Source organism: Carlito syrichta, unplaced genomic scaffold (assembly GCF_000164805.1).
Source record: "Carlito syrichta isolate Samal-C Ts95f unplaced genomic scaffold, Tarsius_syrichta-2.0.1 Scaffold314870, whole genome shotgun sequence".
Lineage (NCBI taxonomy): Eukaryota > Metazoa > Chordata > Mammalia > Primates > Tarsiidae > Carlito > Carlito syrichta.
The window spans coordinates 623,910-695,998 of record NW_007258966.1 but is presented as its reverse complement, the minus strand read 5'-3'; the positions used below and the strand labels follow the sequence as shown (position 1 = coordinate 695,998).

Genomic DNA, 72,089 nt, shown 5'->3' with positions numbered 1-72,089 from the left:
TCAAGGTAATACTTGTTTTATAGAATGAGTTGGAATGTGTTCCCTCGTTTTCTACTTTTTGAAATAACTTTTTGGTTTCAAGGTAACACTGGTTTTATAGAATGAGTTGGAATGTGTTCCCTTGTTTTCTACTTTTTGAAATAACTTTAAAAGGTTTTAATTGTTTGATGGTTTGGAAAACCATCAACCAGTGTAATCATATGCTCTTGGACTTTTCTTTGTTGGGAGTTTCTTTATTACTGACTGTCTCAATAATTGTACCTGCAGGATTTTAATTTATACAGTTGACCAAGTGACAACACAGAGAGGCTAATGTCATTGAAAAATGTTTGTTAATTAACATTTCTCAGGAGGAGGGTACACACTATACTACACATGAACACGTGGGCAAGCACCAGTGTTGGTCAGGAGGAGAAAGGAATGAGGGGAAAGCTTAGGCCAGGTACTTTATTGGGGTCTCCATAAGAAAGTCAAAGCACATCAAGAGAAACAGCTTAGGGTTGGCTACTTTGAATAATTCTGGTGAGCTTTGTGGCAAGGGGAATGCACTAGTTGTGTCTGGCACTTGTCCCTGTGTTGATTTAGAGCAGAGAAAATACTGGATTGATATGTGAGAATTAGATAAGGAGATGGTTCAGAGTGTGGGCTTTAGATTGCAAGGGAGAAGTAAACAACTTGGCCGTTAATTTGACTCTGTATTTAACAGATTCCAAGCAAACAAGTACAGAATCTGTAGAAACACAGAATACAATTCAATCCCTTCACATGTTATAGATATATTTGGATTTCCAATTACTTTTTGAGTCATTTTTTATAGTTTGTGTGTTTCTAGGAATTTGTCCATTCCATTTAGATGATCAAATTTGTTGACATACATTTGTTTATATTATTAGCTTATAATCCTTTTCAATGAATTTTAGTAATGTCAGTAGTAACATCCTGAGTTTGATTCCTTGTTTTAGTAACTTGAGTCTGTTTTTTTTTCCTTGATTGGCCTAGATAAAGTTTTTTAATTTGCCGTTTTCTTCAAAAGCCAATTTTTAGTTTCATTAATTTTTTTCTATTGTTTTCTGTTTTTTATTTCATTTATTTATGCTCCATTTTTTGAGTTGGAGTCTCACTCTGTTGCCTATGTTGGAGTGCCATGGCACAATCATGGCTCAAGGTAGCCAGCCTCAGCCTCCTGGGCTTAGGCAATCCTTCTATCTCAGCCTCCCAAGAAGCTGAGACTTCAAGCACATAACACAACAGCCGTCTAATTTTTTTGATTTTTTTGTAGAGATGAGGTCTTACTCTGTTGCCTTGGCTGGTCACAAACTGTATTGTAATCTTTATTATTCTTTTTATTCTGATTGCTTTGGGATACATTTTCTAGTTTTTTCTAGCTTCTTAAGGTATAAAGTTAGGCTATTGACTTGAAATATTTCTTCTTTTTAAATGTAGATATTTATAGCTATATATTTTTCTTTGAGCATATCTTTTGCTGCATACCACAAGTTTTGGTATGTTATATTTTCCTTTTCATCATCGTATCAAAATATTTTCTAATTTGCTTTGTGATTTCTTCTTTGACTCAGTGGCTATTTAGGAGTGTTTAGTTTCCACTTATGAATTTTCCTAATTTTGTTCTGTTACTGATTCTAATTTCATTTTATTATGGTCAAGAAACATGCTTTGTATAATTTCAGTCTTTTAAAATTTTTTGAAACTGATTTTGTGGCCTAATATGTGACTGAACCTGGAAGACGTTCCATGTGCACTTGAGAAGAAGGTTTATTCTGCTATTGGGTGAAGTGTTTTCTAGATGTCTGTTAGGTCTAATTGGTTTATAGCAGGGGTCCTCAAACTTTTAAAACAGGGGCCAGTTCACTGTTCCTCAGACCGTTGGAGGGGCGGACTATAGTTTAAAAAAAAACTGTGAACAAATTCCTATGCACACTGCACATATCTTATTTTGAAGTGAAAAAACAAAACGGGAACAAATACAATATTTAAAATGAAGAACAAGTAAAGTTAAATCAACAAACTTACCAGTATTTCAATGGGAACTATGGGCTTGCTTTTGGCTAATGAGATGGTCAATGTCCGGTTCCATATTTGTCACTGCTAGTCGTAACAAGTGATGCAAGTGTGCATCCGTTAGTCTAGATCTGGTTGGAGATTTCAGATGTTTCATTCTGGAAAAAGTCTGTTCACAGACATAAGTGCTGCCAAAGATGGTTGCCATTTTGAGTATATGGTTCCTGAGATTACTGAGAGGAGGAGTCGAGAGACAGAGAGAAGGAGGGGAGTCGGAGAGTGCCACGCACACTCCACACATGCGCACTGTGGCCCGGTCGAGTCGGCTGCTAGGCAGGATAGGCAGCGGCAACAAAAACACCTGGCGGGCCGGATAAATGTCCTCGGTGGGCTGCATGTGGCCTGCGGGCTGTAGTTTGAGGACCCCTGGTTTATAGTGTTGATCAGATATTATATTTTATTGACATCTCCTGCTATTATTGTAGAATTGTCTACATCTCACTTCGATTCTGTCAGTTTTTTTCTTCATGTATTTTGGGTCTCTGTGTTAAAAGAATTCATGTTTAAATTGTTATATAAAACAAAAACTAGTAAATAATGCAATGGAAGCATATTTTTAGTTAGTATTTTAATAGTATGAATATGATGACTTCCCTCACAAGTATGGTATTTAGTGTTTTCCTTTTTTTGTTTGTTTTGGTCTCATTTTAACTTGGGGAGTAAGGGAATAAAGCATTTAATTGTAAGTCTGTCAAACAGAGACTTATTGCTATTTTTGTCTTTTATGAAATGTTTGTTCCCATGAAAGACCAACATTACATTTCTTTCCTGATTGAGTTGGTGTTATGTATTCTTGATTATCAAAATATTCATGACTTTGGGACATTAATTAGGTAGATATTCATGATTTTTTTGAATTAGTAACAATTTATACTGTACAATCTTAACTACATAAAAATATATGATCCACACACAAGGACTTACATGGATATTTCAAACTGTAAGCTGGTTGCAATTGTGGATGATTTTTGTGTGTCTTTTCTTTTTCAATAATGGATGCATTGACTTATAAAAGTTACAAGAAAATAAGTGTTATTTAAAATATCATTAGCTGTTTTCATTTCTCCTGAATGACTGAGGTTGGTAAGAACAGTGTAATTTCTGAATATCAGGGAACATTTTACAAATTTTCTTAATTATGATAATGGAAAAGGTAAATAGAGATTCCTGGAGTAGAAAAGACATACTTTAATAGCGCTTAGGAAAAGTAAGAGCAGTTGTCTCTCAGAGAGGAACAACTTCTAGCTATCCAGAGAAAAGACAGACAATAATAAATACATATTCAAATCCTCATGATATGGGGAGTTGTACAAAGTTCATTTGTAAATGTCCAAAGGGTCCCTGAGGCTGTGGTTTCTGTCCATGTCTCACCTCAACAGTTTTTCCAAAGTTATGAGTCTTGCAGATGGAACATTTACTGAAGACTTCACTTACTATCTGATTAAAATTTCCCCAACAATGTTGCCTGAGATAGTTTTCAAGTTTGTTTACTGTGATGGATCATAGCCTGCAAATTTTTCATTAATTTCCATTTTAGAGAAGCTGAAGTGACCAAGTGCAACCGTGGGCTCTGTAGGAGCCTATTTGATTGGACGGAACACCAAGATTTCTCTCAATATATTTTTTCAGAGTCTGGTGCTTTAACTGCAGTTTTCTCAAGGTTTCATAGAAGTAGCCTAGAATAACCAGATTGTCTTTAATTTGTTGAAAAAATTAAATATGGGTGAGGCCGGTCTTGGTGGCTCAGCCTGTAATCCCAGCACTTTGGGAGGCCAGGGCAAGGGGATTGCCTGAGCATGCAGGTTCGAGACCAGCCCGGACAACTTGGTGAGACCTTGTCTCTACAATAAATCAGAAAATTAGTTGAGCATGGTAGCATACGCCTATAGTTCCGGCTACCTGGAAGGCTGAGCCAGAAGGATCGCCAGAGCCCAGCAAGTCAACGCTGAGGTGGCTGTGAGTGTAACACTACTCTAGCCTGGGCGACAGAGTGAAACTCTAACTTAAAAAAAGAGGGGGTTGGTGAGAGAACTCTGAAAGAGGGAATAAATACACTGGTCATCCAAGTCATTTCTTTTTGTCTTATGGGTTTGTTCCCCAGTATGAGCTTCTGTTTTAATTATAGTCACTTCCTTGGGGGAACGTCTAGTAAAGCTTGAATGTGCTTACACTGCTTATTGAAAGTACTAGCAGCTGCTAGAAAACTATGTTGTTTCCATAGCATGCTGAAATCATAAACTACCCCAAAGGCATGTCTGCTGTCTTTGGATATGTTAGCCTTTTTATTCTTTGCTAGCTGGTAGACTAGAGTTAAGCGTATAAGTTCAGCTAGTTGTGCTAACTTGACTTCAGGAAGGTGATTATATTCAATAAAGCTCTTGGGAAATAGTGACAGCATACCTAACTTGAAAGTACACTTTTTCAGTCTCAAGATATGACCAATTTACAAAGAATCATAAGTCTGGGTTTTGTAGAGGAGTTTCAGGAAGATCAGAGAGAGGCAGATAAAGTTCGCAGATTAAAATTAAACAATTATGAGATTCTCTTCTCCTCTAGAAGAGGGAATAAATTAGCGAGATTAAGAGTGTGGCAGTATTAAAGAAGCTATATAAATGGTCAATGAGCACATGAAAAAACAGTCAACAGTATCAGACACTAAGAAAATGCAAATCAAACCACACTGAGATACTAGTTCTCACCCCCTAATAAAGCTATAATAAAAAAAGACGGGGAGGGGAAGGCAAGGAGGAGAAAAAAAAGGATGGACAATAACAAGTGTCAGGATGTAGAAAATGGAAACTATACATGACTGGTGAGAATGTAAAACTCTATACATGACATTGTGAAACAGTTTGGCAGTTCCTCAAAAGGTTAAACATAGAGTTACTATATGACTCAGCTATTCTGCTCCTAGATATATACCCCACAATATTGAAAATCTATCTTCAAAGAAAATCCTGTGCACAAATGTTCAAGAAACATTATTCATAATAGCTAAAATGTGGATAAAATTCAATTTTCCATCAACTGATGAATGGATAAACAAATGTGGCATATCCACACAATGGAATATTATTTGATCATAAAAACAATGAAGTCCTGAGACATGAGACAACATAGATGACCCTTGAAAACATTATGCTAAGTATAAGAAGTCAGACAAAAAAGACCACATAGTACATGCTTTCATTCATATGAAATGTTCAGAATAGGCAAATCCAGAGAGATAGAAAGCAGATTAGTAATGAGAATGGGGAGTGGCTACTTAGTGGGCCAACTTTGAAACAATGAAAATGTTCTGGAATTTGATGGTGATGATGCTTGCACAATATTATGAATATACTAAAACCACGGAGTTGCACACTTTTAAAAGATAAATTTTATGGTATGTGAATTACATATCAATTTTTTTTGAGTTGTAGTCACACTCTTGTCTCCCGGGCTGGAGTGCAGTGGCAAGCTCACGGCCACCACAGCCTCAACCTGCTGGACTTAGGCAATCCTTCCGCCACAGCCTTCCAAGTAGCTGGAACTACAGATGCACGCCCCCACGCCCAGCTAGTTTTTGTGATTTATTGTAGAGACGAGGTCTCACCAAGTTGCCCAGGCTGGTCTCGAATCCCCGGGCTCAGGCAATCCTCTCACTTTGGCCTGCCAAAGTGCTGAGATTACAGGCTGAGCCTCCACACCCAGCCTTTTTTTTTTTTTAATTGGAGTTTCACTCCATCGCCCAGGTTGGAGTGCAATGGCACACTCATGGCCACCCCAGCGTCGACCTGCTGGGCTCAGGTGATCCTTCTGCCTCAGCCTTCCAAGTAGCCAGAACTGTAGTTCTGCCCTCTACTACGCTAGGCTAATTTTTTGATTTATTGTAGAGATGAGGTCTCGCCAATTTGCCCAGGCTGTTCTCAAACCTGTGGGCTCAGGCTATCCCCTCACTTCGGCCTCCTAAAGTGCTGGGATTACAAGCTTGAGCCACTGTGCCTGGCCACATATCAATTTTTAAAAAGGGTACAATACTCCCATAGACTCCTATGTATGGTAATATAAAGTGAAGACTGAAGCAATAGCTAATATGAAATGAGTCTGGAGGCAGATAAATGTTGGATGTTTTTGGTGAAGAGTAGGTCTGAACATCATTCAAGACCATTAGGTGGAAATGTGACCCCAAGGTTAAATGTAGCAGTAGCTACTGCCCTTAAGCAAGATATTTTTAGCTATTGGGTAGACAGAAAGATTGTTATACCCATCATGTTTCTGAAATAAAACTCTAAGAACTTGACTATCCCTTTTATATATAAACTAAAAAAAAGACTTAGTTTAATTTGAGTGTGACCCAAAATGAAAGGCCTTGAGTTGGTCAAAGGCTAACTCAACCTTCTGAGGCAGAGACTCAGGGATGCTGTTTTTGATCACATCACAAAAAAGTGCCAGTTGGGAATCCATCATCTGCAATGTCCGATAAGTCCCAGAAATCCTGTAAATTGTCTTTTGGTAACAGATTGAGAAAAATTTTGAATGACTTTACTTTTATCTGCTGGGAGGAATTTGCCTCCCTAAGATATATCATGGCTTAGATAGTGAAACTGGGTCTAAGAAATTAGTAACTTACCTTTCCAAATTTTATGACCTCTTATAAGCAAGATTTCCAAGATAAAGAGAGAGTCCTTTTGAGAAGAGGTTAGATCAGGTGAACATATGGGCAACTTATTTACTATTGGATCAAAGTAGAGGATCAGAGAAATTTTAAGTCTTGGAGATTATGCTTGAGAAGCTGAGAGAAGTATGAGAGTGCTTCAGGAAAGGCTTGTGACTGAGAGATTTTTTTTTAAGTACTTTGGGCACACACCTAATAGTAACCCCCATTGTTTCAAAAGGCCCTGTATGAATAGTTTAGGGAGGATGGAAAGGCTGAAGAGAAAGATATATTGAGAAATTAAGGATCCCAAAGAGACAAGTAAAAGGTTAGAGAGAGAAGGAGCAAATGTGTTCAATTGGTAAGTCCTATCACTGAAATTTTTTTATTCTGAGGAAGGATGGTAGGAAACTAGAAGGATTTAATAGTGGAGAGTATGGCTCTACCTTTTAGAAATTGGATGACCATTTACAAATAAATAAAGCTATTTCTCCTTGCTGATCCAAAAACAATTGGAAATACTAGAGGATACTTTCCTTGGAGGAGGAGGATCACTTGTTTTCGATTCAGTAACCTGTATAGGGTTGCCAGATAAAATACAGGAAGTCCAGTTAAATTTGAATGTCAGATAAGCAATATATTATTTCCTAGTGTAAGAGCATATCCAATATTTCATGGGACATACTTATGCTAAAGTGTTATTTATTTATCTGAAATTCAAATTTTTCTTTATTTTTATTTGCTAAATATGCCAACTCTGGTTGAGTGTCTTGTTTCCTTGCCCAAGCAGGATGATTGTGGACCCAATGTCTTTTTCTCTGCAATATCTGCATCTGCATTGTAACTGTGGAGGGCCTTTTATTTCCCTCAGGCTGTTTAAGTTGTAATAACATAGGTTTGTGGTATGGTTTTCTTTTTGTTTACTGTGCTCTCCAGAAAATGCTGGACTCATAGTGTTGTAACTCATGAATAGGTGCAGTCTGCCAGCCTGTTTTATGTTTTTAAATAGCATCTGATATTTCAGATGGCTTAAGGCTATTGATTAAAAAATGTGCAGATTGTTGTTGGAGTGTTAGTGTTAATGCCCAACCCTGAGTATTCCTTAAAAGTGCTTTCTAATTGGTCCCTAAGATTGGAGACAGATTTGTCATGCCCTTGTGAACAAGTTGGAATTATGGAAGATGGAAAACTTTCATCAAAAGAATTCTTTTAAATTCATTAAAAGAATTTCTCCTATCTCTACGACTTTTGCATATCCAGACAGGGTGAAAGGATGGGTCAAAAGGTAAGAGGAAGCTGGGAAAGGAAAAGAGGAAGAGAAAGAACAGAGGAGAGGACGGAGCAAGAAAGGGAGGGCAGGAAGGAATCAGGTTATAAGGGACAGAAACAGAATTAGATAGAAGGAGAAACTCTTTGGGGAGAAAGAAGCCTGAAGTTGTTTGCAGGGAAGACTCAACAGATTGGAATATTTCCAAATTTTTCTTTTTTCTTTTCTTCTTCTTACCAGAAAGCCACCCGTTGTATATTCGCTATCTTATTTCCTTTTTGCTCTAAGGAGCCATGCAAATGTATGAGTGTTAACATGTTCCAGGAGTCCCAAATGGCCTACCGCAGTTAAAAATTGTCTTTCTTGAAATCATACCACTTAGCTCATAACAAAAAAGGCCCAATACAGAAGAAGGGAGAAAGGCCTTGCCCTACCTTGTGATCATTATCAAATTATCTGCTATCAGAGAACTGAAAGGCCAGAGAACTCTGAAAGACAAAAGGAAAATAGAAGAGGTGACTTTAGTCAAACAATAGGTTAACTTGTTAAAGAATCAATACCTGGACCTTCTGTGGTATAACCACAAATTGGAACATATGAGTGGGAATAGGACTTACAATTTGACCAGATAGGGGCCTTCAAGAAGGGAGGAAGAAGATCCCTCAGTTTGTTCTGACCTTATCTGAAACCTTAGAAGGTTCGAGGACCTATCCAAACCCAATCCAAGTCACAGCTGTTCAGGACCAAAACTGTGAAAGACTAAAATTGTTAAAGTGACTCAAATAGAGGTGACAAGCTTATTTGGTTGATGTGCATCAGGGAGCAAGCCCCGCAACATTAGGTAAGCCCTTGAGCCAAGGTAAGATTGGGTTTTTTATAGGTCTTGTCCCAGGTTGTTTTCTCTTGCTGTAATTTCCAAAAATACTTGCAGTTGGAATGGTTAGAGATTGTTCCAGATTATCATGAATTTTACTTTTGTTTTGTTTTGTTGTTTTCTTTTTTGAGTCAGAGTCTCATTTTGTCTCCTAGGCTGGAGTGCAGTGGCATGGTCATGGCTGCCACAACCTTGACCTGCTAGGCTCAGGTGATCCTTCCGTCTCAGTCTTCCAAGTAGCTGGAACTACAGGCACGCACCACCACACATGGCTAATTTTTTTATTTATTGTAGAGACGAGGCCTCATCAAGTTGCTCAGGCTGGTCTTGAACCCCTGGACTCTGGCAATCCTTTCTCCTCCACCTCCTAAAGTGCTGAGATTACAGGAGTGAGCCACTGTGCCCAGCCTTGACTCTTTCTTGAGATCATTGATGCAATCTCAGTTTGGCTGCTGTTGGGACAGTTCTTTTGAAAGTGATCTTTGTAAGTCTGAGTTGCCCAATGCCAGTTTAGGTGTAGGAGATAGGAAGAGTAAAAAAGAGAATTTTTTTAAAAAAATGAAACAAAGTTCCAAGCAAGGAAAAACTGGAATCTCTTTTAATTATTTTGCAGTTGTCTCTCAGCTTCCACCATTTCTGCACTCCCTACTCAGATGCACAAATTCCGAAGTTCAGATCTCAAGATTTTCCATTCCACCTACAGCCCAGCTCTAACCATCCCAGTGCTCTTTTCTGAAATCAGAGAAAACTTCCTAGAGGAAGTGGCATCTGAGCAAGACCTTGAGAGATGGTGCAAAATATGCCAGGGTAGAGACAGAGGGAGGGATCTTCTAGTAGGAGACAATGGTATGAGTATGTTCATTCTTCAAATAGCATATTACAGAGTCCCTTCTTTGTGCCAGCAATTAGTTTTGCACTAGGTAAACATATGGACGTTACAGAGAAGCTCAAATTCCAAGTCTTGTCACTTCCTGGCCATACTAGGGGTTGGGGATCAGCCATGACATAATCCGTGAAATAGGCTGGGTGGTGGCTCTGACAAACTGGAGTACTAAAATCTTATTTAACAGGGATAGCTCCTGTTCAGATGCTGGCAGTCATAGTCATGAGGGCCTGGTAGAGTGTGATATCCAGGTATTTCATGAAAAGCTACAATTCTGGATTTTTGTTTGAAATAGCTTAATGCATAAAATACTGGTCACTAAACTTAAAGACATAATTTTATAAGTCAAATTATACACATTTTGTAAGTTGGATCTCTTCATGTTTTTTGTTTAAAAAATATAGTTGTATGCCTTTATTATGTACAACATAATGTTTGAAAGTATGTATACATTGTTGAGTAGTGTCTTCTAGCTAATTAACCTGACAAAGTTAGCATTTTTGTGGTGAGAACACTTAACATTCACTATCTTTGTGTTTTTCGAGAATGCATTACATAGTCATTAACTATAGTCACCATGCTGTACAATTTGATCTTTGATGTTTGACAGGTTCGCTATTCTGACTTGAAGGCTTAGCTCAATCCTCAGAACAGCAGGCAAGGCTCTCAAAGTAGAGCCTCTGCTTTGTTTTCAGCCTTGCTTCTACCCACATCTCTCCTTCCTGGCCACTCTGGCCCATCTCAGTAAAGTTGTGGCCCCAAGAAGCCTTGCTGTTCTTACACTTGTTATTTCCCTTTGTACATGTTCTTGTCCACAGCCCACTTCAATTTTCTTTCCTGACTAGCATCTCCCATTCTTCAAGGGCCATCTCCTTTGAGAAGACTTCACCAATTTCTTCTCTGTGTCTTCCCAAACTCTGGGTATTACTTACTGCACTGTACTGTCATTTCCAGTCTACTCATCTTTCCTTTCCACTAGACTGACTGGAAAGTTTGAGACATAAGGGCACACAGGAAATATTTATTTGAAAAGTAAATAAATGGAATGGATGCATGTTTACAATATCACTTTGCTGTATGTGAATATGCACCTCTTCTCTATCCAGTTATCCATTTATTCGGGAGATACTTATTAAGCCCCTATGATATGCCTGGAATGGTTCTAGGTGATGGGGATACAGGAATGAACATGCTAGACGAAGTTTCTGCCCTCACAGAGCTCATATTTTAGTGCAGAAATACACTAAACACGGTATGTGCTGCAATGTAAGGTGATTACAAATGCTCTAAGGAGAAAATAAAAGTAGAGTAAGGGGTTAGAGTGTGACGGGTGCACTTTCATATAGGGTAGTTGGGGAAGAGATCTCTGAAGTTACACTTGAACAAAGAGTTGAGAAAAGGAAGGGAGAAAAGCATACAGATACTTGGAAAAGAGCACACCAGGCAGAAGGAACAGCATGTGCAAAGACACTGAGGTGGCAGCCATTTTAGCATGTTTGAAGAATAGCAAGAAGACTGCAAAGGGGTGAGCAAGGTGGAGAGTGTTGAGAGATGAGGTCAGAGAGGCAATGGAGGGCCAGACAATGTTGTCATTAACCTATGCAACCACCAACTGAACACATAGCGTTACTGAACAATGGGATAAGTAATTTCAGGCTTGAGTAGTGGCAGTTCCAGGGAAATATGTGTAGGTCAAAATAGCTTCCCCTACAGATAGATGCTTCCCTTAGCTCTCTCCTCACCCAGAGTCCTTCGCACAAGGTTCTCAGTTGCAGGTCCCACAGGAGACCAGGCACTATTTGCCTTGGGAGGGTCATGAACTGGTGGAGATTGGCCAAAGTTGTTTCCTGCTGGTTGGGGATGGGGCCAGGTTGCGCACCTCCACCCAGTTGGAAAGGGCTCTGGGGCTGTTATTCATCAGATATGCTGCTGCTTAGAACCAGTCTCAGATTTCTCACCTCTGCACCTCTCCCTCTTCCAGGAAGTCACACCAAAAGAGTAAAAAAAAAAAAGAATTCTACTCCATGGCTTCTATTCTCCTGCATTCCCTGACATCCCCACCGTTAGACATTCCCCACAAACAAAAGTGGGAGCCCATCTCCAGGGGTGACACCTAGGAGCCAGCAGGCCTGCATGCCCTGCCCAGGTGGGGCTCTGTTAGCCTCCTGGAGAGCAGAAAGGGAAGGCATCCACTGGGGGAGGCTTATCTGGGGCTCACTACTGAGTGTCCTTGATCAGCTCCAGAACACGAAGAGCCAGGGAATACTAGAAAGCTCGCTGCCTGGGAATGCCTTAAAGGATGGTGGCTCTGAAGAAAAGCTTAGTCCATCTCGCAGTTTGATTTGGGGCTAGCTGCTGTGTAAATTATTCCTCAGCTGTGGATTTTTCAGACCATGAGGCACAGCTTAATCCACTAAACAAGCATTAAAAGGACGACATAATTTGTCTGGCAACTCAGAGGAAGGCTGCACATTCTTGCTTTGATAATTTTAGCTCTGGCCTTCCTCCAGAGTTACTGCTGCAAAGGATTGTAGGAGCCCTAAATCCTTCTTTCCATCAGGAGTGCCATACTGGGCAGTAAGACCTGAGGCAGTGGAGGAGGCTTTGAGGATGGGGAGTGCTTGTGCAGCCCAGTAGTCCAGCACTTAAGGTCAAGGAGGGACATTGGCTGAAGGAGAAGGACAGATACTTTCCCTTACACTCTAAGGGTAGAGCATCCTGTGAACTCAGCCAGGCCTGGGTTTCAGGCCCAAATTGCTTCCTTTATGAACTCTCTTTGCAAATATAAGAGAATGTTAGGAACCAGATTTTACTTTCCCTTTAAACTAGAAGTCATATGCTCACATGAAGTGGGCCAGGTATAAGCAGCAGGAGGTGGTGGGGACTGTGGGATGGAGGGTGCATCCTCCCTCTGAAGGCAGCAGCCACTGCTCAGCTCTCCTTAATTGCTGCCATGCTGCAGTCTGCCTGGATGGCCCTATGTACCAGGTTTGTTTTTCAAGAGGAAGATCTTTATGCAATTTTAGATATTTCCCACATTTCAATGTTGGTAATGAATTAAATTTGTATTTATACCACAAGCATATTGAGAGCACTTACTATCAGCAGGCATTGTTTTAAACACTTTGGAAATTATAACTTATGTAGTTCTTATAACAATCTTATGAGGTAAGTCTTATTATACCTCATTTTATGAATGAGAAAAAGGAAGCACAAAAAAATTAGTAACTTGCCCAAAGCTTTCAACCGGTAAGTGCCAGGCCCTGGGTTTAAAACCAAGCTGCCTGATTCTAGAGTTTGTGCTGTTAGCCACTATGGTATGCCTGTCATTAAAACAAGTACACAAGCAAACCAAAGATGGCAATAACAAAGCACGTGTAAAACATTGTGCAGCACTAAAACCAAACTGGCAAACAAACAAACAACCCCCTTCCAAGGCCTTTTGTTTGCTTCCTTTGCTTTAAACCAAATCCAATAGAATTTGACACCTTTGACATTTTCTCCTGCTTTTGTTGTCTACTTTGTATGATCCTTCAATCCTGACTCCCATCTTAATTTTTTTTTTAGATATTTCCAACACTGATTTCTTTCCAGCCCTTCCATACAAGCAATCTTGCCTCTTTGTCTTTATGTCACTTTATGCCATTCTTGACCTCTGAAATGCTACTTCTCTCTTTTTATTGTCCATTTTAGATCTTCACCTTCAAAAGGCCTACTAAAACCTTCCCAGAATCTCTCTCCCTTGCCAGGTGGACCCCATGGAACTCATTCAGCAATGAAAATCTGGAGGGTCATAAATATCTCTTGCAGTGGCCCACATTCCCTTCCCTATATTTGTTTTTAATTGTTGTCTATTGTCCGTGTCATATAATGCAGCTTTTCATAATCATGTACTTCTCCATATTAATCCCTGTTATATGTGTATTTGTTTTGTCTTCCCAGCAAGACTGTGAACCTGGGGAGCAGGGACCATGTTGACTATGTATTCTGCTGTCTCTTGCCCAGTGCCAGGAGGTCATATCACACAATGGACAAGGGCATGGGCTCTGGAGTAGTCCCACCTGGGCCCAAGTCCTGGTTTTGTCGCTTACAAGCTCTGTGACAAATGGCAAGTCATTTAGCTCTCTGGACTTCATTTTCCTCATGTGTAAAATAAGGAGTATAACTAATACTTCATGGGATTATTGTGAAACATAATGCATATGAAATACTCCACCCAGGGCCTGACAGTCCTCTAGTAAGTCTTCAGCATTTTGTAACTTTTATTAATAAGTCATATATACCATTAACCAATTTGAGTATCTGTAAAATGCTTCAATCTTTCAGCCACTTCCATCTCTTGGCTCCAAAAGGATCTCTTGTTTTGAGTGCTAATTTCACTTAGGCATAACTTTCTAGAATGGATAGGACTGGCTTAAAAAAATCAACTGGGTGTGGTGGCTCATGCCAATAATCCCAGCACTTTGGGATGCTGAGGAGGAAGGATTGCTTGTGCCCAAGAGCTTGAGATCAGACTGGGGAACATAGCAATACCTTGTCTTTACAAAAAATTTTTAAAAAAAATCTGGGCAAGCACCTGTAGTCCCAGCTACTTGGGAGGCTAAGGCAGAAGGATCACCTGAACCCAGGAAGTTGAAGCTGCAGTGAGCTGTGATCATGTCATTGCACTCCAGCCTGGGCAATACAGTGAGACTTTGACTAAAAAAAAAAGTCAGGGCCCTGCAATTATATAATAAGAATGTAATTTTTCATGGTTCAAGTCGATCTTGACCTCCTCCAAATTCAAGAAATTGGAGAGTCTAGACTCTCTTTGCGTTGAATAGGGTGTATGTGTTGGGGAGAAGGTGAGACTGCTCATGCTTGTGATTCTTAGAGTCTATGACATGTATTTGTACAGTGTGTCAACACAAATTGCCTAGGAGTAGGCGTCCTCAAACACTTTAATGTACACAATAGGTTGAGTCACACTATCGGTTAACATAGAGTTCCTGGTACTAACCCTTTCCAGCCTCCTTACTATCACTAGGTAAGCAATCCCAGGCTACTCAATACAAGCTGATTCATACTTGGTGTTAAAACACAACTTGCTAAAGGAGAACTTACAGCATGATTCTTCTCTCTAAAACAGGAAATACAGATTTTCCAAATTCAAGATGACAGGAAGGAACCTCCATGACCATCCTTCGATATACCCTGAAGATCCTTTGTTCCACAGCCTTACTGAGGTCCACTTCTGGCATTTTTCTGGAGGCCCCTGGAGGTCTTCCAGTAAGGTGTACAGAGAACACATTTAAGGACTATGTGTTCACACTAGGTTTATTGCTGAGAAAAAATTTCAGTCCTTACACATGAGGATGGCAGATGGAAGGGGCACTCTCACTGCATAATGAGATCATAGCATTCACTTGAGAATTTCCCTGACTAGAGTCCCTAGTCTGGGATACCCAACGTCTTGGTTTAGAGAATTATACAATAATGTGCTGTTTCCTCTTCTTTTTATTGTTTTTAAGGCAACTCAGTCTTAACCTAGAATTAGAAAGTTTGTTGTTGATGATTATATAATTTTAGTTTTGTTTTTCAACAAATATACCAGATAATGTGCACCAAATGAATGCCACCCTCCAAAATAGTCATTTTGAGATAACATGAACTTGAAAAAGTGAATTCTCCAAATATCTATGTGCCAATACCAAGTCAAGTCCTTAAAGCCACAGTAAGTTAACCATAAGTTAAGAGAACATACTCCAAAGCCAGCTGACTTGGGCTGAGGTCTTGGCTCTGGTATCTATGTGATCTTTGAAAATTTTTCTCTGAGCCTCAGTTTTAGCAATAAGGTGGTTACTGGGGACTGAGACTTTGACCAACAATGGCCAAACTTGTGTGGGGGATGACTGGCAGCCATTTCACAACTGGAAGCTGGTAAAGTAAGACAAAAATGGCTGCTCACTAGATATAGGCAATAAAAGAAAGGGAGGAGGAGCCAATAGTTACCACCCACTTAAGGGAAGAAAACACTAACTGTGCATGTGAAATAAGACATGGGCTATATAATGGGAATATTTAAGGTGGTTTGAGAGGGATGAGAATATGAGTCTGGAGTTCACCTGTTGCTGTTTGTGAGATTTCTGCAAATTGCTTAATTTCCCTGTGTTTCAGTTTTCTGCCAATACAGGATTGGGGGGAAATGTCACAGGTAGAGCTAACTGCCAGTACAAATGCCCTAAAAATGCCAGGCTAGTTGGAAGCTCAAGGAGAGCAGTATGGCTGGAGCAGAGTATTGAGAGGCGGGAGAGTATGGTAGGAGATAATGTCAGAGAGGTGGTGGAGTAGGTGACAAAGATCATTTTAGGGTCTTCTAAGCTACTTTATTCCTTTTTCTTTTTAAAAATATTGGTAATATATTTTATTTAATTCAATATATACAAAATATTTTCATTTCACTATATGATCAATATAAGAGTGAATGATATAATGCTTTATTGTTACCATGCTAAGTGTTTAAAATCCAATATATATGTTATACTCACAGCACATCTCAACTCAAACTAACCACATTTCAAAAGCCACTTTTAGCTTGTGGTTGCCGTGTTGGACAGCATAGCTCTAAGAGAACATAAAGGGCACTAAAATTGACTTTAGCAAACTTAGGGGCTTATAAATGTCCTCCATCAACCACCTAGAATGTGTTAACCAAGGCACTTACCATATGGGCTATGGATTTCTAAGCTATTTTAAAGACTGTTTTAACCAAATTGGAAACTAGTGGAGGATCTGAGCAAAGGTGAGACATGATCTTATTTACATATGAAAAGGACTCTTCTGGCTGCTGTAGTAAGAATAGACTGTGAGGAAACAAGGGTGGAAACAGGGAGTCTAGTTAGGAGACTATTGCGGTGATCCTGGCAATTGGTGCTGGTGGCTCAGATGAGGGTGGGGGCAATGAAGGTGGGGGGAAGTGCTCAGAGTCTGGATAGCTTTTGAACAAGGAGCCAAAAGAATTTGCTGATGAGTTAGATGCAGTATATGAGAGAAAGAGAGGACTCATGGATGATACCAAGGCTTTTTGTCTAATTTGCTGATGAGTTAGATGCAGTATATGAGAGAAAGAGAGGACTCATGGATGATACGAAGGCTTTTGTCTTAAACAACTGGGAGGACAGGGTTGCTGTAACTGAGATGGCAAGAGACAAAATTATGAAAGTATTAGATGAGAATATAATATTATACTATATGATAATATAGAATAATATTTATATAATCTTGGATTGGGGAAGGCTTTCTTAAGGAAGCCGTGAAATTCAGAAGCTGCAAAGAAAAAACTGGTAGATAACTACAACAATATGCAAATTTCTTTATGGTGAAACATATAAGATTAAAAAGAAATGTGATGACCAAGCACAGAGTAAGATTCATATAAATATATAAAGAGTGCTTTTATAGTATTAAAAGACAGATAATTCAATGGAAAAATGGGCTAAGACTGTAAATAGGCAATTCACAGGGAAAGAAATACCAATTAGGCCAGTAAACCTGTGAAAAGAGGTGCAACCTCATTAGAGAAATACACATTAAAACAATTAAGCAACACTAAGTTTCATCCATAATATGAGTAAAAATAAAAGACTGATGAACACAGGAGGTTTATATAAAAAAATTAAAAATATAAAAGACTGACAATTTTCATTTTTGACAAGGCTGTGGAGAAACAGGCACTCTCAATATACTCTTAATGGAGGTATAGATTTGTAAAGAACTTCTTATGGACAATTTTGAGGTTTACTAAAAAGTTTAACTGCTCATTACCTTTGATCCAGCAATTCCGTTTCTAGGACCTAATCTACAGAAATAACCACATGAATGAGTAGATCTAGACAAAAGGATGATCATTGCACAATTGTCTATAATAGTGAAAAACTAGAAACGATCTAAGAATTCACCAGTAGAATGATTAAATAAATTGAGATACAACCACACTATAAAAATACCATACAGTTTTAAAATAGATTTATAGATGTAGTTAGACACAGTGACAGAAAGAAATAATAAAAATGTCTTTTTAAGGGGAAAAAAGGAAAATTATAGAACAATATGTATAATATGTTCATCTTTATGTTTTAAAAAACCATCATGTATGTGTATGCATGTGTAAAATGTATAAAAAAAGGTCTGAGAAAAATGCTAAACTCCTGTCGTTTGTGAGCCTGGGCATGGGATTCCAAGTGTGAGTGAATACATGGAGACTTTTTTCCTCTGTATACTCTGTTCTTTGAAATCCTTTTACAATCAAAGTGTATTACTTTTGTAATTTTTAAGTAAAAAACTGAGGGATAAATCAGATATCACATATTTCTGAAAGTTCCCAAGGAAGAAATCTCGGGGTAGAAGTATATTTGTTACATTACAATCACACTGTGCCACTGTTTGGTGTGATGGGAACAATTTCGAATACGTGCTATGTGGCCTTGGGAAAGGCAACATTTTTGAGCCTCAGTTTTCTTATATAGAAAATGTAGATAATGACTGCCCTATTTATTTTATTGGAAAGTTGTGAAGACAAAGTGCAAAAGCAGCTTAAAAATTAAAAAGCCCTGCAAAATGCAAAGGATATTTAGTAGTTCATGTACCAGTTAATGGCCCACTTTTTTTTGGGCAACAGTTAATAACATCAAAACTCAACTTCAAGCGATAATTTAGATGATCTCTTACAGTTTGTTTTAACAAAATTCTTCCTGTCCTGGTTAGGTCTTACACAGCAGTGTAGATATTTTACTTAAATATTCCAGAGTGTTTTGTGTTTGTATGAGAGTCTGGTGCACATGGATTTTGGCAATATCCTTAGATCATACCCTCTACCCCACCCATCTTAGGACCAACCAGCTCAGACACATTGAGTTAATCAGCAAGCTCTTTCTTAACACCTGTTTTGTGCCAGTAATTCCTTGTAGGTAGGTGACCAGATATCAGGTTTGTCTGGGACTGTCATAGTTTATGCTGTCTGTCCCATGTTATTTATTTATGTATTTATTTCTCTCTCTCTCTCTCTCTCTCTCTCTCTCTCTCTCCCCCCGACAGGGTCTTGCTCTGTAACCCAGTCTGGAGTGCAGTGGCACAATCAGTTCACTGTAACCTCAAACCTCTGGGTTCAAGCAATCCTCCCTCTTCAGTGTAGCTAGGATGACAGGCACACACCAGCACATCTGGCTAATAAACGATTTTTTTTTTTGTAAAGATGGGGTCTCACTATATTTCCCAGACTGGTCTCAGACTCCTGGCCTCAATCATGTAATTTCTAACAGTATTACTTTTAGTATCAAAAGTATCCTAGTTTTAATGATCAATAATATGGTTACTTTGCTATGGTGACCTATTGGGCATGGAAGGAAATGCAAGAAGCCCCTGGGTTACTAACGCTAGACTTACAAATTTATTTCCCCATCCTATTTCCTCACCACTGGAAATGCCATTATTACTTCCAGGGGAGCCATTGTGAAAACTGTGGGTCTTTTGAAGACTTGGTGGACTTAGAGGTCAAGGCAGAACTAAGGCTGAGAAGAGCTGGTATGGCTCTCCAGATGGCCACCTTACAAGTTGTCCTCCTTTGCAAAACCTCCTTCCTCAAACCATTTCTCTTTATTGCCTAATCCTTCTGGTTAGAGATTTATTTGGGGAAAATAAGCATGCTATTTTCAATAGTGCAAACATGTTGGGGAATGTTCATGAAACTGATTTTTCCCTCCTAACATGAAGCTTATGTCTGGAAGGGGAGTGTTTCTGGGAGAAATAGGGATGAAAAATTGGGATGAAAAGGAAAAAGTAATTTTGGAGCATGGAACATTTTGGAGAGTGAGGTTTTCCCTTAGGGCAAACTAGGGAAACAAGGAGTCAGCAAGCCAAGAAGGTGGAGGTCATAAAGAAAGGTGGGTGTCAGAGACACGCAATAGTTATTTGGGGGACAATGTTGCATTATGCACAACCCATGTCTTGGGAAAGGAAAAGAACGATCTTTCTCTGCCACATGCCACTCCCTATCCTCCTTCCCTTCTCTATATAGCCCAGTACCTAGAATTCAAGCCAGCACTATGTGCCACATAACTCTGGCAATAAGACTTCTATTATAGTATTACTTCTGTAGAAGTGTGTACCCTTAGGTCTAGTCAATGAACTTACCAGTACATCTTGGGACATTTCCTTTTATAAGTTGAGAACTGCCTGTATAAGACCTGACCCCTGCCCTAAAGGGGTTCACAGTACTAGACTTAAGGTAAACACGTTAAAAATAGGAAATTACTGGAGAACAATTGAGTGCCAACTGAAGGGTATTGGCTCTAAGTATAATGCAAATTTATGCTAGGGGGATCCCAGAGAAGGGTGGCATGTGAGTTCATTGAAATCTTCACATAGGACAGCATGACTGATCTGTACTAAGACTATACTTGAATGGCAAGAGAAGGGAGGAGAAAATTCTAAGTAGTGATGGAAGTCTTCTGGAACCAAAGTTTGGTATCAGGTGTGAGCATGGCTAGGACAGGCTATAAGGAGGATTCATGACTGGTAGAAGCAAAATGACTTTCTGAGAAGCAGTAGGAGGTTGGCTTGACTAAGGTAAGATGGGGTCAAATGTTTTTTATAAGTTACAGTTCATCACTGGAAACTTGAACACATCTCATGTGACTGAACAATTTGAGGCAATACATTTTGACAGTATTTTTTTCAAGTGGATGATTTAATGTGGCTACGGTTTAGATGAGGTGAGGATCAGATCTTGGAAGGTTGGGAATCTAGATTAAGGACTTTGGGCTTGATGGAAGAGTCCATACATGGTGTTATTGAAAATGCCTTATTAGGGTTGGGACATTGGCCTGTGGCTGGTATACAGGATGAAGGAGGAAGAAGTCAGGGTGCTTCTATGATAGGCTAGGGGATGAGGAGCTGAGTAACTGGACCAGGATAGAAGCAGCAGACTGGAGAAAGCACAAATCTGTGAGTTATTGTAGAGACAAAAACAACAGGACTTGGAGATCACATGGGAAAAGCCAGAAGAGGCCCTTAGGTTTCTCAGAATAACTTAAGCAGGAGAGGAACTTTGTTAGCAGTTCACGTTCACGTTAGCAGTTCATGTTCACGTGGAAGCTTCTGACCTGTGGAGCTTCCCATCCCCTTTTAGTGAATCCCCCTTTCCAAGGAAACTCTATAGCACCTATGCAGTAACTTAATTCTGCAAAAATTCAGACTCATCCAATAGGTCTTGAAGCATTTATTCACTATACTTATTTTGCAAAATTAGGTTAGTGAATAAGGGCTATAAGGTTTCTAACCCAAGAGACATGAGCATGTAACTCATTCTACTGCCAGTTTTAGTGGAGAGTGGTGACAACTACCAGTGCTTCAAAAAAGAGTGACATGTCCAGAGTTTGTTCACATAGAAATGAATGCTTTTTCGCTTCGTAAATCCTGTGCCTTTCCTGTGAACCCCATCTCCCCAGGAAACCTTATAACTCCAACTTACTAACCTAATTTGTAAACGAAAGTTGGTGGATCAATGCTATAAGACTTTCAGGAAATTATTTGAAATAAATTAGCCTTGTCAGCTTTTATTTGCACAGGCACTCTTTCAATGATATCTCCTCGCTCCCTGCAAGTACAACCTTTTAGTAAGATTGATTTTCAACAATGAGACTCAAAGAATCTGTGTACAAAGAGCTTGAAGAATTTTAATATGTGGGTTTATTATTAACACAGTAGCAAATATATCGAAGAAACACGCCCCATGAAAAGAAAATCTCCCCCGAGAAAGTTCTGTACCCAATAAGTAAGCCCAAAGAAGCACGTTTGCTTGGTGATGCCCAGCAGATAAGCCTGGCAAACATCGGTGTGATTGAAGAGACCAGTTTGAAACTCAGCCTAGTCCAACAAGCACTGGGACCTGGCTCTCAACGAACCTCGGCACAATGGTATTCGCATTTTGGAAGGTCTTTCTGATCCTAAACTGCCTTGCAGGTAAGGAATGGATCTCCAAACCACCAAAGATAATTGGAAATGGAGTTTCCTTTGAAACTAAAATCACACATTTTAGCATAGAATTATTTTTCTCCTGTACTTCAAAGGAATTGTAATTATTATGCCGAGTAAAATAATTTTCAGAACTCTTGCTTAGCAAATATGTGTCATGCTGATATTTTACGGGGCCAGTCTGTAATATAATTGTTTTATGGAGCTTCTGGATTAAAATATTCTCAGAAAAAAATCACGGTATTTTTCTTTACTTAGTTTGAAAGGTGAACAAATGCATTTACTCAGTAACTGAAGTTTGTGCTAAAAATTATTTTTTCTCGGACTTTAAAATTTCCTTTAAGCCCACTGTGATTGACCTGCCTTGCTACAGCAGGCGGAACCTGGGTTGGAGCCTGCTGTGACATACACGTTGGTTGAACAGAGATTTACTGAGTGCTTTACTGTCTAATATTCCTTAGGGAGTTGTGGTTTTCCAATCTGAGGACAGTATTTTGGAAAATATGTGAGTGATTTATTGTTGTGTACAATATGGGCGGTTTTAGGGATTTGAGCAGAACAAAATTCCTTTGAGTCAAAATTCTGATGTTGGTTATACTCAGGAAAGATCACTAATTCAGAAAATCCCCTAGCTAGTTTTTTCAAATACCAGGTAAATTTTGAAACTGTTTTTATGATAAGTTAGGTTCGTAGTAGAAACAATAATATTGTTCATTCTAAAAAGAGAATTTTTAAGCCATTAGTAATATTAGGCAGTCATTAGATTGAGGTTTACTAAGCATACTTAATGACATAAAAACGCTCAGGGTAAAATATTCAGTGAAAAAGCAGGATATAAGCACATGCCTAGAATAAATTACTAGAAGGTTATGTACTGCTTATAGTGGTTGCATTTGGGTGATGGGATTATGGATTATTTTGATTTTATTCTCCAGTTTTTCTGTACTTTCTGGGTTTTCTATAAAGAATATTATACTATATTTGTAATTAGAAGAAAGTGTTACTTTTCAAAGCTCTCTAGTGTTTAGTAATAGTTCTTTAAATGTCCATTACTAAATGTTTAAACATAGATGTTGTATAGAGTCAAATGTTACCAGAAGGCAGTACTGCATTTATTCAGTGACCTAACCAGACATTAGAGCTGGAAATACATGTTACTATTTCCCCTTCCCCTTAGTGATATTCATTTATGTTTAACTTTAGACAGTGAAACTCTTTGTTCCTTCTTAAAGGACTTCTAGGGATTAGTCAATTGGGTCAAGCCCTGGGCCTTCTGCTCCAGCTCTCTAAGATCACACCTATAGTCAACACCCACTTTCCTACGTGAGACTATACTAGACATAGGGTTTGGAACACTTGCTAGAATGTTTTTTTGCTGTAACTAATATATATGTAATTTTTACTGATTATAAATGTAATGTGTGGTCATTGTTGAAATGTTAGGGAATATGGAATTGTATAATGAGAAAATAAAAAAACACCTACAAACTTAGGACTCAGATTTGGGTAAATTATCATTTTTTTCCTTTGGAAGTGTATATATTGCATTAAAAACTACATTTATACCTTGCCTACAATTTTTTATTGTTTAAATAATTATTTAGCATGACGTCAGGATCTTACTTGATAGTGACTTTTAGACTAAGACCCAATCAAAGTGACCAACAAATACTTCAGAGCATTTTATTCTTAAATTAGTATATAACTGGTTTTGTTGGTGTAGAACATATACCATCTATCTATACATATATGATTTAGCTGGTCCAACACAAAATATGGTAGTGTCAGTCCAGCAGTTAGAATAGAAATGTGGTAAAATATATTATTGTTTGCTGTGCTTACATATGTATGGAAATGAGAGAAAGGAAGATTTTGATAATCGATACCTGGCATTAGAAATGCTCATCAGAGCTGGGCTCAATGGCTCAGCCTGTAATCCCGCGCCTTGGGAGGCTGAGGTGAGTGGATTGCCTGAGCCCACGGGTTGGAGACCCGCCTGGGTAACTTGGCGAGACCTCATCTCTACAATAAATAAAAAATCAGCCGGGTGTGGTAGTGTGCGCCTGTAATTCCGGCTACTGGGAAGGCTGAGGCGGAAAGATCGCCAGAGCCCAGCAGGTTGAGGCTGCGGTGGCCGGGAGCGGCCACTGCACTCCAGTCTGGGCAACAGAGTGAGACTCCAACTCAAAAATAAATAAATAAATAAATAAATGCTCATCAGTTGATCCAGACATGGCTGTGGAAAAACTGATAATATTTCCATCAATGTGTAATTTGATATTCTACCTGGACTTGTTCCAGAGAGAACGTCATTTTTTGGTGTCAAGCATGGTGTCTGGCACATAGTGGGTGCATAAAAAATGTTTGCTGAAATGATGAATTGCCTTCCCAAATCCCAAGTAACCAGAATTGATTTTCACATACATATTTAAAATATATTTTCTGTTCAACTAAGCAGGACAGATTTTATTTTAATCAAAATATTTTCAGGCCAGGCTCGGTGGCTCAGCCTGTAATACCAGCACTTTGGGAGACCGAGGCGAGTGGATTGCCTGAGTCCGCGGGTTCGAGACCACCCCAGGCAACTTGGCGAGACCTTGTCTCTACAATAAATCAAAAATTAGCCGTGTGTGGTATAGCGCGCCTGTAGTTCCAGCTACTTGGAAGGCTGAGGCGGAAGAATCGCCACCGCACTCCAGTCTGGGCGACAGAGTGAGACTCCAACTCAAAAAAATATGTATATATATTTTTCAATGACTTCTTAGGAAACTTTCAGAAAAACGAATTTTAATGAAATTTTATTGTGCAAAAAATTCATGCATATCATTTTAGGTACTTGTAAATATATTAGTCACCTCTTGGAAAGATATGCTAATATGGTTGTCATTTTCTGATGGTATATGTTATGCATTTTAAAGCAGTGATATATTTGAACTTTGGTTTTACAATTAAATCCAAAAAAGTGAGTGATCATTTGATTATATTATTTCCTACCTCAAAAAATGAAGCAATTATACATGAAGTTGCTGGAAATTACATCACTTCAAATCTGTCAGATTAAATATGGCTATTTGGGGGATTTTTTTGCTGTGGTATATTAGGAAAATAATAATCCTTCTATAAGCAAAATACTTGCCTTATTGTGGGCATTAAATGAATTAATGAACAATCGTTACTAAAATATAAGACATTTAAATAAATTTTAAAAGTGTTGATTAATTTGAATATATACATCTTGGGTTATTTTCTTTTAATAATAAGCACTGATTTTTAAAAAGTGTCACACATATTTCAACCACATTTGCATTTTTGCTTTATTTTTTAATTCGGTCAAGTCAGTGAGGGAAATTGGAATCTTGAGTTGTGTTTCAATCAGATACAAATCTTTACTTTGTTATTTATTCACAGCCCTGCTTATGTAGAGATTTTTCTCACTTTTTTCAATTTTTAAATAATTTATCAATTTAGAATGAATTAGTTCAAAAGAAGGGAAATTTTTTCCCAGACACTCACAGAATCACTTCCAGCTTAAGGCTAAATTTGCAGTGTCCGTTATCCACATGTGGCTATCTAAATTTAAATTAGTTCAAATTAAGAAAAATTTTAAAGTCAGTTCCTCATTCTTACTAGTGACATTTCAGGTGCTCAAATGACTCCATCTGGGCTCCTGAATTGGACAGAGAAGAGATAGAACATTTCCATCATTGCAGAAAGTTTTGTGGACAGCACTAGGCTAGAGGATGAAATCAGAGGTTTCAGTAATGTGCACTAATTGAATGATGTAACTTTAAAAAAAAAAAGGCTTATCTGGAGATACATAGCTCTCAGCACCAAAGTGTATTGTTATTGTGTTATGGTTGGAAGATGTCTGAAAACCGTCTTCTCTTCAGAATTTAATTGGTTATGGTGCTGAGTATTGAAAATCTGGGCAATAAAAGGGTCTGAAGGTTTTGCTTTGCCAATTGTTACTTATTTGCAGGACAATATGGAATATGCTTAAAAATATATTGTCTCACTTTAAATTTTGAAATTGCCATCCTAAGTCTGAGATGATATTACTAACCTTTTACAGATCTCAAATTAGTTATACAATTGCATATCTTGTACTTTTAAAATGTTGGAAATGTTTGAATCAGATTTATAGTTTGCAAATCTTTGATTTTCATTCACCTCCATTCTGGGTTGTACTATAAGTGGCTTCCTGTTGCATTGACATGGCAGGCAGATATTGTGTCTGCCTCTTCATTATTGTTTTCCTGGTGTTTAGCACTGTTTGTGGCACAACAGAGGTGCTCAACTGCTCTCTGTCGTAGGCTCTATGACCTTCTCAATGACTTGCCTTGTGTGAGTTCTGTGCTTACTCCACCTTCAAGTACTTTTGCCAAGACTGGCCTTCAAAGGGTTTGTGGCTGTTTTTAGTTTCAGTTTTAGGTTTGTTTTTTTTTTTAGAAAGTAATATTTATTTATTAAGAAGACAGAAAAGCTCCCCAGCAGGAGGGGACCTGGAAGAAGACTGCCCTATATTTAATTTTTGTTTTGCCTTTCTTGGTCATAAGTTCCCACCATTAGCCAACCCACTAACAGATAAAGGGACCCAAACTGGAGAACAAAAATGACAGTCAAATAATGTCTCCAAAATTTCTATTTTCGGGGGAAAGGGTCTAGGAGTTTTAATGGCTACCAAATTCTAAGTTCTATCTTTTTTGTTTTGGACACCTGAAGGACATTTGGAAGTCATCACTTAAGCCCAGTCAGAAATGTGGCTAATGTTCAGGAGAAAGGAAATGGGCTCTTTGAGAGTGGGAAGGATCTAGCTTTCTCCAATGAAGTTTTTGTTGGCAAGAGTAGCTGATTTCTGAAGCCCAGTTTCCTTTTTAGGGAAGGCATTATGGGAACCAGGAAAGCACGGGGAGGAGAATATTGGGAAGAGGGAAACTGCATGGAGTTAAAAGGTGCTGCATTTGTGTCTACACTCAAGCACTTTTCTCAGTGCATCAAAACATTTGTTGCCAGCTTCTAGCAGGAAAGTAGCTGGACCAGGTGGCCTGGCTGGAATAGAGAACACAGCTATTGAATACAGGAAACCAAGTGTAATCAGTACAATGGTTTGCTTTTACTCATACTTTTTATAAATGTCTGTCAATCCCCCAAATTCCTTTTGTCTGACTACTGTCATTAAGTATGGACAATATGAAATAAAGAAGTCTTTGGGTATGCAAAAATGGAAAGGGAAACAAGGATTTGTCTTTCTGTATAATTTCCTCTGAGCCTCTCCTGATTGCTGTATCCTCATCCCTTTACCGCCCCCCCCCTTCCATCTGTAACCCGGCAGGCAGCTAGGGCAGCATAGAGAACATCTCTTGAACTTGATTTTCTCTTCCAATATCCCATCCTAGAAGATTTTTGTAGTCTCTGACTTTGCAATGGATAATATAACCAGTTAATCAGATAAGTCAGTGCCTCTATAGTGTTAGCAAAATTATTGTCATCTATCATAGCCCTTTGAAAAGTGCTTGTATAGTTTTGAGAATTTCAGTATCGTGGTTACCTGGATTTGTGGGTAGGCAGCCCTTTGGTATTTCTCTAAATCATATGGGCAGCTCAATTGCCTCACCTTTTTGTAAGGTCAGCATTTCTCAAAATTTGTGAACTTGGGATCGTTTTACACTCTCAAAAATTGAGGACGATTTCTGTTCTGGACAATGTAGTATAGACCTTCTTTTTGTGTCTCCCTACTAAGCACAAGCATAAACCCTGGAAATAATGCAAGAGACAACCAAGGAAGAACTCTGAAAGGTGGTAAGAAGAAAGCAAACTGGTTTAGGACCCTGGGAAAAACAACACCTAACAAAAGAAAGAGATTCGGTTCTGGCACTTTCTGATCCCCAATCTAACAACAGAGGGCAGCCCAAGTAAGCTTATTTCTCCCCCAAATGGGATGGGAGTCCCTCTGACATCATCAGGTGCCCAACACCTCTGACAAGGTGGGATCTTCAAAGGCCCCACCAGTAGTGGACAAAAGAAGCATTTTCCTCCTCCCTGGGCCTGAGACTCTCTACTTTCACCTAGAGATATCAAGGTGAGAGGATAGAATAGACAAGAGGCATAAAGCCACAGAAGGTATCCCAGTCTGGGAAAGTTGCTTGTCTCTGTGGGTCTATTACTATTCTCCTCTCTTCCAACCACAGAGACACTAAACTAAGGCAGTAGGGAACACCATTAGGAGTTTCTCACCGTACCCACCCCCTACAGAGAGACATCTTCCAGCCTGACCTAGGGAAACCTTTCTGCTCCCTCAGGCAATGTAATGTGATCAGGGACAAATGGAAGCCCCAGTGATGCCAGGTAACCAAACAGACCAAAACAACACTGCAAAGATCAAGATCTCTGTGTGAAGCATAAATAAGGTGGCAATCTTCTACAATAAACATTACAATTTAAATATGGGAGTTTTCTAACATAATACATAAAATGCTCAATAAAAAATCATCTGTCATAAATCACAACTTGAGTGAGAAAAAGCAACTAATAGCAACAATGAGGTGTATCAGCTGCTGGAATTATCAAAGATTTTTAAATAGTCATCATAAAAATGTTTCAGGCATCAATTAAAATTATCTTAAAACAAGTGAAAAAATAGAAAATTGTAGAAAATAAAAAGAAGTTACAATTTTTTTCAAGGAAATCCTGTCATTTGTGACAGTATGGGTGAATCTGGGGGACATTATGCTAAGTGAAATAAGCCAGGCACAGAAAGACAAATGCTGCATGATCTCACTTATATATGGAATCTGAAATAGTCAAACTCATAGAATTAGAGAGTAAATGGTGGTTACCAGGTGCTGTGGGATGGAGGGAGTGAGAAATGGGAATAAATTGACCAAAGGGTACAAAGTTCCAGTTAGACAGGAAGAATATGTTTTTAAGATCTATTGCACAGCAAAGTGACCATAGCTAATAATAATATACTATATATATTCAAAATTGCTAAAAGAATAGATTGTCAATGTTTTCACTATAAAAAAATGATAAATATGTTAGGTGGTGGATATGTTAATTAGCTTGGATAATCATTTCACAATGTGTGTGTGTTTATATATAAATGGTACCCAAAAATATGTACATGGTACCCCATAAATATATACAATCATTATTTGCCAAATAAAATTAAAAATTGAGGCCAGGTGCAGTGACTCATGTCTATAATCTCAGCATTTTCAAAGGCCAAGGCAGGAGGATCACTTGAGGTCAGGAGTTGTAAACCCGCCTGGACAACATAGCAAGACTTTGTCTCTACAAAAAGTTAAAGGAAAAAAAATGTGTGGTGGCATGTCCCTGTAGTATCAGTTACTCGGGAGGCTGAGGCAGGAGTATCACTTGAGCCCAAGAGTTTAAGGTTGTGGTGAGCTATGATCATACCACTGCATTGTAGCTTGGGTGACAGAATGAGACTCTGTCTCTAAAATAATAATAAAATAATACAAGAATGCAAGAAAGATCCATACCTTGCAATCGTCTACTATTTCTATGAAGACCCTTTTGATTTATGGATTCACTCTCAATATCCATTTTATCCCCTTAGAATTTTTAAAAATAAAACTGAACTGTTTTTCCCTTTACATACAAAAACCAAATCAAAATTATAAAACTGAAAAATATTAACAAAAATTTTAAATTACCTGATGGACTCAATAGTAGAGCAGAGATGACAGAAAATAGAATCTATATCTGGTGAAACTATTCTTCAAGAATGGAGAGGAAATAATGACATTTTCAGTCAAAAGAAAACAAAGAGATTTGTCACCAGCAGACACACCCTTAAAGGATAGCTGAAGGAATTTCTACAAACAGAAAGTAAAGGATAAAAGAATCTTGACGCATCAGAAAGAATGACGAAACAACAGAAAGAGCAGAAATGTGTGTATATAAAATAGACTATCCTTTAATTAATGAGTTCTATAAATCATATTTGATGATTGAATTAAAAATTATAACACCAGCTTATACTCTAGACAATGACATTCAAAAGTGGAAAAGGTAAATGGACTTAAATGGAAGTGAGGTTTATATACTTCACTCAGAGTGGTAAAATACTGATACCATTAGACTATTATGACTCACGTATGAATGTTGAATACTGAGAGCAACCACTAAGAAAATTATACAAAGATACATACTTTAAAACACTATGAATAAATCAAGATGGAATCATAAAAAATGTTCAAGTAACTGACAAGAAGGCAAAAAAGAGAAGCAGAATAAGAACCAAAGGAAACAAATAGAAAGCAAATAATAAAATGTCCAACTTAATAGCTAACATATCAGTAATTACATTAAATGTAATTACATTGGATGCAAATCCAATGACAGACAGTAGGCCCCTCTTGTCCATGGTTTCATTTTCTGCGGTTTCAGTTATCCATGGTACAGTACAGTAAGATAGTTTTGGAGATTGGGGGGGCACATTTGCATAACTTTTCTGACAGTATAATGTTATAACTATTCTATTTTATTAGTAGTTATTATTGTTAATCTTTTACTGTACCTAATTTATAAATTAAACTTTATCATAAGCATATATGTAGGAAAATACATAGTATACATAGGGATTGGTACTATCTGTAGTTCCAGACATCCACTGGGGATCGTGGAATGTATCTCTCTTGGATAAGTGGGGAATACTGTATATGCTACTTACAAGAAACTCACATTAAATGTAATGACATAGGTAGATTGAAAGTAAAAGGATGGAAAAAATATATACCATATACATTTAAAAAACTGGAGTAGCTATATTAATAACTGATAAAGTAGACTTCAGAGCAAAGGAAATTACTAGAGACAAAGAGAGACATTACCTGATGACAAAAGAATCGATCCAGCAAGAAGACATAATGATCCTTAATGTGTACACACCAAATAGCAAAATCTCAAAATTCATGAACAAAAACTAATCAAGTGGCTGGATGCGGTGGCTCACGCCTATAATCCCAGCACTTTGGGAGGCCAAGGTGAGAAGATTGCTTGAGCCCACGGGTTCGAGACCAGCCTGGGCAACTTGGTGAGACCTCATCTCTACAATAAATAAAAAAAATTAGCCAACCTTGGTGGCACATGCCTGTAGTCCCAGCTACTTGGAAGGCTAAGGTGGAAAGATCACCTGAGCCCAGCAGGTCAAGGCTGGGGTGGCTGTGAGCATGCCACTGCACTCCAGCCTGGGCAACAGAGTGAGACTCTTACACAAAACAAACAAACAAAAAAGAAACTGATCGGAGAAAGACACAAGTCCACAATTATAGTTGGGAGCTTCAGTACTCCTCAGAAACTGATAAATCTACTAGACAGAATATCAGCAAAGATATTAAGAAGCTGAGAAAGACAATCAAATTAATAGGATCTACTTGAATATTTTTATGATTTAATCTCAATTCAATTTACTCAGTAGCTTTAAAGTCTATTTCTTGATATAGAACGCTCCACCCAACAATAACAGAATGCACTTTTTTCCCAAGTATTCATCAAGATAGACCATGTGCTTGGCTGTAAAACAAACCTAAACAAAGTTAAAATAATTGAAATCATACAGAGTATGTTCTCTGACTGCAATGGAATGAAACTAGAAATCAGCAATAGAAAAGTCTCTAAACATGTGGAAATTAAAGAGCACACTTCTAAATAATCCGTGGATCAAAGAGGACGTCTCAAGGGGAATTTTTAAAAAACTACTTAGAACCGAATGAAAATGAATATACAACATATTGAAATGTGCAGCATGCAGCTAAAACAATGCTGAGAGAGAAATTTATAACACTAGATGTTTACATTAGAAATAAAGAAAGGTTTTAAGTCAATAATTTAAATTTCTACATCAAGGAGCTAGAAAAAGAAGAACAAAATAAACTCAAAGCAAGCAGAAGGGAGAAAAGTCAAAATCAATGGAATTGAGATAGGAAAATTATAGGGAAAAATTAATAAAACATAGGTTTGTTTTTTTGGAAAAATTAATAAAACTGACAAGTCTCTATCAAGACTAATAAAGAGACACAAATCGCTAATATCAGAAATGAAATATGGCATATCATTATAGACTCTGTAGTCATAAAAATGTAATGAGGGAATGCTATGAAAAACTTTACATTCAAATTTTGACAACTTAGGCAAAAAGGGGCCAAATTCTAAAAAAAAAAAAAAAAAGGCAAGCTACTAGAACTCACCTGATGTGAGACAGATAATCTGAATAGCTCTATAAACATTAAAGAAATTGAATTCATAATTTTAAAAGCTTTTACAAAAGAAATCTTCAGGCCTAGATAGTTTCAGTGAATAATTTTACCAAACATTTATGATTAACATCAATTTTTCACATTGTCTTCCAAAAAATAGAAGAGGAGGGAACAATTCCAGCTCATTTTATGAGGTCAATGTTACCCTGATATTAAAATTAGACAAAAACAGAAAACTAAAGACCAATATCTCTCATAAACTTTGGTGCAAAATTCCCTAACAAAATGCCAGTAAATTGAATCCAACAATGTGCGAAAAGAATTATACATCATGACCAAGTGGGATTTATTTCAGGTTTGTAAGGTTGGTTCAACATTCAGAATGTATTCTGTGTAGTCTATCATATCAACAAGCTAAAGACAAAATATTATCATATTAATTGATGCAGATAAAGCATTTAACAAAATCTAACACTCATAATAATAAGTTTTTAAAAGTCTTAGTGAGTTAGAAATAGTGAGTGTATTTGTTTTCCAGTGCTGCTGGAACAAATTGCCACAAACCGGGTGGCTTAAAACAAGAGAAATTTATTCTCTCCCAGCTCTGGAGTCCAAAAGTTTTGTTTTTATTTTTTAAATGTGGGGTACAATTCGGGATTAGGTACATAAGTGGCCATTGTACAGGTGAAGTTTGGGCCTCCCATTGGTCCTCACTTCACCTGGTTTGGGATCAGTTACCCTTACTGATGTTATGTGCCCCCTTCTTCCCTCCCCTGGCAATGTCCTGCTACTGTCAATCTCTTTAATACAGTATTATGATAAATGTTCAGGGTCCACTTATGCATGAGAACGTGTGGTACTCAGTTCTTTGTTTCTGTGATAGATAACTGAGTATGATAAACCAAAAGTTTTAAATCAGACTATTGATAGGTTTGTTTCTTCTAAAGTCTCTGAGGGAGAATCTGTGCCACGAGTCTCTCCTAGATGACTGTTGGCAATTCTTGGTATTCCTTGGCTTCACTCCAATCTCTGCTTCTGTCTTTACATGGCCTTTCCCTCTATATGTCTGTGTGTCAAATCTTCATTTCCTTATAAGAGCAGCAGTCATTGGATTTAGAGCCCACCCTAAATCCATAGTGATCTCATCTCAAGATCCTCAACTTTAATTGCATCTGCAAATATTCTATTTCTAAAGGTCACATTCACAGGTATTAGAAGTTAGGGCTTGAACTTATATTTTTGGTGGACCCAATTCAACCCACTACAGAGAATTGCTTCAACTTGTTAAAGAACATCTACAGGTAATCTACGGGTAACATTGTACTTCATGGTGAAAGACGGAATGCTTTTCCCCCAAATGCTTTTCTCCTAAGATTGAGAACAAGGTAAGAATGTCTACTCTCACCTCTTCTATTCAACATAGTACTGGAAGTTATAGCCATGGCAATTAGGCAACAATGATATATTACTACACATCTACTAGAATAGTTAAAGTAGAAAATAGTGGCAACACTAAATGCTGGTAAGGATGCAGGGAAACTGGATCACTCATGCATTATTTATGGGAATGTATAATGGTACAGTTACTCTAAAAAACTGTGTTTTTTATATAAAATTAGACATGAATCTAATATATGACCCAGCAATTGCACTCTTGGACATTTGTCCCAAATAAATGAAAATTTATGTTCACACAAAAATCTGCACATGAATGTCTACTGGAGTTTTATTTAATAGCCAAAAACTGTAAATAGCCCAGGTGTCCTTAAATGGGTGAATGGTTAAACAAACTGTTATATATGCCATCTAATACTACTAAGCAATAAGAAACAATAAACCACTATTTTTAAGGTAAGTATGCTGAGCAACAGAGCCAATTCCAAATGTTATCCTGATTCATTTACATAACATTTATGAAATGACAAAATTTTAAAAGTGGAATGCAGATTAATAATTGCCAATGGTTGGGAACAAAAAGGGGGTGCAGGAGGAAGTTGAGTGATTATGACAGGGCAACATGTGGGATCTTTGTGCTGATGGAACTGTCAATATCTTCACTAGGGTGGTGGATACATGAACCTACACATGTGATAAAATTGTACAGAACTAAATGCACACAGACACACAGGAATAAAACTGGAGAAATATGAATAAGGCCAGTGGGTTTTATCAATGCCAGTATCCTGGTTGTGATATAATACTATAGCTTCACAAAATGTTACCATTGGTGGGAACTGGGTAAAATATACATGGCATCTGTCTTATTTCTTAGAACTACATGTGAACATATGACTATCTCAATAAAAATTTCAGTGAAAAATTATTGAGGACCCCAAAGAGTTTTTGATATTTTATTTTATTTAATTAATTAATTAATTAATTAATTAATTTATTTATTTATTTTTTGAGTTGGAGTCTCACTCTGTCGCCCAGACTGGAGTGCAGTGGCCGCTCCCGGCCACCGCAGCCTCGACCTGCTGGGCTCTGGCGATCCTTCCGCCTCAGCCTTCCGAGTAGCCGGAATTACAGGCGCGCGCTACCACGCCCAGCTGATTTTTTGATTTATTGTAGAGATGAGGTCTCGCTGCCCAGGCGGGTCTCAAACCCGCGGGCTCAAGATGTGGGGTACAATTTAGGATTAGGCATACAAGTGGACATCATATAGGTAAAGTTTGGGCCTCCCTTTGGTCACCACTTTGCCTGGTTTGAAATCAGGTACCCTTATTGGTGTTGTGTCCCAACCCCCACCCTGGCAGTATCCTGCTACTGCCAATCCCCTTCTGATAGTATTATGGTAAATGTTCAGAGTCCGCTTATGAGTGAGAACATGCGATACTCTGTTCTTTATTTCTGTGATAGATCACTAGGTATTAGAGACTTTATAAAGAGCTTTTCCTAGATGAGTTATTTTTAATCTATGTTTACTGTGTCAGAAATTATAACTGAGAAAAAATAATAGAAAAATACACAAGCACATATTCCTTTAGCCAGCAGAGCAATGACACCATTACCTTTCATGTAGCTTCTGGAAAACTCCATCGTACACTCCTGATAGGATGACAATGAAAAAGAAATAAATAACATCTTAGTATTTTGAATGTAATTTTGATCTTGCGCCCCCTTCCCGCAAATGATCTTAGAGATCTTAGAGATAGGATTACCAATTTGTCTTGGTTTGCCCAGGATTTTCCTTGTTTTAGTATTGAAAGTTCTAGCCAAACAGGTAAGTTTTGGCTGACTTACTCAATTTTAAAACTTAAAGTTCCACATTCTTGGTCCTGGGAAAACTGGGTTTGTTGTTCTTCACACTTACAGACATTTTTGAATCCCTGGACAAGACTTTAAGAACTTCTGTGTAAGGGTATCTTTACACAGAAGAAATTCCCAGTTCAGTGTTATGACCTCACTGTCACCTAGGATTTGAATATCTTCATATTGCAATTTGTCAGAAACTTCCCCAATTGCTTGCTCAGTTCTCCTGTGTGGTTCATTCTATCTTCTTCTCCTCACCTTAGGTTCCTTAAATAAGACGTCTTTGGAAGTGTTTTGTGATGAAAAGCGTCATCGGAATGTGTATACCATTATCTTTTTGATGATTATCTTTTCAGGTCAGGTTAGTGTGGTGCAAGTGACCATACCAGATGGTTTCATGAATGTGACTGTTGGATCTAATGTCACTCTCATCTGCATCTACACCACCACTGTGGCCTCCCGAGACAAGCTTGCTATCCAGTGGTCTTTCTCACATAAGAAGGAGTTGGAACCACTTACCGTAAGGATTCTGTTCCTAAACTCTTCCCCTTTTGCAGTTCTGGCGGAAAACTGTTGGGGTAGATGTGTGAAGGAATGTAATACCAGTGACAACAGTGGCAAGAACCTCAGATACAAAGAGTTTGAAGAGTTGTTTACAGAAGATCATCATAATTCTCTGCAGGAATGGTCCTTTTCATAGGTGAAATGATTAATACTTCTGAAAGCCCCCCTCAATATCGCCTTATTGTTTCCCAAAGAACCCAGTTCAAATGAAAGTCCTGATTGATCTACAGATCTCTGCCTGGGATCTGCCAGTCAAGTGAGCTAGCTTACTACGGCATACTGAGACTTGACAGGATGAGACTCCCCTGATGGATAGAGAAGGGCCATAGAAGTGAAGAACCATGAATAATTAAGAATAGCTTAAGGCTAGGGGATGTGGGATAGAGTGGGTACCCGTAGGGTCTGGAGGAAGAGGTTTTCAGAAAAGGGTGGGTAAAAGTCAAGGGAGGAGAATGATTCCACATGCAAGCTCTCTATTCTCAGGTTTCCTTCATCTGGCCTTGAGAGAAATTCCTCCTTTAAATTAGCTTCCAAATTAAAATTGTTTACTCAAAAGTGTGCACATGTATATGTGTGTGCGCGTATGTACGTGCATGTGTATGTGAGCATGTATGCCATTGCATGCCTATATACATCCCTTGAGGGAAAAGATCTATAACTTTCATTATGTTCTCAAAGGGCTGCATGACCCAAAACAAAGTTTGGAGAAGAGAAAAATTAATATGGTCTGAAATATTTGGATGCAGCTGAGTTGGGCCTTGAAGGGAAGGAAGAGTTTTGATTAATAGAAAGGTAGAGGGAGAGCATGTTGAGTAGGCTGGGGGAGGACTAGGGCAGACGTGAAGAAGAAGGAAGACATTAGCTCATAGAGCCACTTGGCTATTGTCATTTCAGCCATCACTGGTCCTTTGCAGGTGCTGAGTGCTTTCTCTACTGGAGATCCTGAACATTTATTTAGCAGGAAACACCATTCGGGGGGATTCCATCAATACTACACTCTAGTCAAAGTTAAACAATTTTGCTCCCTACTATTATCCTGAACAAATATATGATTTACTCTGTGCCTCTCTTTAAAATATGGTAGAAGAACATAATCATGGGGAAGCAACTGACATAATGTGTATGAAAACACTCAGAGGAAATATAAAGCCCTATAAGTTGTATCCCTTGTAAGCACCACTATGATTAACAGCAGCAGCAGCATGACCCCCACCATCAACAATGATTCTACCAGTTTCCATCACCCAAAATGTCCTGATCTAAGACCTTGCATGTTGGAGTCAACTAAGAAATTATCACTTTCTTTTGCAGCTTTCTCTCAGTTACATTTTGAACAACAATAATCACATGATCTTTCTGTCTTTTATAAATTCAATTTCCTGACTAGTCTTTTCAATGCTTTCTTTATCTGTGGGCTTGAAATCCTTCTCAGTTTTCTAGTAGGTGCTGAATTTAGAGAGGCCTTGCCAAGGTATTTGAAATGTTTTCTACTTGATACTCAAGTCAAGATATTCTCAACTGCTTAGAGGCCAGGTAAGGCCAGTCTAAGTTCAAAAACACAAATTCTTCTTTATGCCTCTTCTGACACTGGAAGTTAAAAGCCCACAGTTGAACTGTGTAGCTAGTGAAGAGCTGGGAGGGAGCTGCAAGGTTAAAGGATCTTGTGACCAGCAATTAGCTTTTTCTAGACCTGGAGATGCAAGGGAAGAAGGTATAGATGATTGAACTAAGTGTGGCTTGAGCCCATGACATCTCCTGGAAGCACTTTAAAAATAAAATCTATCGCTTCTCAGTCTTTTGGCTAAGATCAAGTGTAAAAATAAAATCTATTAACGAATAAGTATTTATTCAGTAGCTTTTTTACTTGTCATTCACCTAATTATCCAAAATGTCAGGTACAAATGTAATTTAAGATGTCTTCTCTTTTGGTATATCCAAATTGAAGGAGGGTCTCTTCACTGAGCGGCTGGATTAGGGAGAACATGCATCCTTATATGAAAGCTGCATGAGACCTACACTATGCCTGTGGCTTAGCCACATGGAAGACAAGGTAGAGCAGGGATAGCTATTGGCTTGGGGACAGTGAAGACAGACAAACCCCCAAAGGCATACTTTGTCCTCATCCTGTTTTTCTGTCTTACTTCAGGCTACCCTTGCCAAATTGCCATTATAACCATCTTGGAAATCTTCTAAGAGAACTGGAGTTCTTTCCCTCTCTCCCCGAACCCTACAGGCATGGGCTTCTCTCTGCTTTTCCAAATGAGTAGTTTTGGAACTCCAATGAAAACCTTCTGATGAATGTCTACTCCTTGCTCTGCCACTTACTTACAGGCTGGGTGATCTCAGCCAAGTTACTTGACCTTTCAGAAGTTCAATTTCCCATCTGTAAAATGCGGCTGCTTACCTACCTTATAGGTTTAATGTAAAGATTAAAAGAGATGATGCTTGTGAAACACTAGGAAGCCTCCCATACAGTAAGTATTTAATGAGTGTGAGCTATTATTATTAACATCATCACTGTAAAGTGGTGATTTTGTAAAATCCCTATTCCATCCATGCCCTTGGTGTCCCAGAGAGACTGGGTCATGGGTACTAAGGAGCCCAGCCCAATAAGATACACTTAATACAGCTGAACAGTGACAGAGCTCTTCAGATACATGCTAACCAAAGATTGGCTTCCACTTCCACTGCCTGCCAGGTCCCTGTGGCTAAGGAGAGGGCCCAGACCCTTTGCCTGCTTCTTATCCCTGAACAGAGCCCCTGCTCAACCAAGAGGTTGCAGATATCCTGGGTTGAGGTTATGTTTTTCAAAATGGAATTTGGTCTCCATTTCAAGTCCGTTTCCTCTTTGAACATTTCCATGCACTCAAAATTCTGTAGCACGTGTTGTATGTTAATTTAGGGATTGCTGGTGGGACATTTTGGGGGTGATAAAAACAGACTACTGTGCTATTAGACAATTCTATGACTAAGATGTTGCCAGACTGACCACTGAGTGATTCAATTCAACTCCTGGGTTAATGTGGCAGTATACCATATAGCATTCAGCTCTCAGATCCACTCATTTCTGCTCAAACACAGCACAGCCCGTGCCTCAATACTGAGGGTATGGAGGAAAAGGCAGTCAGTCAGTGTCTAAAAATGGTGCATGCAAGAGACGCCCGGGGAAGATGTAGCTGGACCTCTCAGGTAAGAACACCTGTCGGTGTACTGCTGGACTCCATTCATTGTTTGGCGACTCCAGGGCACTGGCACCAGCTTTAGGAGTGAGATGGGAGGGTCTGACTTTGGTAACGATCTACATTAACATAAGCTACTGGCAAAACCAGTAGTCTTGAGTTTACTTCCTCACATTCATGTCTGGAACTCTTTCCAGCCACTTTCAAAAGACCCGAGACCCTATTGTTGCCTTGATCAGGGCCAGCTCTTGTCATAGGCCCATCTTCCCCTTCCTGAAATCATTGTGTTAAATTCGCATTTGGCTCTGAAATCTGGTGTTTCTCAATACCCAGGGCCAGATGTTATTTCTTATTGACCATCCCCTCCAAAGGGTTCCTTTGGTGAATGGAGATTGAAGAAGTATCCCACAAGCCTCTGACCAAGAGGATCAGTATACTCATTAGCATGGTCCTTCTCTCAGAAAATATTAACAGCTTCAGATAATCAATCCCTCAACAGGGAATCTCAGCTGAAAACTCTAGGCCAAGTATAGGCAGGCTAACACAGACGTTTGGTCTTATAGATGCCTGTCTGGTCATACAGATGGCCTCTTCTTCCACCCAGCCTGTTATTGGTAAAACTATAGAGAACTAACCTTCTCAGGAACAAAACATGCATTAACCCTGCTTAACATCAATCTCTCAGACAATACTTACTCTTCTAGAATATTCATTGTGGAGGAAACCCTCTGCCATCCTAATATCGTCAACACATACACAATTTGGATAACTTCTTTCCCAGGACCTAGTGTCATTATGCTCTCTGGATTCTCAGATTCTGCATCCTGACCTGTCCTCCACAGGTAGTATTATATTAAATACTTTTCTAATGTCGGTGGGTGGGGGGTGCTCTGTCTCCTCAAGAGCATTTGAAAATAGAGGCAGGATTGCTGGTTTGATTGTTATAACTGGGAATCACTACTGGCATTAGTTCATAGTGGTTAGAGATGCTAAATGTCTTACAATACACAGGGAAGTGCCATACAACAAAGAATTGTCTATCCAAAATGCCAGTGTCATATCCATTGAGAAACACTACAAGTTCTTCCTTCCACTCAACGTCAAATTTAGTTATTCTGTGTCCCATTCCCTCAGTAGTCTATTCCTGCTAAATCTATAATATAATAAATTAATCTACTACTAAGGTGTTAGGGACTGATTAGTGATAACTTACTTTGTTTTCTTCCAAAGAAATGCTTTTAAGTAGGGACCCTCCATGTCTTCATCCAAAAGTGGCAACTCAAATGATAGGTACTTAGGCAAATGGCAGGCTGATCAGAGAGTGATTTGGGGGCAGGAGAGTTGTTTTTTTTAATATATATATATTCTACTTCTTGCATGTGCAACCCCAGATCCCCTAGTACAGCCCAGAGAAAATTCTGGACTTGAGATCATTGCCACCTTATACCTGTATCCCACCACTTATGGCTTGTCCTTCTATGAACAGTACAGGAAAGCAAGAAGCTGAAAGGAAAATAATGGGCGGTTTGCTGTGGACTTCCATGCCCTCCACATTCTCAAAAGGAACCTGCAAAAGTTCCTATGGAAGCTAACAGTACTTAGTAACTCCAACTCAGACACACATAGAAAGCAGCCTGAGTAATTTCAGTTCTTCTTGTCCATCCTCCAAGCCTCTTGTAAGAAAGCAGTGTCACAAAGCTGAGAAAAAATATCTTAGGACAAATCTGGCTCCCAGCTGCACTGCCTCGCGTGAATGGGAACTTGGCACAGTAGGAAGGGAAAGGCTGCTCTGCAAAGAACTGAGGGGCCTACAGTTGCAGCTGGCAAATATTGAGTGCATGTGGTGAACACACTTATCATGGGAAGCATCATGCCAATGAATAGCAGCAATTGGCAGGAGAAAGGTTGGGCTGGAGTAGGGGATGGAAGGGCTTCAAAGGGGGAAGGTTGCCCAGGAATCGTCTTTCTCATCTCACACAGAACTATGAATGCCATCTTAATGCATGCAGTGGGAATCAGGAGGATTGGATTCCAGGTCTGACTGTAAATTGATTGTGAAACCTTGGGAAAATCACTCCCTCTATTGGGGCTTCAGTGTTCTTCTTAGTAATAGAAGAGGGTGAATTAGAATGTGCTAATTGAAGGCCTCTGGACCAAATTTGGCCGTGAACATATTTTGTTTGTTTGTTTCAACAGTTTGATTGCTTTGTTTGCATTGGCTGTCTAGTTCACCACAGCTTCCACTGTCCCTTATGATCTTACCATTACCCACCAGTCCCTCCCAGTCATTCCCCATATTTCCATTATCCATCTGTCTCCTGAAGTCTCCTTAACTTTACAAACTATGAACCAGCCATTGCTTTGCTAAACTCTGGTGTGTGCACGTGGCTCTCTAAGCTACCACCACCATGTTTCTTAGCTTTGGCCCCCTCCCCTACCTAGGGTAGGTGAATCTCTCTCTGGTGCGCGCTCTCTCTCTCTCTCTCTCTCCTCTTTCTTCTAAGTTACTTTCTAAATAAACTATATTTTCCAATCTAAAAGAAAAAAGAAACTATGAACCAAGTGATGCTAAGAAGTCTTATAACTAATGTGCTATTATGACTTCACACATCTGCCTCTAGGATTACCCAGAGAGGCAGGCAGAGAGGACATTGAGAGAAAGAAGGGCAGTCTGTTATGAACACAAGCACAAATGGCAAGTGAGTAAAAAATCAACAAGTACCACTTAAGAAAACACTTGGATGGATTTTATTAAAGAAGGACTCCCCCACCCACCCAAAGATGTGGCCTGTTGCACATCTATGGCTTTTCCTAGACCTCAATTGCTTTGATCACTAAGTTGACAATATTCCTTCTTTGAAAAGTATACAAGCTATACAGAATCATGGGCTGGGGCCTTGGCCCCAGTTCACTTTGATTTTTAAAAGTTATTCCTTTTTGGAAATGAAGCCAAGTTGTAGTCTTTCCTGTGTAATTAGATAAGCAGTTTCAGGGAAACATTTCTTTCTTTTTTTTCTTTACAAAGACAGTGTGACAGTATGTACTTCCCCCTAAAAGAAAGTCCCTCCATCAATGTATCTGGGCACTGTCTACCCTTTGGCCTTTCCTTCTCATATAGCACCTTGTAGCCAAGGCCTTGCCCTTTTAGGTCTCTATTGTTATCCCATCTTACCCTCATTCCTATCCCTGATACCTCATTCCTATCTCTGATAACCTTTAGTGTCATTCATGAGAGGGCAAAATTTATTAGACTACAGTGTGAGGAACTGGAATAGAAGGGGTGGTGAAAGCCCTTTTCATAGGTAATTAAGGGTCCAGGGCCTCATTGCTTATATGTTCACTTCACCTTGATTCAGGGCCAACTATGAGGCTTCTACAGTGAGTTCTTTTCAAGTCCTAGTTCTAGTCTAAAACACACTCTCTTGACCCCCTGATCGCTATAGAAACAAGGTCCTTTGCACATGGCTCCTCTAGGACTTACTGGGGGGCCTCAGGCAGCACTGATGTTGTGTCTCATTGTGATGCCATTAAGCATCAGCATAAAGCAGGGCTAATATTTTACAGTGGCCACAGTCTCCTTGGGAGCAGGGGAAGTGGCCAGATGTTAAGGCAATAAAGGGCTCTCTTGATGGACTGCAGATTGAATTTCAGGTAAGAAAAAAACAGAACCTGAAACTGTCAATTAGAAAGTAAATAAGTTTAGTGTTGGCTAGTGAAATTGAAAGCAAGATAGTGTGAATGTCAACTCAAATGAAGGTAACAGACCACTGATTAGTTGAACCTCTTTTTGTCTCACTTGAATACCTCGAGTTAATACTGACTTTTTGGTTTTGTAAGTCAAACAAGACTATTCTGGGGCAAAAGTTTGAGATTTTTAGTAGGTGTGAATGAATAAATTATAAATAGCTGCATTTAGGGCAGAAAAGAAAGCATGTTAATGTTAGAAAAACCAGAGGAGAGAGACAGGTTTTCTCCTTAAATATGCTCTTTTAAAAAATTTTTTTCCCTCAAAACCTACCTTTCTGCCTTAGTTTAAAAATATGTTGAATTTTTGCTTAAAGGAAAATACCTTTGAATCCATCTAGACAATATCTTTCAATTTTCTAATTTTTCCCCCTTTTCATTGGCCTATTACAGTAAAGCACACAGGACAAGGAATTAGGAAAACTGGATTCTAGACCTGTCCCAACTGTTAATTTTGTGTCTGTATTTTTTAAGCTCTCTGGGATTTTTGTTTGCTTGTAAAGTGAGAGAAGTGAATTAAATGAGCTGAAAGGCCTTCTAGAAGATTTTATAAAAATATTCATTAGTCTCACTGGACTAGGGCAATACTAGTTTATTGAACAATAAGCAATCACTTGAATAACACACACCGTGAAACTAAAAAAAATGTGTGCATAGAAGGTGTATATTATGAAGGGACCTCTGGGATGACCTAGTCCAGTGATTTCTAAGCTTCAGTCATTTGTGTAAATCCACATGCTTTTTGTCCTATTTGTGTATTTAATATTATTTTCTGTATTGACTTGGTTTCTTAAAATCTTAAAAACTATATACCCTAGGGTATATAGGATATACCCTTTATAACCTAGTCTCACCCTAAGCAACAATATCCATGAAGTCATAAATTTGATGTGCTAAATATGTCTCTAATACACATTATAATTTGTAAGTTTTCACGTATGTGCCACCTACAATCAATTTAAGTACCTATACTTGGGAAATACATATCTTACTTTGGAAAACATAGCTCTGGTTTCTTGTTCAGATGTGTAAACTAAAGGTTGGAGCGATTAACTTTATTTCTTATCTAAAAGCAGGTTGCCATGGAGACATGACTAGAGGCCACCTACTCTGGCTATGTCACAGTGAGAGGCAGAGCTGTGGCTCTCAGGCCACCTGACTTCTAGACCAAGTGTCTTTCCACCACATCATACTACTCCCACAGTTGCCATTGTAATCTAAGTATTTGTGTCCTTTAATGGAGATGGGACTAGAATCCAGATCTTTCTTAAGTTTAGTAAATTAAAATAGTAATAAATGAATCTTTGTGGCTTTAATGAGTCATTTAATGTCTCTGGGTGTGACATCCCTTACTTGTCTGAAAGAATTCCATTTCTGCCTTCTGCCACATGGGGAGAAAGATGGTAGCTTCTATTGACTAAGCACTTCCTAGGCCCTTTAGTAGATTCCTTTATTTCATCCTTATAACACCACTAGGAGGAGATGAGACCAGATTATTTCCCAGGTGCCTTTCTAATCTGAAATCTTACTCTTTTAACAAACAAAACAAACCCAAGTTTGCTTATCCAAAGGACTGTGTATGAACATTCAAACGTTAAGAGAAACCAGATAGTCTCATTGGTTAAGGTAAAAAAAAAAATTTTAAGTTTATAAAATAGTAAACTAAAAGTGATGGTTTTGGTTTCCCATCAGGACATTTGCATCATAGAAGAGTTTCTTCCAGGTAGACTCATCAGGTGAGCATCTGGATCTCCTAGCCCAAGCTTAGGAGTTGAATCCTGTCAGCTCCAGCTATCTGTAAGATAGGTGTACCAATCCCTGTGCTGATGACATCACAGAGGCCCAAATGAGGTAACAGCTTTGAGGCCCAAATGAGGCCCAAATGAGGTCCCAAATGAGGTAACAGCTATGGGCAGCTATGAGAAAATTAAAGTGCCCCATCGAGTTGAGAAACTTGAGCACAGGGACCTGTTCCTCATAGGGGAAAGATGCTGTTTCTTATCCCAGGTAACAGATAGAAGGAGCTTCCGGGTAGTTTATCCTAGTACTGGACACTTTCTCCAGTTCTCATTTCTGTTATTTTTCTGTCCTAGATTTACTATTCTGAAGGTGGACAAGAAGGAAGCTCTGGGCAATTTAAAGATCGAATTATAGGGTCCAACGATCCAGGTAATGCGTCCATCACTATTTCGCATATACAACCAGCAGACAGTGGAATTTATATCTGTGATGTTAACAACCCCCCAGACTTTGTCGGCAAAAATCAAGGCGTCCTCAATGTCCGTGTGTTAGGTAAGGGCACTTTTTTCTGCCTTTTCTTTTCTTGGAGCAACTTAAAACACTGAATGAGTTAGGACAGTGAGCTATGATACCAATTGAATCTCTAGAGGTAAACATCTTCCCTGCTCCTTTCATTTTCAGAGAAATGGAGACAAGCGATCAACTCAGCCCATACAGTAACACTGAGAACTCACCCATAAAACATGCGGAAACAATTGCCCAAGCAAAAGAACTGCCAAAATGACAGCAGTAGATGACCCAATCTCCAGGGATTCCTATCTCTGACAGATGGAACAAACCACTGTCCCACTAAATGATCACTAGCAACTCTTTCAGAGGAAACTTTCAATTAGAACCAGACCTACCTAGGAGAGGCAACTGCCAACTTATTATTCCTTCTAAGCTTGCCACAATTCCTATCATTAAATCATTATTTTGAACAAAGGCAAGAAAGTCCCTTTTTCAAATGCTAATGCTATTTGGAAGAAAGGACCACACATTAAGCTAGTGTGGAGAATCAAGTTATTTATATACAAACATTCATTATATGATATTGGGCAAGCCCCATATGCTCTTAAAATGAATGTGAAGTTTATTTTTCTTTATTGAGTGTCTACTTTGTGCTAGGAGCAATGAGGTTTACAGTGATGGAGGTGTGGTTTATGCCTTTGGGAAACTCCCAAGTTTAGCAATTTCTAGGGGTCCTTCCAACCTCTGAGAGGACCACAGGGGCTAAAGCTCCTGCCTGCAGGCCCTGGAGGTAGGAGGTACCAAAGGGAGGGGTGAAATGGTTGCCAACCCTTACTGACTAACTGATCTCCTGTTTTCCCACTTCTAAGTAGCCCCAAATGGAGTTTATCTAGTCATTGCTTCTCTCAGCTGTGTGGTATGTCATAGGAAAGGAAGAACTAGATCAAATCAGTGACTTAATAATCGAGTAGCTTGGAAAGGTAACAAATTGGTTACAAGGAACACACCTAGGAGAGCTGTCCAGAGTTGTCCTGGCTTGCTACCCAGGTGACGCAAAGAAACCAGCTGATATCGATTGTGAGGTTTGCCACTGCATCTACCCACCTCGAAATGAAGGAAGGTGTACAAGAACTCATTCTAAAAAGTGGATTAGCTCAATCAATCACATTTTATTTTGTTGAGCCCTGTGCTAGACATTGGGGTACAAGGGCAGACAAGAGAAGCACTACTCAAGCACTTTTCTAGAATAGTTTATGTTCCAGTTTGGAAGACTAGTCACATACATGGGAACTGAATGGTGTAGTATAAATGCCAAAGCATCAAAGTAGGAGCCAGAAGATCTAAGTTCTAGGTTATACCCTGTACTCAGTGACCTCATGCAACTCAGTCCGTCTTTCTCTGATCATTTTGAGATTGGGTTGTAATTTCTGCCCTGTCTTCTTTACTGGTTTGTTATGAGGCTCAAATGAGATACTAGAGATCAAAGGGTTTTTTAATGTTCAAAACATTAGAGGGATTAATCTGCTAATGATTTTCTGTTGCTCCCTGGCCCTCGGGTGCTCTGACCAGATACAACCTAAAGAAGTCAAGCCTCTTCATCCCAGGGCTTAGAAATAGTCCTGAGATAAAACTAAACAAGAAGGTTAATGTTCTTAAGTTTAAAACTCAGAGAATCCCAAATCAATTTCCATAAGAAGCTGAGAGTCACCTCTTCCCAGTGTCGTTCTTTCCCATGAGTCTTTGGGTCAGGTAGTTCCAGCCATGATTGTGTCATGACTTTTCCTTAAGTAGTCAGAACCCTGGCAAGATAAAAGGCAGAAGTGTCTGTGGATTTCCTTGTTTGTTTTGGAACCATCAAAATTTATTTTTATTAATTGGCCAAATAACAAAGGCAGCCTCCAAATTTAGGTTTTCTGGAAATTTTGACATTGTTAATTTTCTCTTAAAATTGTATTGACTATATACAGTTCTGAAATCCCATTATATAAGAGTGCATATTTTGCTTGCCTTGATTGAGGAGTGGGACAAGATGGGGACAGGTGAGGAAAGGTATTGATATTTCCTTAAAGATGGCTCTCATACCTATGTGTCTTTTAGAGACGTTTTATTACCAAGCAATGGACGTCGACTCCATGCATTCACTTGTTCATGCATTCATTCATTCAGTCAAGCACATGTGCCAGTTACTGTGCTAAGCAGTGGGCATGGAAAGATGTAAAAGAGTGCCAGCCCTCCAAAATTTATTGTAGTGAAGGAGACGTGTAACGTAAAAGCTTACAGTGGAGCTATAAGAGGAGAGTCGTGAGAACACAGGGGAAAGAGTAAAAAGTTGTATCAGGGGAACTAGAGAAGGATTATTGAGAAAGGTTACTTTTATGCTGAATGAAGGATGTGCAAGAGTATGTCAGGCAGATGAGGGGCTGAGGTGGCAAGACACTATTTAGGTGAAGGAAACAGCAATGAACAAAGAACCAAGTGGTTTGGACAGCCATTCATTTGAGATATTTCCATTAGGTATGACAACCTTGGAAAATTAATCTCTGAAAAATACCTAGATAGAGTTTGAATAATTATTTTGTGTGCATTTGGAATGAGCATCATCTACCTTCTGCAATTTGGCACATATTCGTAAAAAGAAAATGATTAATTTAGAAAAGGTTTGAAAATACACTTTTCATTTCTTTTCTGAGGTGAGCCTTTTTCTCCCACCCCAATTCTGTTGAACCAATAAAACTAAATGATAGATCAATGCATTTGCCAGTAAAACACCCAAATTCTACTGGTGACTTTAACTGGATTAAATGTCAATTCAATTCTTACTTATTTGTTTTAGAAAATATATAGGTTTGGGACTTGGTTCAAAGTGATTCACTAAATGTTTTGTTAATTTTTTTTAAAGGAGTACAATGTGCTTAGGGGAAAAAAAGCCTATCTGGGGTTGATTCTAGGCTCAAGAAATTTGTCACTCCAAGTTTTTGTCCATAGTTTAGTTCAAGTCGTGGTGTCTGACACTGTGATGAAACCTGGCAACCACATTTTCTGTTCAAATTGGTCTGTTCTGATGTAAAGTCTACACAATTGTCATTTTTTTAAAAGGCAATATCTAAATCTTGTGATAGTTGCAATAAACTTCTGGTTAAATAGCCTAATTTGGATAGGCAAATCCAACAAAGTGTTTCTTTCTGGGAAACTTATTGGTAAGGAAGAGAAAATAAAAAGCTAAATAGGAAAACACTTCTTTAAATTAAAAGACACATGCTTAAAAGAGGGATAATAAAATGTTTCAGAGTTACAGCTACATTTATCTGCCTTCCTGCTCATGTGTGCAGGGGATTAGAGTCTGAGATGGCTGAGTTGAGCAGAAGTCAATGGAAGATTAACTTTAGTAGCAGGAATTAGTCCTGCCTGGAGTCAACAGCAATTCTATGTGCAAGATCCTGTGTACATTATTATATTTAATCTTTGAATCATCCAGAGGTTAGATAATCTCTTATTCACATTTTACAGATGAGTCAGCTAAGGTCTGGTTAAGTTAGATAACTTGCCTAAACATATCTAGAGTAAAGTTGCAGAGCCAGTATTCTGTGTGGATCCGGACCTCTGCCCCTAACCACTGAATTTCAGGTAAGAGTTGGAGAGTTGAACATTTAAAGTTTAACTCACGGAAGTTAGAAAACCTAAGCCTTTGGAGGGTTCCATATCCAAATTAAGATAAGGAAGGTGAGTTGAAAAGTATAGAAATGTAGGTCACAATCTGTATATAAGATTGAGGGTTGGGTAAACTGTGCAAAGTAAGAAAATTGAGGAGATTTAGATTCCCAGCTTCCCACAGGATTTCTCCACTGAGGTGTTTTCATAAGCATTTAAAATTCAGTATGTCTCAAACAGACCTCATTATCACCCCTTCCTCCTCACCACTTCTTCCCCTAAAACCTGCTCCTCCTGCTGTCTTCTTTATCTCAGGGGAGGGCAGGCTCATGTACTCAACTGTCCTGGGAGTCATCATCGATACCACCCTCTTCCTCATCCAAGTCCTGTTGATTCTACTTCCTTAATACCTCTTGAATCTGTAGCCTCCTCTCCTTTGGTTCAACCATCCCCAGTGTCAGAGTGATCCAACTAAAATGTTAAAATGACCATCATCATTCCTCAACTTGAACTCCTTCCATGGTCTCCTTGCTCTCAGTATAAAATACACAAAATACAAAGCCCTCCAAGATATGACCTCTGCCCTTCTCTAAACTCGTTGTCATTTCTTCCCCATCCCACTTCAGAACTGTGTCAAAGGTACCATTGACTTCCTGGTGGCTAGTCCCATGCCAGGCACACAGAAGGCATAGAACTATATGCATATCGAGTAAAAGATTAATAAAGATTTCAGTGCTGGGTAGCAAACATACCCCAAATGGGCTTTCCCTACTGATGAGGCAAACAGGCAAATTCAAATTTTTCAACTGTTTTGTGTCACCCCTAGACAAATCAATGCAAAAACAGACTCATAAAGGAAAAGAAAAATACAACAAAAATAAAATGCTTTTAAAAATAATAAATAACAGATTATCTCAATATTTAAGTGCTCTATTTTCCTTTAAAACCGTGCTTTTAAAGTATAAACTATGTTCCTAGTTTTTTAGTATATGCTTACATTTGACTGTTTTAATAAAGGCATATTTTAAGACACAATGCAGAAATTCATGATTATAAGTCAGAGGAGGCAGACAGAGGAAACACTATTTGAATCTTAATAATCTTCTGACTAGAGGGGCCCTGCATCTGAAATGCTCTACTCCCACCTGGTGGTGCAACTAGAAAACTGTCAAAATAAATTTTTATAGATTTTTTAAAAATAATCACATATTATGTAAGATGAAAGTGAGAAGTGACTGCAGTTGTCACAGACTACCATTCATCCTGCAGAATTTTTACTCTTTGTCATTACCTTACAGTCAAACCTTCTAAGCCATTCTGTAGTATTCAAGGAAGACCAGAAACTGGCCACATTATTTCACTTTCCTGCCATTCTGCTCTTGGAACACCTTCCCCAGTGTATTACTGGTATAAACTTGAGGGAAGCAATATCGTGCCAGTGAAAGAAAGCTTCAGTAAGTATAACCTTTAGCAGCCCCTGGAAGGGCCTGGTGCTTGTGGTTAGCTGACAGCAGGAGTGTGTGGCTGACCACTTGTCCTTTGAGTTCAATCTTCTTTTTCCTGGGTGGGGGAGGGATGTAAACATAATGCCTGTCTCCCATATGATGATTGTGATCTCCAACTTCTTATTTTTTTTAAAGAGAAAAGCAATCAATTTTTTATTGAGATATAATTCACATATTATAAAACTCACCATTTAAAAATGGCATGGATTTCTTTGAGTATATCCTATTTGTTGTATACTCAGCTTCTTGAATATGGATCTTCATTATTTTTGACAAATTTAGGAAGTTTTAAGTTATCATTTCTTTAAATACTTTTTCAGTCCCACTCTCTATCTCCTCTTTCCAGAATCTGAAGATATAGCACTTGTTTTGTTATTGTTCTTTTTTTTACATTTTTAAAGATGTGGGGTACAATTCAGGATTAGGTATACAAGTGGTCATTGTACAGGTAAAGTTTGGGCCTCCCTTTGGCTCCCACTTTGCCAGGTTTGAGATCAGGTACCCTTATTGATGTGTTCTCCCCCCTCCCCTGGCAGTATCGCGCTACTGCCAATCCCTTTTTTATAGTATTACAGTAAATGGTCAGGGTCTTCTTATGAGTGAGAACGTGGTTCTCAGTTCTTTGCTTCTGTGATAGATAACTGAGTATTATAGACTCGAAATCCATCCGAGTTGCTGCAAAGTCCGTCTTTGTTTGTGAATGTGTAATATTCCATTGTGTATATGTACCACTTTTTTTTATCCAGTCCAGTTTCAATGGGCAGCATGGTTGGTTCCATGGATCTTCAACTTCTATAAGCCAGCTCAGAGGTAGTTAATATGTAGGGAATAGGCACAGTTCCAGGTAGGCTACCTTTGGAACTGTTCTGAGGGGACTAGTTGGACCCTGGACATCTCAAGAAAGGGTGGCAAAGATGGGGAAGTAGGTGGCCATTGGATGATCTTTTATGCTGACATGATCTGTACTCATATGAGAGATCTCAAAAACCTATTTCCTGATTTCAACAGACCCAACCACCGGAATTTTGGTCATTGGAAATCTGACAAGTTTTGAACAAGGTTATTACCAGTGTACTGCCATCAACAGTCTTGGCAATAGTTCCTGTGAAATCGACCTAACTTCTTCACGTAAGTTGACAATGTAACTTTAACAGTTTCTCCTTAAGTTAAGTAGTCTGGCCTGTCAGCCAAATAAATGAATTAGGATCCCTGGTTAGTGCTTCCTATTTCTTGACTTGTGTGCTTTATTTACAGGTTGATATAATGAATGGCCATCCTAGTATCTAATGCTTACATAATATTTAATATTTACCTCACACTGCTCTAAATTCTTTACAAAAAGTAATTTGCTCAAGCTTCATAAAATCCCTAGAAAGTAGGCATTACTTTTCAATAAATAAAGCAATAGCCTCACTGATGGCATCAGGCTGAATTTCTCTTCGTGATGCTGTTGGTAAATCCAGGTGACTCTGTAGCTATGTCAAACATATAGCTTGCAAAACTCTGCCTCTGATAATTATATGAATAATAACACTCGGCCGGACGCAGTGGCTCAGCCTGTAATCCCAGCACTTTGGGAGGCCAAGGCGAGAGGATTGCCTGAGCCCGGGGGTTAGAGACCAGCCTGGGCAACTTGGTGAGACCTTGTCTCTACAATAAATCACAAAAACTAGCCGGGCGTGGTGGGGCGTGCATTGGTAGTTCCAGCTACTTGGAAGGCTGAGGTGGAAGGATCACTTAAACCCAGCAGATAGAGGCTGTGGTGGCTGTGAGCATGCCACTGCACTGCAGCCTGGGCAACAAGAGTGAGACTCCAATTCAAAATAAATAAATAAATAAATTAAAACATTCATACCCACAATCACAGTAACTAATATTTGTAGAGCACAAATTATGTTCCAGACACTCACCCAGGTGCTATATGAACATCATTTCACTCATTCCTCCCAACTAGCCTATTTAGGGAGGCAAAGTATAATATATTGATAGCCTCACTTTACAGAAAAAGACACTGAAGCTCAAAGAGGTAAATGACTCACATAAGGTCATCCGGTTAGTAACTGGTAGAGTCAAGGTGCCTCTAGAACTCAATCTTCCAATTCAAACGTGCTTACTCACTCTCTGAGCATAGGACTTAAGCGCCCTGAATAGTCAAATTGGGTCAATCCAGGGGCAAGCCCTTACAAAAGGATGTCTCACCAAACTTCTCGAGGACCACATATTAACACTTAGAATCTTGTTATTTTTTCCAATGTACTTTGAATTTGTCATTTTAATATAGTCCAAGAGTGATAAATTCTACTGGATCATCACTCTTCCTATGCAGTTGAGCTTTCTTTTATTTGTCCTAAAAGTTGCTCTTTCATTCTAATGTCATTTTCAGCTATTTTTCCTGCATCATTTCTGTTGTTTTTCTTTAGATCTCCTCCAATCCTTTTTTGCCTTCCCAGAGATAAAATATACTGCAGATGTAGAGACACCTAGGATTTGGACTTGACTATCACTTCCTTTCTAATCTTTCCAATGATGTTCAGCATTGCCTCCCTCTCTTCCTCCCTTCCCCCTTCCTTCCTTCTTCCAACGTTTATTGAATATGTACGATGTGCCAGGGGTCCGTTTAAGTGATGGAGACAGAGATTAAGAGCATATATGTCTTACACTCAAGGAGCTCACAGTTCAGCTAGAGGGACAACGCACAAAAACTAAAATGTGTTGATTGCTATAATAGAGCTCTGCACAGGAGGCACCAAAGGAGGTATAATTATGCTATAGAACTTGGGGAAGCTTTACTGGCAAAGTACTATTTGAGCTGGATCTTGAAGGAACTTGCAAAACCTGTTTCTTCATCTATAAAATGAGGATGTTGAAGGATGACAGTAGAATAGAAGGCTTAGGAGGGCAACCAGTCCATCCTGAGGTAAGAGGATGGAGAGCTCCAGAAGGCATGTTTCTGATGAAAAATAATAAGAAACCAAGAGATTATCTGATGTGTTTGAATCGATTGAAAAAAGTATAAGCCAGATGTGGTGGCTCCCGCCTGTAATTCCAGCATTTTGGGAGTCCAAGGATGGCTTGAGCCCAGGAGATTGAGACCAGCCTGGGCAACATCGCATAAGAACTTATCTTTATAAAAAAATAAAATAAAATAAAATAAAATAAAGAAAGACATGTAATGGTTTTTCTGGAAACTTGGAGATGAGTGATAATGCATTAAAGAAAACTAAACAAATTCTCAACTGAGACAATTATTACCTCGGGGAAATTTTTAAAAATGTTATACAAGAAAAAACCATAGTATATCATGTCCCTTGGCTGTGAACAATATTTCATAGTCATAATGCTGCAAACTTTGATTTAACTAAAACTTGTAATAGAACTATATTGGAAGAATGTGGTGGGCTGAAGGGGAAGTGGTGTAAAAGAGCTCAATCTACAACTTCCAGAGTAGGAAGGTGAAAGGGTATGATGAAAACGGAAAAAAATCAGGACATATCAGAGCAAGCATACCAGAAACATAGAAGGAAGAAGATTTAAAAAAAAGAGTTGAGTGGTTACCTTTAGTGAATGGAACTCAGAAATGGGAAGGAATGGGGCAGTAGACTGTAGGGGAATGTTGTTTTTGTGAGAGGTGTAGTAAAACTATTTAACTTTTAAAAGTATTCACATGTATTCTTTTAATCAGAAAACATTAAAGGAATTATTATCAGGCAGTTCAACTAGCCTCCCCATCTCAAAATATAAGATGTCCATCCTTGTTTGAGGGGAGGCAAATGGGGATGAGCTGGTTTATAACCCCAGATGTGAACTCTCAGAGACAACGCCTCATGGCTTTATCAGCTGAATCATCTCACACTCATTAAATTTCTCTATAGACTAATGTAACAAACCAGATGCCTATTTATCAAAATGGGTATTTCCCTTTCCATTGACTAGAATGTGTGAGGCTCCTTGGTGAGTATGGATGCTGGGGAGAAAGTTTTTAGGGATCTAGTTCACCTATGCGTTGGGAAAACCTGGTGAAATGTCCCTGCCTATAACAGAGGCATATCTCTGGTGATCCAGATTGCAGTTCCATGGTGTCACAAGACTCTCTTCTCTAAACTCCATTTCAAAAGCAGCCTTGCCTCCCCCAGGTTGGCATATTTTATTCTTTATGTGTGCAAATATCAGTGGTTAAGGCACATAGTCAAGCCAGTCGTTTTTCTTTTTCCATTGTAAGTCCAACTGGCAAAGTTCAAGGGATTTCCATTTTTCCCCTCAGCATATACAAGTCACTTTCCTGCTATGTGAATGGCACAAATATTCCCCACTAGTCATAAATGCATAGGCATGAACCGACAATATATTCTACTTTATTAACCAGCTGCTTGTGTCCTCCAGATCCAGAAGTTGGAATCATTGTGGGGGCCTTGGTGGGTACCCTAGTAGGTGCTGCCATCATCATCTCTGTTGTGTGCTTCGCAAGGATCAAGGCAAAAACAAAGGAAAGGAAGAGAAATTCTAAGCCTACCACAGAACTCGAGTAATCCCTTATTTTGTTGTCTTTACTTGCACACAACTATTTCTCAAGCATATCTCTTTCAGTCATCAACTCTGAAGCAGTCATTTTAGCATACGATATCAGAGGTATCTTTCTGCTTACTCTCATTACTTTTTATAAAAGGAATGATATGGCTACCATTCACCGAGAGCTGTGTGCCAGACTCTGTTCCAAGTACTCTATGTATATCAACTTATTTAACCATCACAACTCTTTTAGATTCAATAAAATGTTTTAATATATCATATTAACATACTTGGATTTATACAAACACTTATAAAATATAATTTTAAATATTTTTATGATACAAGAGGCCCACAAAGACAAAAGGGCCTAGGGTCCACAGAAGTCAGAATATGGCCCTGCCACAGTCCATGCTCTTAGCCACTCTATTTCTTCTCTAGTATATATCACACTCATTCATTTGTTCATCCCTCCATCTCCTTGCTTCTAAAACTATACATTGGGTGCCAAATGGGTGCCAAGCTTTGTGCTAAATGGAGTGGGAGATAGAAATGTATCAGAGCTATGGATTTGGACCTCAAGGACCTTTTTAGACTTATATACTCTTTCATCCTGATATCAGTTTTCCTACCTTTTAAACACTGGTCTGTCTGTCTTGAACTTTCATTATATTGTTGAGACCTAACCATTCTGAACCCAAAATGAAGCCTGACAGTGAGTCAGAATATCAGAAATAACAGACTGCCTCAAGTCAGAGGCTTATGGTCACTGAAACTACAGAATGTATGGTTCTTTGTGAAATTTCAAAGTTAGTTTTTCCCTAACTTGGTGTTTTCTGGCCCTTCTTTTTTGCAGGCCTATGACAAAGGTAAACCAAAGTGCAGAGAGTGAAACAATGCCAACAGAAGACGCCACCCAACTAGAAACTTTACCATCTTCCATTCATGAGACTGGCCCTGCTACCATCCTGGAACCAGACCATGAGCCAGACTCTATCCCGGAGAATGCTGCAGGACAGGAGCCTGTGCCAGTGCCTGACCTTGAGATTGAGCTAAAGCCAGAGCCAGATCTGGAATTGGAACTGAAACCCGAACCAGAGCTAGAGCCTGACATTGTAGTTGAGCCCTTAAGTGAAGATGAAAAGGGAATGGTTAAGGCATAAGCTAGTGGCCTAAGTACATTCATCATTAAGGAACCCATTCCCAGCATTTGGATTTCAGTTGACCTAACCAGCCCCCACCTCCTCCCTTCATTTTGACCAACCCTCTTCTAACAAGGTGCTCATTCCTACCAAGTACTCAGAATAAACAGGCCAAGATAACTACTAAATAAACAAAGGTTCCTGTATTACTGGTATAGAGTACTAACAATTTGACTAACATGTGTAAGCATAACAAATAACAAGGCAAGCAATTTTTAACTTAGTTGGAAGCGTTTTCCAACAGTACCTGTCGTATTTCTGAAAATCTTATTTCTCTACTTTTAGCTACTCTTGATGATGTTCCACGTGCACATATGACAAGGTAGCATTCATTAGATTCTAAAAATTAGTTGTCAGGGCTTCTCTATTCATTTTTATATTCACCACTAAGAACTCACTAGCATTATTTCATAGATTGGCACAAAAATTCAAAAAGAAAAGAATATGTAAAGAGTACATATCAATTGGTACATGACATTTAAAACCAGATAATTAATGTTTCATTCATCACGTTAGATTTTCCTTTTTCTGTTAGATTTTTCAAGGAGTCATCCTGGTATCCCATGTCTGAGTATAGCAAATTTGAAAAAAATAACCCATTTTTAAATGCCACATAATAAACAGGCAAGCATTTTCAAATACTTTTTCTTTCAGTAAACACAAAATGTTGGTAGTATAGGTGATGTACAATCTAGTCTTTAATGGGTTATTATGTTATCACTGTGTCTGATGCTATCTATTTTGAAAGGGAGACTTAAAAAATGTTCCAAATGAACACTTAAGATCTATTTTAAATAATCTCTGCTAATTATTTAAATAATTTGTTTTGCTGTTTGTACATTTCACATTAATAGAGATATCAATATTGCATAGATGCTAAATATTAACTAAAATGTACTGATATAACCTCTTCTTCCCCGTTATAAAACTTTTTCATAATCATATTTCACCCATATTCCATCTTAAAGAAACTTACAGGTAAACGTATCTTTCCACTTGTGGAATCAATCATATTTTAAATCTTACTTTAAGGCTCAATAAATAATACTCAAAAAATTATTATTTTAATGACTCTTAAGGTAAATCTTTTTTATAAACAACTTTATTGACATATAATTTATATATGATAAGCCACACATTTGAAGAGTACAATTTGATGAGTTTTGACAGAGAACACACCCATGAAACCACCACACCCATCTAGGAAGAGAACATTTGCATCAGTTCAAAATGTTCCCTCATGCCCCTTTGTGCAGCCCACCATTGCCCTGGATCTAAGCAACCACTGATCTGTTTTCAGTCACTAAAGATTAGCTTTGTCTTTCCTTGACCCTTGAACAAATGAGATGATACTGTATGAAGGGGGCGAGGTCCTGGAATTTATTTATAAAAAGTGGCGTGTTTATTCTTAAATGTTTACACTTCAGACACCTTCAAAGTACTCTCCATTAGCTGCAATACACCTATCAAGACGCTTTTTCCACTGCTCAAAACGGTTTTTTAACGAGTCCATTTTGATGCCTTTTAGTGCTTCCGCCATTTTTTTGTTTCACCTCTTCCACATCGGCAAAACATTTCCCTTTGAAGAGTATTTCCATCCGAGGAAGCAAACAAAAAATGTCGCTCGGGGTGAAATCAGGTGAATAGGGAGGGTGGGGCATGAGGATCATGCAATTTTTGGTCAAAAACTGCTGAGTGCTCAGCATGGTGTGGGCAGGTGTGTTGCCATGGTGGAAGAACCAGTCACCAGTTTGCCACAACTTGGGATGTTTTTTCTGCAAATCATGACACAACCTTCTCAAAGCTTCCAGATAAAAACTTTGGTTGATCATTTGACCTGGAGGAACAAATTCTGAGCGTACTATAAGGGGCCTGCCCTCCAAAAGATAATTCCGTGGTTTTCTGGGTCCCTCATCGTATGTCTGACTTCCTTCTAAGGCAAATACTTTTTAAATGAAGTAATGATTTCTAATTTATCACAGATTTTCATGTAAAGAATTTTCTTAAACTGTAAATTCCTTTTTAAGTAGATTATACCCGTAGAGACTAAAATAGAACCTTTGTAGGTTTTAGAATGGGTTGAAATGGAAATTAATATTACACTTGTTCAGTGCCATGGAGAGAAGAGATAGTAAACTTTCCTTTATGTATATTCTTTGATGTGTTGATTTTCAGCCAATCTCAGGGATTTTTGAAACACCTATAATTCCATTACAGACTAAATATAATACTGTAGTGTATGGTGTCTGATGGGTGCAGGAAGCAAAATGATGAAGGTCTTAGGAATGATCTAATATTCAGAGTTTAAAAACTAAGCAATAAGCACGTAAGCATGTCTATTACCAGAATGTCTAAGTAGCTGGAATTCATTCTTCCCTTCCATTTTTATGACAGAGGCAAATAAGAAAAGAGACTGACACATAATAGTCAATAACTATACCTCAAAATTTCTGATGGATCAGTGCTACCAGGAAAGAAGGCACTATTGGCAGTCTTAATAGAACTCTGTCCACTGTTCTGTTCAAAATACTGATGAATAGTTGCATCAGTGGATTGTAACCTTTTTTGAGGTCATGTTTTTTGAGATCACCTTGTGAATCTGCTGAAAACTCTGAACCCATTTCCATTGTAAAATGCTTATACACACAAAGTCACATACAATTTTAGATAAATTATAGACTCCCTGAATCCAATATTAATAACCAACGACTTAGATAAAAAACACAGAGGGCCCACTTAATAAATTTGTGAATGACTTGCTCCTAGGGGAAATGACTACTAGGTTGTAAAACAGAATGATGATTCAGAGATCTTGGTAGTTTGAAAGCTGAGCTGAAGTCAACATAATGAATTTGACAGTAATAAATGGAAAAATCTGGATTTAAAAATATCAAGTACATGTTGCCCAGGTAGAAACCCTAGCTGAGCAAGGTTGGGAAGCATGTGAAGATAATCTGAAGTGGTACCTTTGGATATTTCCTTTCAGTGCCTTTCCTGGCCTTGTGGCACCTTACTTTCCAAACACCCAGGATTCTCATGTTCCTATAGCTCAGTGATCCATTCAGTTCTGCATCCCTCAGGCAGGATTCATTGCTCAGGACCTATCTCTGCCCTTGCCACCCTTTCAAAATGTAGCTGTTTGGTAACCTGTTCTTGTCCAGTGAACATGAGCTTTCATTACTCAGTGATCTTATTCATGTTGATAACTTTTTTTTTTTTTTGAATTGGAGTCTCAGTCCATCATCCAGGCTGGAGTGCAGTGGCACACACACAGCCACCCCAGTGTTGACCCGCTGAGCTCATGTGATCCTTCCACCTCAGCCTTCCAAGTAGCCGGAACTACAGGTGCGCGCTACCGTGCCTGGTTAATTTTTTAATTTATTATATAGATGAGGTCTCACCAAGTTGCCCAGGCTGATCTCAAACCCATGGGCTCAGGCATGGGCTCTTGCCTCAGCCTCCCAAGGTACTGGGATTCCAGGTTTGAGCCAGAGAGTATTTATCTTTTAAAGAGCATTCTTGAACACAGATAATCCTCAATCCAAAGAGTCTAAATGTTGGAATTTCAGCTATGAGAAGAAGAAGAAGGAGGAGGAGGAGAAGAAGAAGAAGAGGAGGAGGAGGAGGAGGAGAAAGACAAGAGTAAGCGGAGGAAGAAGAGGAAGAAGGGGGGAGGGGGAGAAACCGCCTTCTCAGTCCATCTCAAATCAAACCATGTGGGTTACCATCCATTCAACCTACTATGAGTCAGTGCAACTCTACCCCAGTCTCCTTAATACATCCAGAATACACTATATATTTATGTTTGCAATGAATCCCGAGACTCTGTAAGATAATTATAACAACATTCTGTTCAATAAATCTCACTTAGGCAGAAAAAACGAGCTCGTGTGTTAAAGAGCTTTCCAATAAGGAAATAAAATGGGATTTTTCCTGTTTACTCATCACTGAATCAGAAAATATTCTAATTATTTATTAATATTCTAATTATTTATCTAATTATATTTCTGAATAATTTTCATTCAGAGAGAGCACTGATTTATTTTGCTGTAAGTAGTTAAAATTTAAGTAGGTAATCTCAACCAAATCTCAAGCCAACCTTGGGCTTCTTAACTCTTCATTCTTGTTACCCAGGAATATTTCTAGGAACTTCTTTCATCTCTTAGTTTCTGCTTTTAGCAACCAGAGTATTCTAAAGTCAACAGAATAGCTTTCTGGCTGTAGATCGTTATACTCTCCAAGTTCACTTGTTTCTTCAGTCACCCAAGTGTACTTTGTCGAATGGCTACTATCAACCAGGACAGGACTGTTGCCAGTGCTGGTAGTACAAAGGTGAGCAAAATCAGAGTTAGACTTAAACCTCATGAAGTATACCATTTTGCTAATGACGACAAGTTCTTAGATGTTATCAACAATAGTGTGTTGACTGCAGGAGAGAAAGGCTAGAATTCGTACTGTACTGGGGAGGGCCTCCAAATTATAGTGATCTGTCATAAAAAAAAAAAAGGACTAAAACATAGTAATTCTTGACTAATAGCTAAGAAACCATGTACATATTAAATATCTCTTAGGTGACTTTCCCCTCAATATTGTATGCTGAGTAGTTAATATCTGCAATTTTACATGGGCCCATGTAATACTCAGGTGTGATGAATTTTCAGCAAGAATTTCAGAAATAGAAGAGAGTTTTGAGATCAATAGTACTCAACCTTTTTCAACTCCAGCACACTTGAGGGTTTTCACACACACAGTGGCTCACTACTAATAATGATGGGGCTGAAGGTGGGAGATGATGTAGATTTACATTCTTGACTGGGCGCAATGGCTCATGCCTGCAATCCTAGCACTTTGGAAGGCTGAGACAAGAGGACTACTTGAGCCTAGGAGTTCAAGACCAGTCTAGGCAACATAGCTAGACCTCATCTCTGCAAAAACAAAAAGTTAATTGGGCGTTGTGGCATGTATCTGTAGTCTTAGCTACTCGGGATGCTGAGGCAGATGCTGAGGTGGAAGGATCATCTGAGGCCAGGAGGTTGAGGCTGCGGTGAACCGTGATTGTGCCACTGCACTACATCCTGAGTGACAGAAAGAGATCCTGGCTCAAAAAAGAAATAGAAAAAAGAATTACCTGTGGGGAAGACAGGAAGGGGTAAGTATACTTTTAGAAAAGCTGGTTCATTTTTATATAGTCCCACCTAGCCCTCATAGTGAGGAGAGGTAAAAAGAAATTATACAAAGACTAAATCCAGATTCTTTGAATCCCAGCACAATGCTCTTTCAACTGCACTAAACTACTAGTTTCAATGAAACAAACCCAAGTTTAGTAATGGAAGATTGTTTTACAATGTCTACATGCTGAAAAAGCTTAGAAAGGGCCTCATAAAATGTTCAAACCAATCAATAAAGACTTAGTAATTTATCTTTGAAGCTTTGATTTAAAATCAAAACAAATAATTCAGAGATGATAATGAGGGCTACAGAAAACCAAAAAAAAAAAAAAAAGCACATAAAGGAAAACTGTTCCTTGACTCACACTTCAGAAACCCAATGTGTGGGGTTTCCACACCAAGCAATTCAATCCTCTGTGGTCACCAACTGGGAGTATTATGATTTAATTTAGTTCTGACACTAACTGCCTGGAGTTAGTACAGAACCCACAAGTCAAGAATTAGATTTCACAAGACTGCCCCCACTTTAGATGCCAGTAATATCAAGTGCCCACGGTTCCCACACTTCTGTCCTACTTGGCTATACATTGGAGGTCCTCACAACGCCAAGTTTGATAATTCGCTATGACTCACACAACTCTCTGTTTATCAGTTTATTATAAAGGATACAGATGAACAGCCAGCTGAACAGGTGCATAGGGCAAGGTCCAGAAGGGTCCCAAGCACAGGAGCTTCTATCCCCATGGAGTTGGGGTGCACCATCCTCCTGGCATGTGGATGTGTTCACCAACTCAGAAGCACAGAGAGGATTTTTATGGAGGCTTCATCACACAGGAGTGATAGATTAACTCAATGTTCAACCTCCTTCCCCTCCCTGGAGAATTGGGGAATGGGGCTGATAGCTCCAAGCTTCTGATTATGCCTTGGTCAGTTGTTAACAGCCCCCTTTCTAAGGCTATCCAAGAGCCCACCAGGAATTGCATCATTAAAACTAAAGATGTGCCTATCTCCCAGGAAATCCCATGGGATTTAGGAGCTCTGTGTAAGATACCCCTATTACCCCCAACACTCAGGTAATTACAAGGGTTTTAAAAGCGGTGTGTCAAGAACTGGGGGCTGAGACCAAGTATGTATTTCTTATTATGTCACAGCCAATTTAAAGAAAAGTACCAGGGCAGCTATTAGAACTAATCAGTTACAATCAAAATGCCAGAGTACTGTTCATTTGATCCACTGCTTTTCAGTAGAAGCAGAAAAGAAAATGAACTGGGATCCAAGAAAGTAAGATTTTAGTACTGGCTTTTTCAGTAGCTCTGGATATTTTCAAATCTGTAAAATGAAGATGACTTCTGCCTTCTTAAAGGCTATGGTGAGAATGGATGTAAAAACTTATAAACTAAAAACTGTGGTAAAATGATACTATTGTAGAACCCACATCTGTTGACAACTGATTCAGTATTCGTTTTTCTTTCACCCAAGAATTCTTAACCTTTTAGGGAATCACAGATCCCTTGGAAACTTTGATGAAAGCTATGAATTCTCTTCCCAGAAAACTTCACATACATATTTTGCATTCAATTTTAGGCAGTCAATAGAACTGTGAAGCCAGAATCATAGACCCCAAAGTATAGAATCCGCATACTATATCAAATGTGCCAACAAATTGATTTGGGGGCTTGACAGTGTAACAATATGGAAAAAGAAAGCAGCAGACACAATCATGTAAGGAATTCATTGTAGTTGGGGTAGTTAAGAAATTGGGAAATCAAACACCAATGTCATACAATTAAATTAAGTAAAAAATTATGTAGTAAAATGAAGATTTACCTTGAGACTCACAGAACCTCACTGAAACTGTATTCTCTACAATAGATATTTAGGAATGTAAAATTTTCCAACTGCTTCCATTGATCGATTTCTTCCATCCGATATTCTGTTAAGTTTTACAATTAAATGGTCATCTTTTTAAAGCTTATTCTTGAAGTAACTAAAAAACTGCTGATCTTGAATCAGCTTTGCCTCTATAGGATTTCCTATAGAACAGAAATCAATTTGGTCAATGTCCAAGGCCATTAATGTCCTTAGTTTATATAAATCAGTGATCTAAGTATTGTTTAAAAATCACTTTACTTAAAATGTCAAAAGTCTACAAATTACCTGTGGCTTGGTTCCATCTGTGTTGCTTATTGAAGAACAAGGATGAGTTTCCTTTTGCACCCACAAAGTCTATTACCTCAGATAATAAACTTAATATTTATGAAGAATAAATACCTTCAGTCCTAACAGACCTTATTAGACAAAACTTTACTCTGATCACACTACAAAAAATTAGAAATTATTTCCTCTGCAATCAACTCTACCACCAGCATTCAGTAAAGAGAGTTTTGCTCCATAAGATGCCTGCCTGATTGATGTTTTCAATAATCCGCACTCAAAATATTTATGTAAAAAGAGTTTGTACATCAACAACACAGTTTGTGTTTACAAAACTCATTTTAGCTACTGGTTATTATATCTTTGACCTAAAATTAATGCAAGTTTGTGGGCTCACTTGGATCACTTATTTCAAGCAATATTTGTAAAATAAAATTCAAATTGAAAAATAATTTGAAGAGTCACTTGGAGTTCATTAGGTTTTATGACTAGTATCATTAAAGATTCTTCCCTAAATTGAGCTTGCGTTTATACTTATTGATTTCCTTTTTTTCTACATTTAATTAGCAATTCAGATGAATACCATTTTTAAGGATTTTAACTACAGTTCAAGCTTTACTAGTTTTGCTGACTTTAAAGCTACAAAAAACTGAGAAACGTCTTTACTAAGGATTTTAAGGCATAACTGAATGTGATTTGAAAGAAACATTGACGGGTTCTTTCAACATTTTATTTTTTAATTTCTGAAATACAAATCAAAATACATTTTTGTTACATGTTATTTTGACAAGTCTGACAGTCTTTTCAATACAGGATAACTCAATATAGGTGCTTTAAAACTTCCTTTTTAAAAACCATACATTTTACTTTGGAGAGAAACAACTCATCAGAAAAATACTTACATACATGGGCTACTGTTTGTCATGATCTTAGAGCATGCCCTCCATCTTAAAATTTGGTCCACTGAAATATATACGTATTCCTCCTATCACAAAAATAAATTAAATCTCGTGGTTGAAAAAAACAAATATTTGGCATAGGCCTGAGTGTACTTGAAAAACAAGTTACGATGTGTTTCAACTGCATGGAGGAACATTCTAAAATTCACCTAGAACCATTTGGCAGAACAACTGGCCTGTTGCTATCAGGGCTCTCCTGCCTCAAATGGGAATAAAAGGTGCATGGGAAAGTACTGAAGACTCTCAACATCCACAGAATCACTTACTCAAAATTAACCAAAATTCAATATAGAATAGTACACGACAACAACAGAACAATCGCAACAGTTATTCAATGCCTGGAAAGCAAGATGTAAGCTTAGAATGACTATCTCAACAAGAACAATGGTCAACATGTTTATAAGACCTTAAAGGTGAGAAAACTGCATTATTGATAGATGATGTCTTGTGTACAAGTATATTAGTTTCCAGGACACTGGAGACAACAACAAAACATACAAAGTAAGAACATAGCCAAGCTGCTTAACCTTCCACCATTCTCTTGAGTATTAAACCCAGGCCGCCTTTGGCCACTTGCAGAGGTGTCTTTTCTTCTTTATTCTCAATGTAAATACTTGCTCCTTGGGACACCAACAGTTTTGCTTCTTCCACTCTCTCTTCATCACAGGCTAAGTGTCTGAAACCAGAGATGACAAAGATCAAATAATCACAACCAAATCTATGTAATGATTAGGATTTCCTCCTAGGTAGTCTAAAGTGCATATTATTAGGCAGTGATAATATCAGAAAATTATTTAATCAGTAAAGAAAAATCAGTTTGCATGGGGAAGACTGTTTATAAGGTAAAATTCAGAGGAATACCTTTATAATACTAAATTGTGAATCCTAATTCTGGACCTACTTGGAATAGAGAAGGAGATCTAAATGCCAGCCTAAGGAACAACTTCCTCACTTTATAGAGATTAATAGTAGTTTACCCCCAAACCTACATGTGATAACTCAGGGTTAGAATTTAGAAAAGTCCCTATTCATAATGTTAATAGCAATTTGTTTTTTCAACCACAAGATTTAATTTATTTTTGTGTGTTGAAGTTTGGAAAAGCAGTTCGGCTTAAAATATTTATCTTGCCAGACTCAGTGGCTCAGCCTGTAATCCCAGCAAATGGTTCTAGGTGGATTTTGGGAGGTCAAGGTGAGTGGATTGCTTGAGCCCGCGGGTTTGAGACCCACCAGGGCAACTTGGCGAGACCTTGTCTCTACAATAAATAAAAAATTAACAGGGCATGGTAGTGCACACCTGTTGTTCCAACTATTTGGAAGGCTGAGGCGGAAGGATCACTGGAGCCCAGCAGGTTGAGGCTGTGGTGGCCGGGAGTGTGCCATTGTACTCCAACCTGGGCAACAGAGTGAGACTCCAACTCAAAAAATAAAAATAAAAAATAAAAAGATATTTATCTCAGTTGACCCACATATCTACCTTGTAAGTTAGCAAGGTATTATCACCTTTTTACAGTTGAAATGGTGACAGAGGTTAAAGTTCTTGCCTCTATTGAAATGGCTGAGCAGTAAACTGAGTGGAGAAGGAAACTAACCTTTGCCAGTCACTTATAGTTTGCCAGGCAGGGTATTAGGAGGCACTTTACATGCTATTTTACCTAAACTTCACAATAATCTAGTGAAGAAGGAATTATTATCCTTATATTACAGAAGAGGAAATTAAGACTCTAGAAGGTCAAGTAACTTCTTTAAGTTGCTTAATATAAGTTTTTACTACAGGTAGTAAGTGTCAGAGTTTGAGCTGAGTGAACAGCATCTAGCTATTCCTAAATCCTATGCTCTTCTAAGGACTCTATTCTGTCTGACTCCTAGACCTCTTCTAGGCCATTCTGCCTTTCTAGTTATAGAGAAAAGAGCTAGAATGTGCAGGCCTTTCTAGACAGAGTCTCTTAGAATCAAAAGAAATATTTTTTAAACTAAAAGTTAAGAAAACAACACTTTTAAAAAGTTGGTTTAAAGTCAAACTGGAAAAGGCTCAGTGAACCTCACTCTGGCCTAAAAAGAAGACTCAAATTCTGGATCAAACAAAAGTCACCATTCAACAAAGAAGAAAAGTAGCCAAGTACGACAAAAAAAAAAAAAAATCAAGGTAGAGGTCAGCTTCAGGTCCTAAACGTAATTCAATTCCAGATAGATTTAAGAGTGAAATGCAAAACAATAACAATAACCCTCAATCAAAACCAATGAAACATTTGAAAAACCTATAATAAAACATAGGTAATTATTTAACTAATTTCAGAGTGAGAAAGAGCTTTATAGTCCTGGGGGATGATTAACAGGCACGACTACACAGAAATTAAAAACTTCTGATATTCAAAAAAATCATGAACCAAATGAAAAGACAAACTGAGAAAAATAATTTCAACTAACAGTGCAGAAAGTTAATATTTTGACTATGTCCAGTCAAGAGCACTTAAAAACAGTAAAAACAAATTAATTCCTCAAAGAAAACAGAGAAAGGAACACAAAGTTACAATTAGAGAAGAAATGTAATTAGCCATAGGCATTAAAAAATGTCGAAATTCACCGAGAGTAAAAACGTAAATTACAACTATGAAATACCATGTTTCACATAACAAAAGGATAACAGTGCTGGTGGAGGGTAACAGGTATCTTAAACTGCTGTTGGGAGGGTATAATGATACAACTCCTCTGGAAGCAATCTGGTAACATATACCAATAGTCTCAAAATGTGTGTATTTGTTGATTCAGCAATTCAACTTCTAGGAGTCTACACCAAGGTAATAATCGGAAATATGGCCAAAGGTTTCCGTATTAAGTTGGTCAATGCAGCATTATTTATAATAGTGAAAAACAAAAAAAAAGTTTAAATATACTGTAATAGAGAAATGATTAAATTATGACACATCCACAAAATAAAATTGTATATAACCATTAAAAATGTTTTAAACTTATTTAATGACTTTGGAAAATGCTTATGATATACTACGAGGTGAAAAGAACAAGATATAAAACTATACACACATTATGACCCCAATTTTGCTAAATAATATATGTGTAAAATATTTACATTTGCATATAAAAGTCTGGGAGGACATAAACAAAAATGTCATCAGTGGTTATTTCTGAGTGGCAAGGTGATAGGCAATTTTTATCTTTATACTTTTGTATACTTTTAGATTTTTTGCCATTAACAAGAATTGCATTTATAAGCAGAATTTTAAAAAAATGATGTGTAAGAATTATTGCAAGAGGACTAATGTCGGGTAGAATACAAATGACTGCTACTTGTCACTTACAGAGGAGTGTTACCCTCAGTGTCTTGGATGTTTGTGGATGCTTTGTAGTACAGAAGGATATGAATCATCTTCAAGTTACCCTTGGCTGCTGCCCGGTGCATTGCTGTAGCCTCATAATGGTCCTTAGCATCCGGATTAGCCCCACCTTCTAGTAACATGACAGCAATCTGGAAAGATGGAGAAGAAAACAATGCAGACATCTATTTGTATTTGCATACATGTTTAGAACTCAAAAGAAGTAGGCTAGGGATGGAACCATACCTCATGCCTATTTTTGGAAGCGGCATAATGCAGGGGAGTACAGCCGTTTTGATTGACAGCATTCACTTGAGCACCTTTTCCCAGAAGGGCTTTTACAATCTCATCCCGGCCAGCAGAAGCAGCAATATGAAGAGGAGACCAACCTGCCTATAAAAAGAATTGAGTAGTAGAAAAACCAGGGGGAAAGGGCACAGGAATTCATGCTAACATTTAGGCAGGGTTTACAAAGAACTTTACAAAGGCAAAGGAATCTTTGTCTACAAAAAATTTTCCGTTTTTATCCTCCATAAATCTAATCCTAATATAACCAAAACCATACAATAAATCTCTTTCTATAACAAAAAAGGTATCTAGGCCCTCATTATTCAAGCAATGTTTACCAGAAAAATTCCAACATAACAAAAAGGGTTTATGTCTTTTAGGGGTCACCGTAATAAGCCATGATTTACCTTAAATCATAGAGTATGAGTAGCAAAACTAACATTCTAAAATAATGCAATCACTGGTTTCGTGCTTGATCACCAGGGCTATGCTGTAACTTCCCAGTAGTGAAAGTTACAATTTTAAGAGCTTAATACTCAGGCTTCAGTAAACACCAGTCTGGAGTCTAAAGATAACTGGAAATTTATCAACTCAGCTTAATACTCACATCGTCTTTATCATTCACTGGCACTCCAAGTTGCAACAAAAATTCAACAATTTCTGTATGTCCGGCTGAGCATGCCCAATGCAATGCAGTTCTGCTGTCCTACATGGGAAACAGAAAAGCAGTAAGAGAAACATTCTTGAAGAGAAATAGAAGGCAAAAAAGCAGAAAAAAATAGTATTGGTGCTAGCAAATCTATGGTTTCAAAACAAGAAATGGAGAGCACTGGATCCTCAGGTGGGTAACCTTAAACCATATTATTTACTAGTATAAGAGAGACTAACATTTTAGTAACATGGGGAGAATAACATTGATTAATGTAAGTAATTTTGTGTAGTTTAAGAGAAACCAACATTTTAGTAACATGAGGAGACTAACATTTTAGTAACATGGGGAGAATAACATTGATTAATGTAAGTAATTTTGTGCAGAATACGGCAATGAAAGCAGAACAAGAAACCAATTTCAATGCTTTAGCAGAAATAGAGCTTTGGTTGTTTATTATTATATTATTTATGCAATTTTATGTCAGATACTGTGCTGGGAGTTTTACATGCATCATCTCATTTAATCCCTACCATCCTACATGAGGGGGAATCCAACAAACCTGGAATTTATTTATAAAAATGTATGTATTTATTCTTACATGTTTGAACTTCAGTCACCTTCAAAGTACTCTCGATTTGATGCAATACACCTATCAAGATGCTTTTTCCACTGCTCAAAATAGTCTTTGAACTCGTCCATTTTGATGCCTTTTAGTGCTTCTGCAGCTCAGGACAAAGACCAGGTAAATAGGGAGGGTAGGGCACTGGAGTCATGCCATTTTGGGTCAAAAACTGCTGAACAGTCAGTGTGGTGTGTGCAGGTGTGTTTGTAAATTGCCCATCATGAAATGGACAAATATTCGTATTGAAAGAATCTCCAAAAAAAATTAACTGAAGCCAAATGCAGCCTCTCACAACAACGCCAGCTGGTACACTCATGCAGATGGATTCCTAGAACACTCACCTAGCTGGGGAAGACTGTACTACAAGAGGCCCGCCCTCCAAAAGATAATCCTGTTTTTTTTTTTGGGGGGGGGGTTCCTCTCATACAGTGGCTATATCCCCACTTTACAGATGAGGAAACTAAGACTCCTCAGGGTAAGTGACTTGTCCAAGGTTACATGGCTAGTAAATGGTGAACAAACCCTGTTTGTTTGACTCCAAAATCTTTATTTCTACACTGACCTGAAGTTAGATACCTAGAACACACGAACCTTATGGGGAAAGAAAGTTCATAAAACGAGTTGAAATTATCTATAAAACCATCTAGAAAACACAGAATTAGAGAGCAACAAAATTACATTTTATAAAAAATAATAAGCTAGTAGCTATATTTCTCAAAGGGAATTCCATTTGCAGTGACTGCTATATTTCTTAGTCAGCCCTATGTAATAGAAAATGGAATTTTAAACTTGATTACAAAATGTTTCAAACACATATAACATAATAGACAGGATATAATAGAAATCCACGTGCCTGTTGCCTAGATCTAACAATAAATATTTTTGCCATATTTGCTTCATCCAATTTTTTCCTTGCTGAGGTTTTTAAAAACAAATCCTAAATATTAAGACTTTTCATCCCTATTTTAGTATCTAAAAAATAGGAGTACTTTCTTATATAATTATGAGACCATTACACCTATTAAAATTAACACCAACTTCTTTACATCTTATACCCAGTCTGTATTCAGACTTCCTCAATTGTCTCCCTAACGTCTTTTTTCAAATAATTTGTTTAAATCAGGAACCAATCAAGGTCCAAAAATTGCATTTTGTTATGTTTCTTAAGTCTCTTAATACTGAATAGTTCCCTACCTTTTAAAGCCATTGACGTGATGGACGGAAGAATGGTTAAATTTTAAAGGAGTATTATTAAATCTTAATGTGAATTATTACATTTAAATTTAAATTCTTAATTATCAGACCATAATGAAGGTAAACTAGGTAAAGTTTTCAGGTTTGAGTAATAAAAGGAAAATTCCAGAAGAGAAAAGTCTCTTGATTTCGAATTCTCTTCCAAAAAAACACAAATTGGAGACTCATGATACAGTTTCGCCAGTGCTTATCAAAATTCCATAACAAACAGAAGGCAATCTATAAATATTTCTTGGCTTACTGAGGGCACTGTGAATCCTTCTATAGAAGAAATTCAGGGTGAGAATGAGGGTCCTTGAGCAGAAGAGTAGAAACACTTCCCAGCATCCATTCACTTTTGTTCGCCTCTGCTTAGAACATCCGTCCATTCCCTATGAAAATCTCACTCGTCCTAACCTTCCCTCCGTTACAAAGCCTTTTCAATTACCATAATATTCGTTTTTTGAAAACACCATGTAAACTTCTCTCCCGAGTATTTATCACAATTTGTAATCGGACATATATTTTTGTGATTATCTTATTGTCTGCTTCCTCACTCGGCCGTTTCCCCAGCTCTTAGCAAGCTGTCTGGCACATAAGAGGCGTAGTTTACACGTGTTACATGAATACACTAGTAAAGGTAAAGAAATCCACACAAAAAGCTTTTCTCTTCACGTTTTGGGCGTTTCTGAGAAATGCGGTAGACGTTCCAGAAATATCCAAAATTCAGCGAGCTAAGAGCCGGGCCAAAAAGAAAAAACTGAGGTCTGCGGAGCTAGCTACAGCAGCTTGATTGCGAGTCCTGAGGTGACCGTGGGGGACTGATGGGGTGGCGGGGGCGGTGATCTGCCTTTCGAAGAACCGGCCTCCGCCTGGGTCAGGCCCGGGAAGTCACTTAGGGCTTTGCCGACGCGACCAGCTGCAACTGCGGAAAGACCTTAGCGCTGCTTTACCTGATCAGTTCTAGTAGCCAGGGATTTATCTGCCAGGATCCTCTCCTTCAACTCCTCCAGCTTCCCGCTGTAGGCCAGGTTGCAGACCAATAGGTTAGACACACACCCCTCCATTTCGCTTTCCCAGGATCTCCGTGAGACGCGAGTAACGCCCGCCTCACGTCTCCGGCCCCGGGTGCCAATCAAAAGAGCCAGTGGAACTCCACCAATCACCGACCTTCCTCGTTCTCTTTTTCTTTTCCCATCGCGCGGCGCTACTGGGAGTTTCAGTTTGAGGGCAGTTCCGGGTTGGGAGGTACGTTCGCAACCCTCACCGACTTGGCCCCTAGCAGCGTGGAACTACAAGTTCCAGGGTTCCTTGCGACCGCCCATAGTCAAGTTGCCGGTGGAATTGGCCCAGGATGACAGCTGGAGAATGGAGTCAGGTACGGGGAGCGGCTTCGAGTGGAACAGTGTGAAAGAGCCGGGGTGGGTGGTCGCTGTCGGGCCATTGTCGGCTACTCGAAACGGTTACGGGGGCAGGGAAAGAGAGTTATGGGAACCTAAAGGTCCTGTCCCCTAGGGTCCCTGACTTGCGGTGGCAGGCGGAAGGGACAACGGTTGGAGCTAAGTACTACCTCCTGAGCTCGAACCAGTGACTGTGGCTACCCTCCCCCTCCCTGCCACCGCCCAGGGAGTGGAAAAAAGTAGGGGTTAATTACTCTGGTTTCTCGGTGGAGTGGCATCGGGGCCAGGGTTCTGCCACCGCAGTGATAGCGTATGACACCATACTAAGATGATGTGCCAGGGTGATGCCAAAGGCAGGGTGTGATGCCGTGGAAGCCACTTGATATCTAAGAGACCTCAGTCTGGTGACATCACAACTTGATAAGGGTCATCTTAAGGATATCAGGCTGTGGTGCTGGTACTT

General features: G+C 38.6%; 3 protein-coding genes across 9 annotated transcripts in view; 2 read left to right on the top strand and 1 right to left on the bottom strand.

Annotated features, from left to right (window-relative positions):
* The first annotated feature begins 21,515 nt into the window (after window positions 1-21,515).
* Window positions 21,516-55,998, top strand: VSIG1 (V-set and immunoglobulin domain containing 1). 2 transcript variants are annotated; one of them, XM_008072183.1, is made up of 8 exons: window positions 21,634-21,736; window positions 35,580-35,743; window positions 38,869-38,976; window positions 44,804-45,002; window positions 49,907-50,062; window positions 51,122-51,241; window positions 54,494-54,635; window positions 55,473-55,998. In XM_008072183.1, the coding sequence occupies exons 1-8, from the start codon at window positions 21,688-21,690 to the stop codon at window positions 55,777-55,779; spliced, it is 1,245 nt and encodes a 414-aa protein (XP_008070374.1). In that variant the 5' UTR covers window positions 21,634-21,687; the 3' UTR covers window positions 55,780-55,998. The 2 variants fall into 2 exon arrangements, with proteins under 2 accessions (XP_008070375.1, XP_008070374.1); XM_008072184.1 differs by lacking the exon at window positions 38,869-38,976 and having other exon boundaries at window positions 21,516-21,736; window positions 55,473-55,864.
* Window positions 55,999-63,856: 7,858 nt separating this feature from the next.
* On the bottom strand, window positions 63,857-71,407 carry PSMD10 (proteasome 26S subunit, non-ATPase 10). Of its 2 annotated transcripts, none has more exons than XM_008072181.2 (5): window positions 71,180-71,407; window positions 68,327-68,425; window positions 67,678-67,824; window positions 67,417-67,583; window positions 63,857-64,775 (listed from the first exon to the last, which is right to left on the bottom strand). In XM_008072181.2, exons 1-5 carry the CDS (start codon window positions 71,291-71,293, stop codon window positions 64,622-64,624), a joined length of 681 nt encoding a protein of 226 aa, XP_008070372.1. In that variant the 5' UTR covers window positions 71,294-71,407; the 3' UTR covers window positions 63,857-64,621. The 2 variants fall into 2 exon arrangements, with proteins under 2 accessions (XP_008070372.1, XP_008070373.1); XM_008072182.2 differs by having other exon boundaries at window positions 67,496-67,583; window positions 71,180-71,348.
* A 31-nt stretch (window positions 71,408-71,438) lies between these two features.
* ATG4A (autophagy related 4A cysteine peptidase) overlaps window positions 71,439-72,089 on the top strand; it is a 61,878-nt gene continuing 61,227 nt past the window's right edge. For 2 of the 5 annotated variants that reach the window (XM_008072179.2, XM_021706002.1), the window contains exon 1: window positions 71,439-71,604. Coding sequence is in view for 1 of the 5 variants with exons in the window: in XM_008072178.1 (XP_008070369.1) it covers window positions 71,595-71,604 (10 nt within the window). In the remaining 4 variants the exon portion in view is untranslated. Of the gene's footprint in view, window positions 72,026-72,089 lie in introns of all 5 variants that reach the window. The other 3 variants (XM_021706000.1, XM_021706001.1, XM_008072178.1) reach the window with 3 other exon arrangements.

Bases quoted from the DNA above. Each gene is read 5' to 3' on its own strand.
- VSIG1 (XM_008072183.1), top strand. From the start codon at position 21,688: ATGGTATTCGCATTTTGGAAGGTCTTTCTGATCCTAAACTGCCTTGCA. The intron at 21,737-35,579 runs GTAAGGAATGGA...TTATCTTTTCAG, and splicing joins GATCCTAAACTGCCTTGCAG to GTCAGGTTAGTGTGGTGCAA. The intron at 51,242-54,493 runs GTAAGTTGACAA...TGTGTCCTCCAG, and splicing joins AATCGACCTAACTTCTTCAC to ATCCAGAAGTTGGAATCATT.
- PSMD10 (XM_008072181.2), bottom strand. From the start codon at position 71,293: ATGGAGGGGTGTGTGTCTAACCTATTGGTCTGCAACCTGGCCTACAGC. The intron at 68,426-71,179 runs GTAAAGCAGCGC...TTTCCCATGTAG, and splicing joins TGGCTACTAGAACTGATCAG to GACAGCAGAACTGCATTGCA. The intron at 67,584-67,677 runs GTATGGTTCCAT...CCATCTTTCCAG, and splicing joins CTTCCAAAAATAGGCATGAG to ATTGCTGTCATGTTACTAGA.